The following is a 72,089-nucleotide window of genomic DNA, read 5'->3' as shown; positions in this document are numbered from 1 at the left end:
CCTCTTGAGGCAAGGCGACTACTGGTGGCAGTAGTGAAGCTTTGGTGGCAACTCAGGGGGTCCTGTGTGACAGGTGATGGGGACGTTGGCTCCTGCCCCTTTGTTGGATTTCTTGATCGTGTCGATTCTGCATGAAGGGCATGTTGGGTTGGGATGTGAGATTGCTCATCATCGTGGCATCCTCCTTGCAAGTATCTGGGCTTGGTTGGTGATATTTTGGTGCTTGCTACTTGATTTGTATAAGGGTTTGGGGGCTCCTTGTAAAACCCTATGGTCGCTTCTGTACTATTGGTCTTACTTGTGGTGATGTGTGTGTGGGATCCTATGATGCCATGGATCGTTTAGAGCATGGCTTATGATGTAATTTTTTGAGTTTAATGATTCATATACTACTGTCACAATTGTAAGTTCTGCAAAAAAAAGGTTTCTAGTTGTTTTCGACAAGCATGGAGGACCTTATAGATCTTAAAATCTCTTTTTTTTGTCATACTCACAATTGTGTGTGGAAAAATTAAATTTGTAAAACATAGTGTCATTACAAGTTCCTCACAACAATCACAGGAGCCCAACCATCCACGAAAAGAATTACAACATTTCCAAGAAAAGCCACTAAGGGCAATAAAAGCTATCATAGACAAAAGGTGCGGCAAAGATTGCCAGTTTAGCATGACATTGTTGTAGAGTTTTTTTGTTTAGGCAACACCAATTATTAGGCCATTCCATGAGTGGTTGGTGACCACTGTCATTAGTTTGATTTTGGTAATAATTGAGGACACTTAACTCAAGGTATGTAAAGAAAATGGATATTTGAATAATTGTGGTTTATTTGGATTATATTTTATTGACAATGAAATGAAGATTATATAATTTTTATGGTCAGATGATATGGTGATGTGGATCAACAGATCAATGTGTCACATTGGACGCTTTGAGGATGGCTTAAAGTATTTATGCAGACGGCATGCACCGATTATTACTAGAGCAATTATACTTTTGATGTAAGTAGAGTTTATGGATAGTTCCTATTTGGAAGCAAAGTGCATTGTATCTATTTGATATGGTCTTTTCATCTATATATTAAATATGTATAGAAGGAAGAGTATTGCTTTGTGGGGGGGTGGGGGGAGATTGTACTCTGTGCTCATGTCACTCATCTTCTCTTCTTATCCTCTCCCTCGCTTGCATGCATAGCACTCAAGTTTTTGAGATGCACATGTCTTCTAGCTCTCTCTCTCTCTCTCTCTCTCTCTCTCTCTCTCTCCCCCTCTCCCTCGCGTGATTTGTGCTTTTCTAGTTATTTTGATGGGCATCATGCTTTTGACTGTTGTAGAGGCAATCAACTTAAACTGAGCCACCTCCACATGGGGGATACTTTTTGCGAGCACTTTTTGGAATCAAGCAAGTAGATTCTAAAAATATTCCCTCTCCTTCTTTCAGTATTTGTGTGTGTGTGTGTGTGTGTGTGTGTGTGTGTGTGTGCGTGTTTGCAATAAAGTGGGGTTTTGACCCTCTGCATTATATAAAATCCACCATAGGTCCATGTACAAAAGATATGGAATTTTTTTTGAAAGAGAATGAGATCATGGGGGAAAATCCCAAAACAAACCATAAGATAAATAGGGATAAAGATACTCTAATCAAGTAGTAAAATGTAACCATTTGGATTGTGATAAGCCTATACAAGTCTTCCCAAAGCTCTGTCCACCATAGCTGGTGTAGTAAAAACCACAAAGTCCAGCGTTGTGAGGAATATTTTTTTGGTGAGCACCTTTTTGAAATCTGTCGAGAAGATTCCAAAGAGATTCGTTTCCTCTCTCAATCATCCATAGTTGAGGATCTTCTCCTTATTTCTCTCTCTTGAGACTCCCTCGGCCTCGTCCTCTCTCTCTCTCTCTCTCTCTCTCTCTCTCTCTCTCACACACACACACACACACACACACACACACATGGAGTACTGGTACTGGTACTGGTACTACTACTATTGATACTGATACGGCTATACTGCTATACTAGACTGGTAGTACTGGTGTTGTACTGGTACTGTATATACTGGTACTGGTACTTGTACTTACTAGTACTACAAGACTATACTGATACTAATATTGGCACTATACACTATTGGTACTGATATTGCTATACTACTATATTGCTATACTAGTACTAGTAATACTGGAGTTGTACTGGTACTGTATATACTGGTACTGGTACTAGTACGCATGCCACACACACACACACACACACATATGGCTGTGTATAGCGTGTTGCTATTTCCCTAGTATATTTATGTTCGGACTGTTGGCTTGGGGTACCTTAGTGAATAACTCGTTTAAATTCACAACATAAATTTTTTTTGTAAGGTAGTACCTTGATGGTACCTAACCCTTAGATACTAAATGGGTTATGGGCGGGTTACCCAGCTCTGTAAATGAAGTCATCTTCTGCTTAATAGAGAGGTGGCTCCCTCATGAAAGGTCTTCGATATTGCGCTCTTAAGTGCTCTCTCTCTCTCTCTCTCTCTCTCTCTCTCTCTCTCTCTGTCTCTCTCTCTCTCTCTCTCTCAATCCCCTCTTTCTCTCTCTGTACATGGCGGCACTGTTACACCATCTCTCCCCCTCTTAAAGCCGGGCCCGCCATACGGCCAGAAAGGAAGGTGGCCACTTGCTCCAAACCCTATAAAAAGGTGAGTTTTACATGCTCACTTAGCATTGGTGGTGTGTGTATTTGGGAGAAGTGTTTGTACATTAGGACTGTAAGGATTTTACTTGCAAAAGTGTAGTGTTAAGTGTCAAATCCATGGCAAATGGTAAGGATAAGCAGGCTATTGTGGAGTTAGCTGCTCCAACTCAATCTTAGGTGACTTTTGGCATTGAAATGGACTGCTGTCCAAATTGTTTGATGGTTGTGAGTATTCCTCATGCATATGCCGGTAGAGGCACTTGAATAGCTTCTTCTGTTGAACTTTATTTCATAAGAGCTTGTAAAGCACAAGGGGCTTCCTATGGTTTTTTTCCCCTTGTAAATGATTTCATCTCTGAATATATGATTAGCTTGACCTTTCTTATTATTTATCTTTGAAAGCCATCTAGTTGGGTGACATCCATAGCATGTGGGATACCCATGCATCACCTAAATATGGTATCAATACTAACTAAATGTTGTGTTGTTTCCATGGGCGCAGGTGAGGGTTACCTTCTCAACTATAGTTTTCAAAGTTCCTTGGCTAGAAGATGCGGACTATTATATTTTCTTGCTCTTGATTTTAGCACTTGTGTATAAAGATTGTTCTGTATTATGAATGGGAATTATACCTCCTTTCATTGACATAGTTTCTAGTGTCTTTTGTAATCTGAAAGGATTCTTTGATGTATTTATTATAGTGTTATTGAAACACATACACACACGATTGTTTCCTTGGCAAACACACTTCAATCAAACATCCATCATTTTAAAATCTCCCTCTTTTTTTTGCCTCTTTCATGTCATACAAGCTCATAATTTGACTCGGATCATTGCACACACGCGCGCGCACACACACACTCTTTCAAACATCATAATCTATGTTGAGAGGATAATGCTACAACCAAGGATATTCTCTGTCTCACTCATGTACACTCATACACATGTACTCTCTCTCTCTCTCTCTCTCTTTGAATTTTTCCCTTGACAAACACACCTCGATGATCAAACATCCATCATTCACAAATCTCCCTCTTTTTCTTCTCTCTCCTCTGTATCTCTCTCACATATTTCTTTTCTTGGTGAGCACACATATATCAAGGAACAAAACACACTCTAAACATTAAACACATACACACTCTTTCAAATATTTAACACAACACGATCACAGATTGTGATCTCTCTCTCTCTCTCTCTTTCACACACATACACACACACACACACACATACACACAAGGACAAGTATGTGCCTAAATCATTTTGCACCAAGATTAATCCTAACAAGTGGAGAGATAGAATGATATTAAACTAAGATAATTCAAGACGACTTTGCGAGTGGTCCAATATCAAAACAATCCAAATCAACTTCACCAGATTCAAAACATGGTGGAATAGGTGTCACAAAATTATCCAAACATGGGGCTTTTTGATCTAGGTTGGGATTGTGCGTTCACGGCTAAGAGCATTTTAGACATCAACTTTGCCTAGCACATGCTTATGTATGAACATGTTTTCATTTTGGCTCAATCCAAGAACTCTAAAGAGAATGAAGTACAAGTACTTACAAGCCAAATAAGGTTTCTTCTTGGTCTCTATGTTAGTGAAATCACGTTATGTGCAATAGGGCTCATCCTTGATGTGCACCTCAGACACCCCCACGTGTCGTCTCCTGCATGAGACTCCACGTTGAAGACTTCATGTACATTGTCTATAATGGATTTCTCCTCAATCACCTTAGCATTTAAACAAAGAGCCAAACCAATTTTCTTTGTTGTCTCATGTGAACTAGAAGTATGAAATTTGACTCTTATGCCATTTCTTAGTATTGAACCACTACTACATACTTTTGTTGAAGCGGTAGAGGAGTCATCTCCACCCCTGGGAGGAGTCTGGATTGGTGTTGCAACCATTTGTTCTTTTCCAATTGACTCCACTTGAAATCCTTCGTCAAGAAATATCTCAAGTTCTTCATCTGTAAGATTTGTTCCAAGATCAACTAGCCAAACTGTTGGTGGAGGAGATGGTCTTGGGATCTATATTATGATCCACCACATAACAATGAATAACATGGTTGGTACAGAACCAAAACCATTACATGAGTAGACCATTTGGATTTTTTCTATATCCCTCAAAAGAAGGTGCAGGAGTCCCTTTACTACATGCACCTATATTTTGTCCACATCTTTTCCCAGCACTGGGGGTGCCACTACATGTTACACGGCTATTGATTGGAGTTCTTCTAATTGCCCACATAGCTTTATTGACCTTTTGTTCCAAAACACAAACCTTTGCCTTGTCTTTAGAATTCTCACTCCCATCTACTGTCCCTGAGTCCTCTCTGAAAATGATCTTCCTAGGCCTTCCACGTGATGTGCGGTCACATGTTTTTGCATTGTACTCTGTTCGATGTGTCAATTCATCCTCAACATCAATCACAATCAATGGTCCTCGCTTTTGCCAAACGGTTTCTTTGTCTCCTTCAAGATGAGCACGAGCCTTGTACATGGGTGTTCTAGATGTAGCCTCATTTTCTACTCTTATCACTTGTGTTGGACTAAAGGAAACTCTCTCCTTGAGTCTCTCTAATGAAGGACCCTTTCCAATATGTATAGCTTGAGAGTAAGAAAGTGCCTTCGTGCTTTCTAGTGTTGCATTTGCCAATTTTGAAGTACATGCATCATACAATGAGATTTTTTTTGGGAATCCCTCGCCTTTAAGCCATCTTCCATACTTACTCTCGATCAAGTTGGTTCTTGGAGTGTTAGCCCCATTGCTACTTCTCTCTACTGCTGTCATGATGCTCCATCAATGTGCAATACACATCTCCCATCAACTCAACCAAGAGTCCATTGCGAGATGTTTTTTTCCATGCAATTTCCATTGTGCCACCATTGTCGAAGGAGACAAGACTCTGCTATAGTTGCCTCTCTAAAGGGGGCTAAACACCACTTTTTGCACATGTCTTTGTGAGTTTGTTGAGATGAAGAAGCAATGTACTTTGTTGTGTGTGCCACCATGCTTTGCTTCCAATGAAAAAGGCAAGATCGCTCTCAATGTTGTAGAAAGTTGTCTTTCCTACCATAGAACACGGACTATATTCCAGTTGGCTTGAGCTTCGTTGTCCATAAAACCATGGAAATCAGCTCTCTCATATCCATGCCCCTCCATAACTTCATTTTATTCACTACCGCAAAAGAATTTGTGCTTCCATGTCCTCCTCTTTCATCTCACAAGTTGCAATAGTGAGGAGATTTTGCATGCTATAACTAAGACATTCATATTAGTATACATATTATTAGTCATTTTTAAAGATACGTCAAACTTGAAAAATATGTTCTAAAATAACGAACCTTGGATCGTAAACATGGCATGCCATGGGCACCCAATTCACCACTCAGTGAGTGTGATCGAGGTGTGATCAAATTGCACCCAAGCATGTCGGAGATCACCAATTCCGCTTCGTCGCATCCAATTAACCAAATCCAATCCAAAGGTAGGCCCAACCGTAGACATCTTGAACACAAAGCACCACTCCTCTTTTGCTCCTTTCTTGGGAAACCTGCTTCTATGAAAAAAATCATACATGAAATCCCTTTTTAGCCGCAACAAAGAGTCTACACTGAAGCTCTCCTTCGTTGGCCCATGTCTTGTTGCTACCACGAACCTGCAAAACCTGTATTACAAAATTTAGCTACTTTAAAATAAGATGCACAAACAAGTAATCATCCTCACCAATTGTCCTCCACTAAGGGGGCCATTGTTTTAGTAACATTTACAAATTCTTTCTCATCGCCAAGTACATGGTGAGGGTCCCCTTCTTGCATCAAATTGGTTGTCACAATTTTCTTTGCCACACACATTCATACCTTTTGTGTACCTACATGTCTGTCTACATTGAGGACTCATGCAACCATTTCTTTGGTTTTCTCAGTAAGTCCTTTGGATGTACCATCCCTTATGTCATGCTGATGATTTCCTTGATGTACCATCAATCTGTTCATGCTTCTATCCCATGGCATGCCATAATATACGAAGCAATCACATGTATGCAAACAAATGGGTGTTGTCCACAATAGTGGCAAGTAAGTTTTCCTCCAAGTCCATCACAAAACTCGCCCATACATGGTAATTTTAACATACTACCATTGAAATGCGTCGTGTTTGACCTCCCAAAATTAACCAATTTGGGACAACTTTCATAGAGACACTTTTAGGACACCTACATAATGGCTTTTGTGACACACTCCAAGAAATGCGATGTTCGAGATTTGTAGTTTGGTCCATTGGTGTGGATCATACTTATGTTCCATATCTTAAGGTCAGTGGAAACTCAAACACCATGTTACCATTGTACACCTTTGGAATTTTTGACACTTGCTTGGTTTCCACCATCTTTGAAAGAAGCTTTGTCAAGGTGTTGGGCTTCGTCATTGAGTTAAAAAAAGGAAAAATATGATTTTTTCTCCGTACCTCGGTAGAGTTTTGCAATTCTTGCTCCCCATAAAGTTGTTTCTTGCTTGGGCTAGTAAGGTCGAATAGAGGAGTAGCCATGCCATTTGAATTTGAGACTATGTTACCTTCAACCACCACCATGAACTTTGTAGAGATAAATTTTTCCACAACATAAAACTCCTCTCCTATGTGATTGTTTATTTTCTCTAGTGGCACTGTTAACAATTGGCTCTCAACCATGACAATGGTATGTAGAGCACTAAATGTTTGTAGTGCAACATGCTCTTGTAGATATCTCCCATTGGTAAAGCATTTCAATGGTAACATTGGTTAAGGACATTTTATATTAATCCTAATATTTATTAGTATTATTCAATATTTTTAAAAAATCCACATTAAATTATTTCAAAAAAATATTATTCCATTACCTGAGAGAGTTCTTTTGGACGCATAATGTCGTTGCTCAACAACATTATAAAAAAGAAATTGGAACATCTAACGCATAAAAAATAGTCCCATCCATGTTACAAAAAAGATCTTGCGTGTTAAAAACCAAGAAGAAACCATTACAAAGGTAGCATTTGCCAACCAAGGAGAGCAGAGAGTACCTTTTGAATGAAGATGATTACAAGGCAAACTATGATTTGGCGATGAAAGAGACTGAGAACTTTTTTGTGTGTAAGGGATTGGAGATAGCGATCTTAGCCAATCCCGAGAATGGAGTGGAGTTTTTTTGAACATGCATTTAGTTTGTGGGTTGGGGAGATAAGGGTTGCAAAATGATCCCCTTTAGAGGTAGAATTATGGATGACATACATTGCTGTGTAAGGTCAAGCGAATAGAGCGATCAATGACAACAATACAACACTAGCAATGAGGACAACTAGATTCCCCATTGTAAGCTAGTGTTAGAGCAATAAGTCTGTGAACCCATATGAGTTTCTTGAACTATTTTGCTTTGCTCCATATCTATCTCATTGTAGTTGTTGTTTTAAGATGTGTACTTTCAACCATTTTAATATTACTCTATATGGGTTTGTTATTGCATCTTTTCAATGTTGATCATCCATTGATTTTTGAGAGGACAAAGTCAATTGTGGATTGTAAACCTTGAAATTGGCTTGTTGCAAATGATTTGTGTGCATGTATCATTGTCTGATTGATGACTAATCTTGTTGCACGACATATATTGTGATTTTTGAAAAGAGTGTGCGTGCTCTAATCCGGGTATATTTTTTGTTCGTGTATACGAGTTGGATTTATCAGGACAAAATTTGGATTGGATTATCTTAGATTGTAAACCCTTAGAATTGGATTGTTGAGTCGGGTGTATGCCTGCATGTGCGTGTGGCCCGCGTGTGGTGATCAAGCTTGTATATGAGTGTATGAGTGTACATGAGAGAGGCAAAAAAAAAGAGATCTCTAAATGATGGATGTTTGATCGAGGTGTGTTCGCCAAGAAATAAATTCAATGTGTGTGTGTGTGTGTGTGTGTGCGTGTGTGTGTGTGTGTGTGTGAGAGAGAGAGAGAGAGAGAGAGAGAGAGAGAGAGAGAGAGAGAGAGAGAAGAAGAAGAAGAAGAAGAAGAAGAAGAAGAAGGAGAAGAAGAAGGAGGAGGAGGAGGAGGAGGAGGAGGAGAAGAAGAAGAAGAATAGGAGAGAAGAGAATTTTAACATTGTAGGAAACTATCATAAGAGACCTTAAACATCTATCCAAGAAGCAGAGTTGAACTCAAGACCTGTTATTCAAGAGGGAAATGGCATAACCAATCTACCACATTTGGATGATAGAAATGTTATACCATTTTCCTCTCTTTTTAGTGCCCCCCCCCACCCCCCCCCCCCCCCGCAACACACACACACGCACCTCTGTGTGTGTGTGTGTGTGTGTGTGTGTGTGTGTGTGTGTGTGATGGGTTCGAAGGCAATAAGCTCAAGGTGGCTTAAAGGTGACGGCAGCCATAGCTCAGACAGTTAGAGAGAGAAGACTACACACCTTTTGAAAAGTGGACTCAACACACAAAAAGCTAGTAATACTTTTAGCATAGGGTATATACAGCATAGCTTGGGCTTTATTTATGAATAAAGCTGGAGTGGGTATCCGGCTCATAACTCTCCATGTAGCCCTTCTTAGAAGCTTACAACTCATAGGACAAATGACAATAGCAAAGAATATGCACATCTAGAGGTGTTTCCCATAGTCGCTGAAGAAGAACATGCCTATCTCAACAATCCTCCCCTTAGGCATGGACTATACTGAAGCAAGCTGGGTCGAGACTCAATGCCACACAGGCAAGCAATCACACAGACTGGGGTAGTCACACAGACTATGGCAGTCACACAGATTAAATCATGGTCTCAAACAGACATGGTGTCACACAGACTCAAGGATTCCTCCCCTTCAACATGCTCTCAACATGAAAGGCAAAGGATAACCATATCTATAACTGTCAATGTCTACTCTTAGTAGCACCTCCCCTCACTCCTAGTCATCTTCATCATTTGATATGATTTGTTGCTGCCACCGCTGTAGCCTGTGCATATTTTGTTGACGATAGCTTCACCTTTGGTTCTCTTCTTGACAATGACATTTAGCATACATAACATTGTGTGAATGATGTCACCACAAGGGATTCTTTCGAGGAAGGTCTTACCTCCCGAAATAACTGGGGCAGTGTCTAGTCCTCTCACATCTCTTGTATATAGTTTTGGCAGACATAATGAAAGGCAAGGCTTTGTTATCATGCCTTGAGTGTAGGAGAAAATAAAATGCATAATAAAACGAGAAGTATGCAATGCTTTTGTACATATGCAAAATATGCTTGTGCAATGCTTTCGAAACGATTGAGACTTGAGAGAATGTGTGAAGTCAAAAGGTTTCAAAAAACTTTGAAGCTCGATTGTGTGCCTTGAGTGGAAGCTTTTAGCCGTGCGTACTTTGAGAATTAGACTTTGTAATTTTTGAATGCCCAATGCAAGGCTGTGCAATTTGTAGGTCGGTCTGAGAGTGACTTGCCATCAAGCTCACGGGTTGAACACGGGGTTGATTATGTTGGCTACAAGGGTGGGGATATCGTTGTATTATGCTGAGGCACGTGAGATTGGACGAGCTGTGCGTGGGTATGAGGGCTTATTTATCATAAAAGGTTACAATGCATTAAAAAAAAGTGAAAGCTTGCAAAATTTTGTCGATTGCAAAACAAGCAAAAGCCGTCCAAGGGGCAATGAGAGTATCTTGGAGCTATTCAATGAGCAGAAACTGCAAGAGGGGGCGCCTTCATGCTGTGATTGCATCCACGAGGTCCGATTGGAGGAAACCATCGTCGATCAACAACGTGTGTGTGTGTGTGTGTGTGTGTATGTGTGTGTATCAAAATAATGCTGCAGTAGAGCTTCGAATTGCATTGGTTTGCATTTGTCTAAGCTAGCACTACGGTAACTTACGACTAAGGGTTGCCCTTCTTGTTGAATGTTTGCCGTAGCCTATGAGTTTCTTGTCTAGCTCGCTTTTACTGTAGCATGATGCACTATTTTCAGCTTTGCAAGTAGCTTTAATTAGGAGCTCCTTCAATCTTTCTTGCCAATTCAGTTTTACAGCGCTATAAGATGCCGACTCCAGTGTGCTCCCGGGATTGCTCTCAAATTGTTTGCTCCGCCCTCTCACACTAGAGATACGGGTACCTGGTTTTGCATCCTTCGTTTGCACTCAGTGCTACCCTCAATTTCTTGATGGAGAGCTCCCAAGCCTTCAAGGCTCTCTTAGTGTTTTTTTGCTCACGGGTTGTAGCTTGATTTCTTGCTGCAACTACACACTCTCCCGTTCGGTATTTGTTGGCTTTATTGGCCACCGATTGCTCCTCAAATTGGTTGATTTTCCACGAGTTTCCCCCAACCTGCAAAGCTCAAGAGCTCTCTGCTTTACTGCTTTTGATGAAGTGCCGAGATCTACCTAACTTTGAGCTCGTAGCTCTGCTCGCTACTGCTCGACACTCTCCTTGGTACAATTCCTTTGCTCTCCTACTAGTTGCCGATTGCCATGCCCGATTGGCTGATTTTGTGTAATTAAGGGGCTTGGTTAGTAGCCTTAATTGCCTTCAAAACAAGTGTGTGATTGATGCAAATTGGACAAATGGGTATTCTAAGGATTGTGTGCGGTATTGCTAAGCTAATGGCGGTGCTAACTGGCTCTGATACCAGTTGATGGGTTCGAAGGCAATAAGCTCAAGGTGGCTTGAAGGTGAAGGCAACCACAACTCAGACAGTTAGAGAGAGAAGACTACACACCTTTTGAAAAGTGGACTAGAAAAAGCTAGACTTAATATTTTTAGCATAAGGTATATATAGCATAGCTTGGGCTTTATTTATGCATAAGCTAGAGTGGCTATCTCGTTGATAACTCTCCAGGTAGTCCTTCTTAGAAGCTTACAACTCATAGGACAAATGCCAATAGCAAAGAATATGCATATGTAGAGGTGTTTCCCATAGTCACTGAAGAAGAATATGCCTATCTCAACAGTGTGTGTCCTAAAAACTAATATCTAACCAACCCAAATGATTTTCTCATATTAAACTGATCACTTAATGTGGGAGAATAAACGGGAACAAGGGTTAAGATATAGACATGTGCTTATAGATCTATCTCAACACAGGGCCAATGGTAAAGGAGCCCAAATGAGAGATGGTCTATCAAAGAGCAAGGTTAACCAATGGAGCATAAGACCTTAGGGTTAGCTTCATTGAAGACCTCCAATAATGTGTGTAAAAGTCCTTTGACCTTAGGTATGACCTTAGGTAAGCTAGGGCTGAGCTTGAGGCGCAGGAACCCGACCCAGCTCGAGGTGCTTGTCCTGCTTGTCATGCTTGATGACTAAGGTGCTTGAGGTGCTTGATGATTGAGGTGCTTGAGATCCTTGAGGTGCTTGACATGCTTGAGATGTTAGGGTTGCACTTGAGGTGAGAACCCAGCCCAAGCTTAAAGTGCTTAAGGGCCAAGCTTGTGGTGGGAACTGGGCCTATGCACGAGGGGTTGAGGTGTCAAAAAGTCAAAGATTCAATCCCTACAAGGAGGGGGCGAGCCCTACATGAGGGGGGATGAGAGAGAACACCCACACACTCACACAAGGCATGCATGGTACAAAGAAAGCAAAAGGGACACTTGTCAAGTTCCTCCTCATGTTGCCCTCATTGTGTGCCTGAAGCCTATTGGTTGGCCACCCAAGGGGTCCAATGATAATTTAGGGGATTTAATTAATTGATTTTGCATTTATCAAGTCCTCTCTCTCAAAGGGGAAAGGGGGACACTTGTCTCAAGGCTACCCTTGCTGCTTGTAATGCCTCCTACTTATGATTGGCTAGGCCTGGAGGGGTCCAATGAGCTTCAAGCATGAGCTACAAGGGGGGGTCGACCCAAGCAAGCTAGGGGGTTGCTTAGGGGGTATAATCACCCACACACACTCACAAACACTCTCATTGTGTGCTATGCAAAGTGCAAGAGCTCCCTCTCCTAGCGATCTTATCCAATCCCGAGAATGGAGTGGAGTTTTTTTGAACATGCATTTAGTTTGTGGGTTGGGGAGATAAGGGTTGCAAAATGATCCCCTTTAGAGTGTTCGAGGTTGCATGGGTGCACATTAATCTTGTGAAGTAAGTGTTATTTGCTTTTGAATGCACTATTTTTTTTAAAATTGTCAAAGATGGTGTCCAATGATACATTGCAAAAAATGTCGCTTGGTTGATAGTGACCAAAGGCATCTATTCCGAGAAGCCATTCTTGCAGTGGTTGAAAATGCATGTTTATTGGTGGTAGCTAAAAAGGTGAGCGTAGTAACATTAGAGTACGGGATCATATCTAGTATTACAACATTACTAATGCTTGGAGTGTAGGGGTGTTTTGAGCTTGGCGGAGAAGATGGAGGCAGAGAACTCCACAATGAAGAAGTCACACGTACACGCCACATGCAATTGTGGCCTGTCTCTTGGTGAGGCAATGCAGTCTATTTGACACAATATCTTCCTTAAAGCTGCCACAATATCTTCCTTGCTTGTTAATCCTTGCCTGAGACAAAGGCCGCAATATCCTAAAACGCTTTCGGCCCATTTATCACCAAAACTATGGATTGCTACCTCTCTGTTTACAAGAATACATTTGTGGGCATTTAGGGCTATAGGAAACTGCCAAAACAGAGCTTAGCGCTCTACACTTCTACATCTCTGTTGATGCATAGTCCGTATACTTGTTGTGGATGACCCTAATCATCTTTTCATTGAAGCTTGGGAGCTAATGTCACAGGGCGGTGTCCTTTGAGTCACCCTCCATGTGAGATCCACCTTTCTGTTGGGCAAACTGATCAATCTCCAAAGCGAACTGCAAAGAAACAATGTCGGATTATGATTCTAAGAAACAACAATTAGAATTGAAAAGAATGAAGTACTTACTAGTGTCGCATCAGTGCGCGCAAGGGTTCTTGTTGGTTATGTCAATTGTGCCAAGATCAGTGCACTCCGAGCACAAGAAATGTTTGTGGGGAGCGAAGCTACTCTCGGGAACACTCTCCTAGAAATCTTTCTCCTCATCAATGGTTTGTAGAGCTACCGCCACGAGGGAATCCATGGAATTATGTCCCTCTGGCAAGGCTAACGTGTTGATGAGGGGAGCAGAGGAGTAGTCCACTTAGAACTCGGCCTTTTGACTTGGGTTCTCTATATCACGAACCCCAACATATATTGCAAGAACAAAGAGGGCTTTGTATTGATGCATTTCAAGAGAGTGGGTAATGTCGTCAAAGAAGAGAAATTCTTGACCATCCACTATAATTAAATGCAGGGTGCGCAAGAGCAACCATTAGGATCTCATCTTCGACATCCTCCCCTTCCAGGTCTTGGTCAACATCTTCTGTTAAGTATGGAGCCTGATTTACCCTTGTAATTTTCTGTGGTAAAAATGCACATTTGTAAGGCCCTCATTATGAGGAGAAGTCATCGTGCGTGAAGGAAAATCACTCAACGGAAACCAAAATTTTCACGGCCAAGAATCAGGGGCAACTTTTGGGGCCTCAGGGGCGGAAGCCCCCGAGACTTTTTTTTCCCTCGCCGGAATATTATGGCCGGACGGCGGCCGAAAAGTGGTCGGAAAACAACCGTCGGTTGGTCGGTGTGGCCGGTAGTCAATGGCCGATGGCCGGTGGTCGGAAGTCAATGGCCGGTGGCCGAATTCAAAAGCGGACTTGTCTTCTCAAGGGCGGCCACACATGGGCGGATTGGAGGGTCCGATTTGGACTTATTCGCACAAGGGCGGCTACACATGGCTGCATCTCATAAGAGAGGGCAGCCCTTTTGGCCTATAAAAGGAGGCCATTTCTACACACATTTCAGAGTGTGAAGTTGATGCAACAAGGTGAGTGTGAGGTGGTGAGAGTGAAGCAAGGTGGGAGCTCCATTAAGGGTATAATCCCTTTGTAAAATACTTCTTGTTTTGAAGTACTAAAGCCATTGAGTGGCTGCTTTCCCGTGGACGTAGCTCACATTGGGTGAACCACGTATATCGTGTGTACTCTCTCTCTCTCTCTCTCTACTCTATAATCTCGTGTATGTAAATCTATCTCTCTCTATTAAGTAATCTACTCAATTATCTATTTAACTACGTCTTATTTCCTAACAACTGGTATCAGAGCAAGGTTTGCTCGTAGCTAAGTTATCTCAAGGAAAGGATTCCTTGAATTGAGTGGGAGTTATGGCGGAGGAAGGGAAGCTCAAGATTGAGAAGTTCAACGGCAAAAACTACCAACATTGGAAGATGCAGATTGAAAACTATCTCTACCAGAAGGACCTCTATTTGCCACTAGACGGTCTTGCAAAGAAGCCCGCAACGATGGAAGATGAAGCATGGATTGTCCTTGATCGAAAGGCACTGGGAACAATCCAGTTAAGCTTAGCGTCAACGGTGGCCTTCAATGTTTCGGAGATGAAGACCACGGAGGACTTGATGAAGTCACTTGACGACTTCTACGAGAAACCATCGGCATCCAATAAGGTATTTCTTATGAAGCGCGTGTTCAATCTATTACGAAGAAGACAATAAAGCTATCTCAAGAAGATTACATCAAGAAGGTACTAGAAAGGTTTGCAATGCAAAATGCAAAACCAGTTTCTACACCTTTGGCTGGTCACTTTAAACTAACGAAAGATATATGTCCAAAGACACAAGAGGAGATAGCCTATATGTCTAAAGTTCCATATGCTACAGCGGTAGGTTCTCTAATGTATGCTATGGTCTGGACAAGGCCAGACATTGCACATGCAGTGCGAGTTGTGAGTAGGTTCATGGACAACCCAAGTAAAGAGCATTGGCAAGCTGTGAAGTGGATACTTAGGTATCTAAAAGGGACAACAACAAATGCTTTGTATTTTGGAGGAACTGATATTTTTCTAGAAGGGTATGCTGATGCCGATATGGCAGGTGACAAAGATACTCGAAGGAGCACTACTGGCTATGTCTTCACGGTTGGAGGCACAACAGTAAGCTAGGCTTTAAAGCTGCAGAAAGTGGTCTCACTTTCTACCACGGAAGCAGAGTATGTAGCGATGACAGAGGCAAGCAAAGAAATTTTGTGGCTTCACAGATTCTTAGAAGAGCTTGGATTCAAACAAGACAATTGTGTCTTGTACAGTGATAGCCAAAGTGCTATCCATCTTGTGAAGAACTCAGCCTTTCATTCAAGGACAAAGCACATTGAGGTGAGATATCACTTCATACGCACTCTTTTGGAAGAGGGACAGCTAAAGCTAGGAAAGGTGCATACAAGTGAAAATCCTGCAGACATGTTTACAAAGGTGGTCAACGAGGAGAAGTTGAGCTTTTGCTCATCTTCAATCGGAATTCAAGGATAAGAAGCCAGGATGGAAAGCAGTCACAGGTTTGGTTTGGAGATCAGTCTCCAAGTGGGAGATTGTTAAGTATGGAGCCTGATTTACCCTTGTAATTTTCTGTGGTAAAAGCGCACATTTGTAAGGCCCCCATTATGAGGAGAAGTCATCGTGCGTGAAGAAAAATCACTCAACGGAAACCAAAATTTTCACGGCCAAGAATCAGGGGAATATTATGGCCGGACGGCAGCCAGAAAGTGGTCGGAAAACAACCGTCGGTTGGCCGGTGTGGCCGGTAGTCAATGGCGAGTTGTCGGTGGTCGGAAGTCAATGGCCGGTGGCCGGTGGCCGAATTCAAAAGCGGACTTGTCTTCTCAAGGGCGGCCACACATGGGCGGATTGGAGGGTCCGATTTGGACTTATTCGCACAAGGGCGACTACACATGGCTGCATCTCATAAGAGAGGGCAGCCCTTTTGGTCTATAAAAGGAGGCCATTTCTACACACATTTCAGAGTGTGAAGTTGATGCAACAAGGTGAGTGTGAGGTGGTGAGAGTGAAGCAAGGTGGGAGCTCCATTAAGGGTATAATCCCTTTGTAAACTACTTCTTGTTTTGAAGTACTAAAGCCATTGAGTGGCTGCTTTCCCGTGGACGTAGCCCACATTAGGTGAACCACGTATATCGTGTGTACTCTCTCTCTCTCTCTCTCTCTCTCTCTCTCTACTCTATAATCTCGTGTATGTAAATCTGTCTCTCTCCATTAAGTAATTTACTCAATTATCTATTTAGCTACGTCTTATTTCCTAACATCTTCCAAAGGAGGGTTTCCTTGGAGACATATGAAGGCCAACAAAGCCTCTTCTTGGCTAGACATCTTCTCCTCTTTGGGCTCCACCTCCTTTACAAGCATCCTTGGAGACGGCTTGTTACAGTCACTTGCTTTACCTTTTCCCTTGTTGTTTTCAATTTCCTCCATCACCATGACAGTGATCGCCATATCCCACCTCATAGGTCAGCTACCGATGTTCCCCATACCCATGTTTATGAGGTTGTCCTCCTCTTCCTCTATGTAGTGTTCCTTGGTGAGCCCTTTGATCACCCTACCCAATCTGAAGCGGAAACTACTATCTTCTTTGAAGGTGTGCTTGAGGATATCAACTGGCACCCACAAACCTTCTTCATCTTCAAAATTGATGGAGTACTTTGCTATACCCATGTTTATGAGGTTGTCCTCCTCTTCCTCTATGAGTGTTCCTTTATGAGCCCTTTGATCACCCTACCCAATCTGAAGCAGAAACTACTATCTTCTTTGAAGGTGTGCTTGAGGATATCAACTGGCACCCACAAACCTTCTTCATCTTCAAAATTGATGGACTACTTTGCTATATGTAGGATGTAAGCGGTTCAAACGAATCAACATGCAGTTCGATGTAGCCTCCATGTCGATGGACACCTGGAACACGGCACTAAGCTTCTCCATAATGTGTCCTAGGTCATGCGCAAGGGGTTGGTCAACCAAGGGCTTGATTAGCAGCAGCCATTCTTACTGGAGGAGTGCAAGGGACGATGGCATGTGCTTGGGGTTGGATAGAGCAAGAAACTTGTGGATACACCGTGTGCAAGCCACAAATGGCTCCAAGCACACAACAAGCCTAAACTAGTAAGCTCAAAGATGGCGTTGGTGTGTCACTCACCGCTCTACGCTTGCTTCGTGGAGGATTCCTCGCTACGAAGAAGAGGGAGACGCCACTACGCCGCGCTCAACCGCCTCGCCGCCGTCGTGCCGCTGCAATGCTCTCTCTCTCTCTCTCACGCATACACACACACACACACACACAAGGAGCTGAAGAAGAAGAAGATGGAGATGGAGCAAGAGCACTCTTTAATTGCACAAATGAGAGAATGAGTGAATTTTAGGTTTAGTTGACTTTTATATGAGCTCACCCCATTCACACTTGGGTGCCCATGCTTAGCCAACTAATCCCTTGAATGTTCCAGTTAGAGTGCACCTCTTATCGACGATCACTCTTATCCTTTTCCTATTGCACCGACAAGCCTGGTACCTAACTCTACCAAGTAAATAATACAACGTCCGTCGTAGGTGATATGGTGTCCGTGAGCCATGAGGGTTAACATGCCCCCCTTCCTGATGTAGATTCCGTCCTCGGAAGCTATTGAGTTGAAGCTCGTTTGTCGAGGTGGAAGAGCATTTGAGATGAATGTCCTTAGCCTCACTGCAAAATCAAACAACATTGGCACAGTAATTGCATTCTCATAAGCAATTAAAAAGCATATGCATTTGTAGGCAGACAATTTGATTGGTAACAGAATTTTAAACCATTTGTCAGTAATAAACATTAAATTGCAATATAATCAAACACATAAACAACTGTAAAGATAAAAAATTAAACAAGTATGGGGTCGCTAATTTAACGAACGAAAGGCACTAAAGATCGACTATTAATACCATGGGTAAGCTTCTCAATTTTCTCTGATCAATTAAGTTGTTTAATCGCGAGAGCCAAGTATCTCATGTTCGAGGGCTGACTAGAGGTTATACCTAGAAGACCTTGTAGTTAAGCTACAATAAAAGGAATTTCTCATGAAATCATCGCCTAACTGATTACCTTTTCTTTGACCCCCCAAAAGTCTTTTCTCATTGATTTACTTTTGATGTGTGTGCTTATTTTGTATGCCTTGGGGTTTTTTGCTTTTCAAGGAAAAGCACCCACACTGGGAACCTCTAGGGCTCTAGTACCATAGGCGATACATGCGAGTGAAGTACCAAATCAAGCTGAGGTTTCTCTTCCAGCTTAAGATTTTACATTGTGGCACTTTGATTTTTTTATAAAAAAATCAACATTTTAATTTTGTCACTTTGGGGGGTCATATAACACCGTTACCCTCATCACACTAGTAAACTCCCTTTATAATACTTAAGCTAAAGGTCAATAGGGACTAAGCCCACTAGAAAGCCCTAGTACATTTCACACAATGCTGCCTAAATCGGATTAAGAACCTACATAAGGAAGGCATTCCCCATGGTATTAAGACAAGATCTCTAACACCTAGCTTGGTCAAACTAGCTTAGTCGGACTGCTTGATTTTTAAACCTAGACAAGTGATTATGACAAAAAATTACATTGAATTTAATGTTTGGTACTAAGCAAATGCGCTGAATATTATGCTACCAATCACAATCAAAGCAAACAAACATGGATGCAAAAAAGATAAGGGGCAATGCTAATGGACAAGAAACACTTGTTTGTGTTGATGGTCGCGCTTGATTTCAAGTGTGAACGACAGAAAGATCTCATGAAGATCCAAATCCTAACCACAACAACATGTTCCTGTACAGACTATGAAATACAAGAATACCTCTAGGAGACACATCAGTGGGAAAAAAGAACTTTGGTAATCACTCAACTCTAAAGCAGAAACACTCCTATCGTACTAATCTTACCTACCCTCCATCACTCGAGTGTTGAGGATCAAAGGTGTTTGATGACATAGGTTTCTGTTTCAGTGTACCGGATATGAATGTGTAGGTCTGGGTCAATGTTTTGACTTTTATTGTGCATACTCGTTTGCTAATTGCTCTTGCTCTTTATTTTTTTTGTTTTTTGTGAGTATAAGGCTTTATATATACATTCCCTAAGAATGGGAGATTGAGAGGTCAGGGAAACAAGGTTGAGAGGGGAGTGAGTGAATGATGAATCTCAGCAAACACTCCCCCCTTCCTTGGGTAGATCATATCGTTTGAAATGTGCTCGTCACCCTTTGAAACCAATTGTCCCAGTCGGTAATAGGTGAGGATTTTTGCCAGTAGTTTTCTATTACCTTAGGTGCCTCGTCGAGTTGCAAGGGTGGTAAGATACTCTCCCAGGATCGAAATTGATGTGGTTCATCAGGTGATTCTTGAATACTGGGAGGTGTGGATTCCTTTGTAGCTTTATGGAGGTCCACTATTGTAGGTGGAGGTTGTGGAGAAGCTTTTACCTCTATGGATGCATTACATGAGGAGCTAGAAGCTTCATGGGACTCCCCCCTTCCTGAGCTAGGTGGAACAAATCGTTCTTTCTTCGGTACCCAAACTAGCTCTGGAGAAGGTGTGTAGCATTTTGTGATTTTTCCTTTCCCACGATCTTTCATCGGCTTTGTCGTCACAGGGTTTGACTCACATAGGTCAAGTGACAGGTAAGAACACAATCTACGTTTTGGTACCCATATTTGATCATTTCCTTGATAGTAACCTTGGGCTTCCAATAGTCGGTTAGGAATCCAACGCAACGTTTCTTTACATTTCTTGGGGCGAATGGGACGTCTCTTACCAGGCTCCTGTCTTTTAGCACTGACTATGGTCGCTAAAGAAGATTAAGGGACCCACTTGTATGTTTTCTTCTTTGTATTAGGATGAGTCTTATCATAAGCTATATGCATTGCTTGTAGCATATTTAAGGGTACGGGCATTTCATCCCCCTCAGGTGTTACCACACCGTTGCCACCTCCAGTGCTAGGACCGCAACCCCCTCATCCAAGAGTTACACCTATGAACCAAATAGATTGCGAGTCATCTAGTACTTATGTAGATTGCGAAGAGGACATAGACTCTAGTATCACCTATGGAATCGACATGCTTGAGGAGTGTCCCATGTACTATATGGAAGACCATTGGAGACAAATCAAACCGGTATATCAAGCTACTGCGCTAGCAGCAAGAGGCCAAAACATTAATAGTTTTTCCAGGAGACCACCTCTTCAGTGCTATGAATGTGGTGGACCACATCGAGTAGCTGAGTGCCCCATTAGAATGCAAAAGAATGCTGCACTAATGCAAACAAGTCAAGGGAGTGCATTGGCAATGCCAATACTCACTTGTAATCGTTGTGGCATAGATCATTTCATCGCACAGTGTCCTAACAATCCAAACGCACCGAAAAGCACACCATTGAACATAATAGAGATTGTTGATGGGACACCACCAACTATAAACATAGCACCAGTGAATGCACTCACACGGTCGATGCTCCAAAAGCAAAATTACATCCTCGAAGAGAGAGATGCTGCATCCATTGGCCGAGCGAGAAAGAAGAAAACACGAAGAAAGAAATCCCTTAATGCTTCTAGCTCAAAACCTAGTTCAAAGACTAACATAGGGACAGGAGAGGATCCCGTGTATATGAATGACCCTGAGGATGACTCAGATGCGATAGAGACCACGGAGACCAAAACTATTACTACAAAGGAAAAAGCCAGTGAGGGGGATCACGAGAGGGAATTACGACGAACACCAAAAGAGTATTCAAAGTTAAACCACCCAGTTGCGAACCCCCAAGATAAGCCACGAGAGACAAAAAATGAGGATTGCAAGAGAAAGATTGGAACCTATCCAAACCCAACAGTGGAAATTGAACGAGTCCAACAGCTGAGGGGTTTGGTGGAAGAAACTCAACGAACATTAGAACCTGAACCCAAACATATCCAGATGTCGGACACAGTGTTTTCCACACAAGTTCAACCTCACAAGAACTACAGGCCGTTAGCTATACCCAGTATCATTCGGAAAGAGAGTGAGGGTAGGACATCTGAAAGTGGACACACACCTTTCCTACTAGAGAGAATGTTTGGTGAGGGAATGACCGACCCCCTTGAGGAAGTGGAGATTCCATCTTCACCATTCTCTTGTCAGGGTCCTACGTCCCACAAGATGCCATTAAATGTTGCCAAATTGATGGATTTCATGTCTTCAGAAGTTAGAACCACCATCATGTCCAAACTATATAAAGACCCCGAGCTAGTCTCAGCTCTTCGAGCCTTCCTCAATGGAGAATTACAGGCCGGATTACCACAGTTTGCACACATGAACAAACCTGACTCGATAATGAATGATGAGGAACATTTAGCACCACCATCTGACCTAGCGGGACATGAATCTGTAATTGAAGTACCCGTTAACAAGTTGGGGCAATACTTTGAAGGTGATGAATCTAATGCTACTCTACCAATCACTACTAAAGGATTAACTGTAAAGGGGGTCCTTGACGGTGGTGCGGGAGTCAGCATGGTGACAAAGAGTTGTTGGGAGTCTATGGGGCGACCTCACCTTGAAGCCACAAGCGTAGTGGTAAAAATGGCTAATGGATCTATTGTTACGCCTATTGGAATGCTAAAGGATCTCAGAATCAAGGTCTTGGGAAACAAGGTAAGGCAGACTTTCATTGTTATGGATTTTTCCAAGCATCTTATGTCATTTGAGATGATCTTAGGGCGTCCATTCATGAGGGAAGCAAAAATGGTGCATGACTGGTCCAAAAACCACGTCTACTTACAGTTCCAAGACTCTGTCATTCGAGTTGATCTTTTAAGTGGTCGAACGCATCCTCTAGGAAATAAATTCATCATTGATAATCGATCAGACACAACAATTCACTCAGCTCCATTACAGTATTGTTACACGTGTAACGAAGACACGGATATTGGGGAGACCTCTCCTTATATGGATATCCTACCCGGAATGGCTGAGTCAGACAATGTCGATTGGGTACACCTAGCGGCAACTATAGATACATGGGGAGCTAGAGGAACAACCTGGGTAACACCAGATGGGGAAGAGATACCACACATTGCACCAGTAAACATGTTAGGTGTAGCGCATGTAACATCCGATGATAAGAAAGAGGCACACCTATCTGAGAGTGAAACTGATGATTCCTCAAAGGCTTCAGGCCAATACACATCAAAAACGGAATCTCAGGGAGAAATGGATTCAGAACCTAAGGAAACATCGAGTGAACCAAGTATAGAAACTGAACACTCAAGGCCTAGTACGACCATCTATGGTAATTTATATGAGAGTGAAGAAGATACAAGCGAAGACCTATCAGGCGAGTCGAGTTCAAACATTTACCAAAATCAAAACCTTAACAAGAAACAAAGGTCATATAAGAGACGGCGATATCGAGAAAATGTGAGAGCTAGGATAAACAAGGAAAGATCTACTGCAGAATGGCTTAGCTATCTAGGGGCATGTGATGCTCATCGAAAGCTAGTAGACAATTGGGGTGAACATCTCCAGAGTGTCATGTGGTGCAGCCATGGGAGTTTGTCATTCCTAGTCTTCGAGTAGCTTCGCAAGAAGGTTGGGATGGTAACCCCTTAGTTGAGCGATTATATATCCTGGAAAGGCTAGATGAAGAGAGGCAATTAGCTGTGCGAAATGCTCTTGTGGAGAAGGATAGGAGAAAGAAGTGGTTTGATAGCCATTTAAAGGATAAATACATCAAGGTTGGTGATAAAGTTCTTATGTACGGGGTACGTAATGAAAAGAAGAAATTGAAATACGTTGGTAAGGGACCATATCGAGTGTGTGAAATTATCCCGCAAGGTACCATTCGTGTGGAGACTCTAGATGGAGTTGAAACCATTGGATTCCTTAATGGGAGTAAATTCAAAAGATATTATGATCCTCTAAGCCGGAAAGAGTTGCAAGCTATCCATCAAAAGAAGGCTGCCAAGGAACAACCAGAGCTTAGAAAAATCCAAGCAAGAGTTGAGGCTCGAGAACGACAACAACGTCTTAGACGCCAACGAGAGGCTAATCTGGGAATCACGCAAGCATTTTTTGAGGACACAGATTACGACTCTTTAGAATCTGAGCCACCCCTACGATACCCAATTGAGCTAAATAGCCCCTATGGGAAAGTACTATACAATGCCTTATTAGATACGGGAGCTAAACACAATTTGTTGTCCTATGGAGTTTGGTGTCAATTAGGGAAGCCAACCCTATCCCCGAGTACGATGCAAGTAAAGGGCATTAATAAAAAGAAAACTGCTATTCTTGGAGTCCTTCAGACCCCTGTTGTCTATGACAATGGAAGCATAGTGCAGAGGTTTCTAGTCATGCCCGCGGGAGCTATGGAAGGCAACGTAAACCTGGGACGCACGTGGATGTTGGCAACCAAATGCACTATTGATTGGGATACTGGTAGTGTCACGACGCGACCACCGACTGTTACCCCTATCATTCAAGCAAAGTCACCTACGTTGCAAACTATAGCAAAGTTGAAGGATAGCCAACATTCACAAGCCAAGGTGGTTAACTCGTCTTTGCCGGCTACCCATGAACCTAGCACTTCAACACTTGTAGTTGCAGCAAGCAGTAATATTGCAAGTACTCAACCTGCACGACCTAAGAGTACATATCAATGGGTCCCCAAGGCCTTACTTCCAAGTACCTCAACCCTCCCATCCATTCCAAGAAAAAATTTCCCCGGAAAACCAAGAGCGCGCCCTAGAAGAGTCAAGACCAAATCACGATGGATTCCAAAACAACTATTAGAAGCCCAAGGCTACTATGATGGAAATGAGAAAATTTGGGTACCTAAACGTAAAATGTGTCCTTCCCTATCGACAACAAACCCATATGAGTCAAACAGTGTAACGCTAAAGCCAATGGCAAACCGTGGGAAGGGAAAGATCACAGAATGCTACACACCTAGTCCAGAGCTAGTTTGGGCTCCAAGGCAAAACCAATTTATTCCACCTAGCTCAGGAAGGGGGGAGTTCCATGAAGCTTCTAGCTCCTCATGTAATACATCCATAGAGATAAAAGCTTCTACACAGCCTCCACCTACAATAGTGGACCTCCATGAAGCTACAAAGGAATCCACACCTTCCAGTGTTCAAGAATCACCATATGAACCACTTCAAGTTCGATCCTGGGAGAGTACCTTACCACCCTTGCAACTCGACGAGGCACCTAAGGTAATAGAAAACTACTTGCAAAAATCTTTACCTATAACAACTTGGAACAACTGGTTTCAAAGGGTGACGACATCATTTCAAACGATATGATCTACCCAAGAAAGGCGGGAGTGTTTGTGGATATCCATTCATCACTTGCTTCCCTCTCAACCTTTCTCCCTGACCTCTTAATCTCCAATCTTCAAAAATGTATATATAAAGCCTTATACTCACAAAAACAAGATAAAAAAGTAAAAGAGCAAGAGCCATAACACAAAATCATAAAAACAAATTATGCACAAGAACACGACCCTTGTAATATTTGCACTCTAACCATCATCTATTTGCGTGTACAGATATGGTTAGTACGCTAGAGTCATCCACTCCTGCCTTGGGCGAGAGGTATCCTCGTTACTTTTCACAAATATTTCACATGGTCTTTCCAGTGCTTGCATGTGAATGGGATTTGATAGGTACGCTAGCATGTGAGAGGAATTTTGAGGAGTTAGAATGGTTGATACGTCTCTTGACCACGTCTGATCCATACTTAGTAGAGAGCGTTTCTCCCATTGCACAAGCCTACCCTTTTGACCAAGATGACTATAGGCGTCTAGTGACCTTCTTAGTAAACATGGGCACCTATGATGAAGAAGAAAATTTACAGGACTACACGAATGGCAGATATGGTCTCATGGATGATGACTTTGTTTATCTCGACGACGAGGATAGGGGTTTAGCCTTAGGGTTTCCCCCCAACCTCTACAATATCCTATTCCCTTGACTCTCTAGGGGATTGCAAGTAATTAGGTTAGGTTTCCTTATGTTTTTTGTTGTGTTCAATAAGTGTTGGTACCTTTTCCCACTAATGTGCCTCCTGGAGATATTCCTTTTGTTTCCTAGTGTGTACAGGAGCGTGTTGCTATTGATAGGATTTGGACCTTCATGGAATCTTTATCTCGACTCACTCTTCAAATCAAGCGCGACCATCGACACAAACAGGTGTTTCTTGTCCATTAGCATTGCCCCTTATCTTTTTTGCATCCATGATTGTCTGCTTTAATTGTGATTGGTAGCCTAATATTCATCGCATTTGCTTAGTATCAAACATTTAATTCAATGTAATTTTTTGTCATAATCACTTGTCTAGGTTTAAAAATCAAGCAATCCGACTAAGCTAGTTTGACCAAGTTAGGTGTTAGAGATCTTCTCTTAATACCATGGGGAATGCCTTCCTAATAATCAATGGTTACTTAGGTTCTTAATCCGATTTAGGCAGCATTGTGTGAAATGTACTAGGGCTTTCTAGTGGGCTTGACCCTATTGACCTTTCGCTTAAGTATTATAAAGGGAGTTTACTAGTGTGATGAGCCTGGGGAGGTGTATCAGTGTTATATGACCCCCCAAAGTTACAAAATTAAAATGCTGAAAATGAACAAACAAAAAATCAAAGTTCCACAATGTAAAATCTTAAGCTGGAAGAGAAATCTCAGCTTGATTGGGTACTTCACTCACATGTATCGCCTATGGTACTAGAGCCCTAGAGGTTCCCAGTATGGGCGCTTTTTCTTGAAAAGCAAAAAACCCAAGGCATACAAAATAAGCACACACATCAAAATTGAATCACTGTGAAAAGAATTTGGGGGATCAAAGAAAAAGTAATCAGTGAGGCGATGATTTCATGAGAAATTCCTTTTATGGTAGCTTAACTACAAGGTCTTCTAGATATAGCCTCTAGTCAGCCCTCGAACATGAATACTTGGCTCTCGCGATTAAACAACTTAATCGACCACAGAAAATTAAGAAGCTTACCCATGGTATTAATATTCGATCTCTAGTGCCTTTCGATCGTCAAATTAGCGACCCCAGACTTGTTTAATTTTTTACCTTTACATCTGTTTATGCATTTGATTACATTGCAATTTAATGTTCATTGCTGACAAATTGTTTGAAATTCTTTTACCAATCAATTTGTCTACCTAAAATTGCATATGCTTTTTAATTGCTTATGAAAATGCAATTACTATGCAATGTTGTTTGATTTTGCAGTGACTAATAAAGGCTAAGGACATTCATCTCAAATGCTCTTCCACCTCGACCAACGAGCTTCAACTCAATAGATTCCGAGGACAGAATCTACATCAGGAAGGGGGGCATGTTAACCCTCACGGCTCACGGACACCCTATCACCTACGAGACGGACGTTGTAACCTACGGTGGACATTGTATTATTTATTCGGTAGAGTCAGGTACCGGGCTTGTCGGTCCAATAGGAAAAGGGTAAGAGTGATCGCCGATGAGAGGTGCACTCTAACTGGAACATTCAAGGGATTAGTTGGCTAAGCATGGGCGCCCAAGTGTGAATGGGGTGAGCTCATATAAAAGCCAACTAAACCTAAAATTCACTTATTCTTTCATTTGTGCAATAGAAGAGTGCTCTTGCTCCATCTCCATCTCCATCTCCATCTTCTTCTTCTTCACCTCCTTGTGTGTGTGTGTATGTGTGTGTGTGTGTGTGTGTGTGTGTGTGTGTGTGTGTGTGTGTGTGTGTGTGTGAGAGAGAGAGAGAGAGAGAGAGAGAGAGAGAGATCGAGCATTGCGGCGGCATGACGGCGGTGAAGTGGTTGAGCGCGACGTAGCGGCGTCTCCTTCTTCTTCGCGGTGAGGAATTCTCCACGGCAAGAGCATAGAGCGGTGAGTGACACACCATTGCCCTCTTTTGAGCTTACTAGTTAAGCTAGTTGTGTGCTTGGAGCCGTCTGTGGCTTGCACACAGTGTTAGGCAAGGCCCTTGCTTCGACAGTGCGGCAAGGAGCTCACAACCTGTTTCTTAGAGGATGTGCTCGACCCATCACAAGATCCACTCGAATGACACAATCTTGGAACTGCAGGTAGACATGGTTCTTAGACCAGTCATGCACCATTTTTCCTTCCCTCATGAAAGGACGTCCTAAGATCATCTCCGATGCCATAGTGTGTTTGGAGAAATCCATAACAATGAAGGTAATCCTTATTTTATGTCCAAAGACCTTGATCTTGAGATCTTCTAGTGTCCCAATAGGTTTAAAAATAGACCCATTGGCCATCTTCACTACTATGGTTATGGTCGCAAGGTGAGGTCTTCCCATAGTTTCCCAGCAATTTTTAATCACAATGCTAACCCGAGTGCCACCATCAGGGATTCCCTTCACAGTTAATCACGGTATAGGGTCTACGTTGGTCACGAATGGAGAATTTACTTCCCCACCCCCCTCATTTACATCATTAGCTCCATGTTCGGAGCGAGTGGCTCTACTAAAGGTTTCCTTCAGGCGGCTAAGCATGCTTGGCCCGGACCCCGGACCCCGGATCCCGGACCCATGGCATGCATGTCTTGGCTTGAACTATCGGGATTAGGCATTGAAAACCCTCCATGACATCGTGGTTAGAGGAAGACTCACTAGCCGCTATGTTCGGGTCTTGGTTTGTACTACCTTGGGTCCCCGTCGAGGGCCCGAAACCTAAAGTAGGTGGATATTGAGAACTCGCGTAAGTCAAAATTCTCTCTAGTTGCTCTGTCTCTAGCACACAACCAGAGCGCAGATGCATGTGCCTTTGGCACCCTACAAGCGTCAGCGAATAACCTCGAAGGTTAACCGCTTACCTTTTTTAAGTGTCCGTTTTCACTCGTGTTTTTTACATTTTTAATGTTTTTAATGTTTGATTTTTTTGGTTAAAGTGTGTGATAGCTCGAAACGAGCGTATCACTTAGAGGGTCGCTGTGTGCTTTACAACACAATTTTCGGGCATCTAAAGTTCGGTTGGTCCTCAAAAAATCGATTTTTAGCTACGTGTGAAGCTAAAATTCGTTTTTTTTTTAAGGCTACTAAAGCCTAGGCCTGAGCGTGAGCTTCGGCTTGGGTCTGGGAGATATTCCTGATCCCGGTCCTACCTTTAAATTATTATTTTTTTAATTTTTTTAATTTTATTTTTATTTTTTTAAAAGGATAAGGTCGTTGCGGCCTGCGCGAGAGCACACACACACACACACTCTATCTACCTACTTCTAACTAATACACCTACTGTTACACACAAACACACTCTATAAGCTCTCACAGATCTACTTCCTACTTATTGTACATTACATTACACAAAACTAACAACTTTAATACACAAAGAATAAACACAGTACCTTTGAAAACTCCATTAACAAAGAAAACTAACAACCTTAATACACAGAGAACAAAGACAACAACAACACAGATGTGTTCAAGATGTTTGTTGCTGAGGACAGGTTGGATGGGGACAACTACCCTATGTGGGCTTATATGATGCAACATGTTCTTGTGTCAAAGGGTGTCTGGAACATTGTGCACGGCATTGATGTACGTCCTAGTTCTGAGGATGTAGGCGATGTTGAGGATGTTGCAGGTCTTGCTGCAAGGATTGCAGCTGTTAGAGTTGTTTTGCCTATGATAGAACAAGCTCGTTGGGATGTTAAGGATGCGTAGGCTCATGCATTGATTGCGTTGTCTGTGAAGTGCACCATTGTTCCTCACATCCGTTCAGCAAAATCTGCAAAACAGGCTTGGGATATTCTAGCAGGTCTTTATGCAAGCCGCAATGAGCTGGAGTCGAAGATTATGCATGAGGAAGATGATATGGAAAATTTCCTTGCTAGTGTCAAGGATATCAATGAGCAGCTTATTTCTGCAGGTGAAGTCATTTCAGACAGTTCCCTTGTGCAGACTGTTCTTGATGCCTTACCATATTCCTACCAGACTTTTGCTAGTACTTGGAGATTGATGACCCAACGAAATCCTGAAGTTGTCAAGTTTGATGCATTATGCACATTGCTGTTGCAAGAGTCACTTTCTAGAAAAAACAGGACTAGGCAGCGTGCAGTTGAACAGGCTTTTATTGCTTCTCAAAGAAAGGGTGGTAACAGTAATGCAGCCACTTCTTATGGTTCTGCTGCGAGTGCCAAAAATTATGTTCCTAATGCTTCTGCTGGCAGTACTTCGTCTGGCAATTCTGGTGATAAGGGCAAAAAGAAGATGCGTTGCCATTATTGTAAAGCCAATGATCACTTGATCAAGTCGTGTCCTAAGTTGAAGGCCAAAGAGGCTAAGAAGAAAGAGGGCAGTTCCACTGCAAATGCTGGTTCCACTACAAATGCAGCCATTGTTGAGTCTTCTGTGAAAGGAGACTGTGATGCTGATGTTGATGCCGAATGGGCTTTTAGCGCAGAGTGCACTTACAATCCTGCTGTCCATGATGCATGCTTGTTTGCTGCAGATTCACATGTGTGGTATTTCGACAGTGGTGCTACAAAGCACATTACCTCACATCGTGAATTGTTTACCTCTCTCGAGTCTGTCCCTCATGGGAAATTCAGTCACTTGTGCCAACAACGCCTCTTATCCAGTTCAAGGAGTTGGAAAGATTGTGCTCACTGCTGCTAATGGCAATTCCTTCACATTTTTTGATGCACTTTATGTACCTGGGATCAAGAAAAATCTCTTGTCTGTATCCGCACTTGCTAGACTTGGACTTGTAGTCAAATTTGTGGATGACAGATGTACAGTTCATGATCTCAGTTTCGGTGATGAAATTGTTGCATCTGGGCTTTTGTGCCATGGGCTGTATAAGCTCACTTTGTATGACAAGTGTGGAAAAATTTTGCAAATGTTGTTGCAGATTCAAGGGCTATTTCACATGCAAAACTTTGGCATGCACGTTTTGGTCATCTGAATTTTGCCAGTTTGCTGCGTTTGCAGAAATCTGATATGGTTGCTTCTTTGCCGCCTCTTGAAGCACCTGTCAAACATGTTTGTGAAGGTTGTATTTTAGGTAAGATGCAGCGTTCTAAATTTCCAAAGGATGGTTCAGTTCGGGCCACATGTAGGTTGCAGCTTGTGCATAGTGATGTTTGTGGGCCTGTGCAAACTCCGTCCTTGGGCAATTACCTGTACTTCGTGACTTTCATTGATGATTACTCCAGGCATGCATGGGTATTTCCGCTTAAAGCGAAGTCCGAACTTTGTGCCAAAATTTTCAAAGAGTGCACGCCAAAAGTTGGACGTAAACTTAACATCCCTATCTGAAACAATGGACTTTGGCAAACCACAGAGGGGGTACCAATGCTTTATGAACAATCGTGCAACATCTTGTGCAGTAACTGTAGCCTTACAAGGAATCAACATGCAAAATTTGCTAAAACGATCAACAATAGTTAAACATTGAGTGTTCCTTGAATGCTCACTTGGTGGTAAGTTAGTCACAAAATCCATAGAGATATCCTGAAAAGGTCCCTCGGGAATAGGCAGCGGAAGCAAAAGGCCTTGCTGCTTACCCTGAGGAGCTTTCACTTTTTGACATATAGTGCAATGTGTGACATAACTAAACATATCTTTTCGCATTTTAGGCCAATAGAAAAATCGTTCAATCTTTTCCAATGTGGTGTTCATACCCATGTGCCCACCCGTGATGGAGTCATGTGCATCATGCAATATGGCTGGCGTGAGAGAGGGCAACACACATAGACGCTGACGAAAAAATAACAATCCATCACAAATGAGATAGTTGTTGGGCCCTTGGGAAGCATGTCACGATTGTGACTATGTTAACAACAATACATCTACTCCTAGTTGCAGATACGCGAAGTGCCATGTCAAGGAGGACCCCTGCGCTTGGATAGTCACACCCCTTCGCCCAAAGGACGTGTCTCTTCGCCAAAAGCCACACTCCTTCGACGATTGGTCACACCCTTTTGCTCTACGGGTGCGACTCTTCGCCCAATGGTTGCAGCTCTTCGCCGAAAGGATGTGTCTTTTCGCTTAAAGTCATGTCTCTTCACAAAGAGACATGCCTCTTCACTGATGACTATTCAATTCCTATAAAAGGAACCCTTGTATCACACATTTCAATCAATCAAACACAGAGTCTTCTAAGTCTTGTTCTAAGTTCAGTTTCAGTTTCTTAAGTCTTAATCATGAGTTTAAGTACTTAATTAAGGATTAGCACCTAGAATCCTCACAGTGGTATCAGAGCAAATTTTTTCCGGGACCCAAAGGTTGTGAGCCTCTCACCCTCGCCCCTACACTCTACCCCTTCCCGGAGTTGCATGGAAGCAGAAGAAAGATGGTACGCATGTGCATACAAGCATGAGGTAACTTAAATCTATTCTGTTCCAATTACATACATATAGATAATAGAACAAAGGACAGGGATGCAAATGTGGGTGTGCGGGAGTGCCACGTACCTGGCCTCCTCATCGGGTGGTGTCCCTTCGAGATTGTGCGCGCACCTCTTCATGTGAAAGGACAGTACCTCTTCACCTTGCTCGCACCCTTTCGCATACGGGTGTGTCGCTTCGCCTGTGTGCCCATTCACTCGGCAAGGGGCTGAATTCCCTTTGTTGGCTGCTGCATATCCAAAGGGCACCTCTTCGCAAGAGGGCACAAGGAAGCCACCCCTTCCCTGAGAGTCACGTACACTGCAGGCTGAATTTCTGAAAACGTTGGGCTGAGTTTCTTGCAAACGCTGGGCTGCCCATGTTGAAACGCTGGCTGATTTGCACGTGCTGTCTAGCTGAATTTTATGCGCTGGCTGAATTAGTCGCTGGCTGAGATTGGCTACGCTGGCTAGTTTATTACGCTAGCTGCACCTTATGATTACCCCTTCAAATATATTAAGTCCTAAGTGACCTGCCCGCCCGCCCCAAACTTGGGTGACCGGCCAAAAGAAAACCCAAATTTTTTAAAACCCCATGTGAAAACACCCATATTAAAAAAAAACTCCCATGTGAAAGCCTCTTCACGTAAACTTACCTTTATAAAAATAAACAAAAAAAAATTACGCTGCCTCTCCCTTGCTCTGCTCTGTGTGCACCTACTGCGCAAGATATTTCGCACACATAGCCGACGCGAACCACTACGCAGATTTTTCCCGATGAAATTTTGCGAGTGAATTTCCCTGCTTAGAACCGGCAGTGATAATTATTCCCGATTCCCCGACTCCCGAGCACGAACTTATTTCATAGAGATTTTCCACTCACGGAGAACTCGTTCCAGAACCTATTCCCGACCCAGAATTTACACCTGTTCGAGAATTCCCATTGAGGCGTAACCATGCCGAATTCTCAGGACGGAGGTGGTCAATCTGACGATGCTCTTACTCTCATCAAGGAGCAGATGGCCACACTTTCCATAAGCCTCGCATCACTTCACACTCGCTTGGATGAGATGCACATGGAAAACACTTCTCGAAGTCGACCTGCTGTTTCTCGAACTACTAATGCAACATCTTCAACACCTTCTTCCGAAGCTTCAGTGGATGAACCCAACGAACCAGATCCAGCTGAAGAGGTAGACAATCGCGAACTTCAATTACTTTATAAAATTTTTAATGCTGCACAGAAGAAGAAGCTTGATGTTAAATTGCCAGAACCATACACTGGTCGCCGCGACAAGCGCGTGCTGGACCAATGGCTGTTGAAAATGGAGATTTACTTATCGAACACAGACTTGGTCGAGAGTAAAAAAGTTGCACTTGCTAGTTCTCTGCTCAAGGACACAGCATTTCTTTGGTGGCAACGACGGGTTGCTGATGGTAAAAACACACCTTCTTGGGATAAATTCCGGCGTGCTATTCGCAAGGCGTTCGAACCTGCCAATGCGGATTTTCATGCCCGGTCCTCTCTTCGCCGCCTGAGCCAGACAGGTTCCTTGGCCGCGTACATCACAGAGTTCCAAAGGCTAACTCTGGAGATAGAGACCCTTAGTCCCTCTGATAAACTTCACAGCTTTATCGACGGACTTGAACCCAACCTGAAGGATGATGTGCACAAATACAACCCTACCACCTTGGATGCTGCAATTGCCTATGTGGAGCGTCTTGGCGATAATCGACGCCCTACACGGAATTTTCTCCCTCGTAACAGATCTTCAAACAGCGCTCGCTTTTCACAGCGCGATCGCAGAGACAACTATAGCCAAAGTCAGCAACATCAGTCTCAGTTTAGACAGCAAGCAACACAACCTTATTCAACTTCAAGGTTCTATTCTCAAGATCGACAATCTGAAAGCAGATCTTCTTCACATGTTCCTCCACTTGATCGTGGTAATGGACGTGATTTTTCTCAAGATCAGCATTCCAATACTCAGCAAGGCTCTTCGTCAAATTCATCTTCGACTTCAAAGGAGGAAGGATTATGTACAATTTGCAGTGGTGACCATAGATGGTATCAATGTCCAAAGAGACCAAATCCGTCTAATTTGAAAAGAAATTCCAAAGCGAAAACATCATCGAATTCTGAACAACTAGATTCTGCTAAGGATAAAGGAAAATCTGTGGTCAATACGATTCGTGTCTCTGAGGATTTTCGATGCACTTCAATTCCAATTCTCTTACAGGAGTTGGACATGAAGATGGCTTTCTATAGAGAGCGTCTTCTCCAACTCATAGGGGGATGAATTTGTGATTTGACCCAGCTATTTGGATACACATATATCTCGTGTGTTATGGTGTACCATTGATCAGATACACGAATATCTTCACACAAGCTTGAGATTGAGACTAGTAGATTTAGAGGGATACCAACAACTAACAAGATATGCTACCTATGCAATGCAAAGCCAAAGACAGCGATGCATTATATATGTCAGTGCATAGTGTATTACAAAATATGGGGCCTCTTCCATTGTCTATTCAAAGAAGGCTTTGGACCCTTCTCTAGAGTCATGAGCTATCAAGACCAAAGATGATTGGACTGTATCTACTTGAGTTACACATACACAAAGATGGTTTATTGAGGAGATATAGAGAGAGACAATCTCAAAGACAACTTATTGATTTCCGAACACTGGAAAATAGAGTAGTCACCATTGCAAAGGTCAGCTCACTCACACTCACGTACTCTCATTGACCGAGCACTGGAGCTAAGGAGATCGAGATGCCCACGATTGAGGAGAAGAGCTTCACAACATCGACAAAGCCTACAACAGAGGATTTGAGTCATACTATCTCGACATCCAAAGTACATATGAGAATGGATTCATCACCCATTATATCACCATCTATTGGGCACCCATTATACCCCACATAGTTCTACTAGTAGCACTTCTAGATTCATCTTAGTCTCTCTTTTTTGTATCCAAACATGGTATCAGATTCACCAATTTTGGCCTTTTGAATACGTCAATATATTATTTCATTTCTCTTTGTGTAGTAGATTCCAAGGAGTATCAAGCCATGGCCTTGTGTCAACCATGTCAACTCAAACTTGCACTCTTAGTTAGTAATAGTTAATCTAATGTCGGTGTCAATTGAAAATTGACACCACCATTAAATATAACCAAATGACATGCAAAACATAGTATATATGTATTCAAGTGACAATTGAGTATCGCTATGGCTATTGTATTCGTTTACATAAGATTAGTGGGTTAGTTTTCCCTAATCATTTACCAACCAAGCAACAAAGCAAGCCTCGTGATTCTATCACTTGTTATGTTTCAAATTGGATTTTCTGGTTTGCCAAAATATAGACCTACTTTTACAATATATTTTTTCAAAATTTAAGAGTAGTCTTAGTTTCATTTGGCCTCTCCAATAGTCTTAAATGAGGATACTGGACTACTATTTACTTACTTAGGTTGCTACATACTTAAGAAACGATGAACATAGGCCTATTTACATATGCTTTTGTCAAGGAGGAGAGGGGCTTTAACTGTGGCCATTGGTTCAACCCCTACCTCATGCAGGTAGCTTGGGGGGGGGAGACAAAGCATGTCTACATATTGTTTCGTAGCTTCCTTCATCACTTTCACATTCCCTTCGCACTGGGTTCCCCATCCTCTGTCCACATGTTACAACATCCCTCTTCACATCCACTGTTGGAGTCAAGCTGTACTATGCTTGGAAGGGCTTCGCTTTTAGACGTACAACACGCAGGAGGAGCACTCAAAGATGTGTTCATTGTGCAGCAATGGCCTGTCGCGGCAACGCTTCCTAAATTCTTTCATATTGGTTGCGCTGCTGCTGGCATGTCTGCCTTTAGGCTCTGGCTTTCACAACATGGCCGTTCACAGCCATCGAAGGATTTGAGCTGTAAGCTTGCAGCTGGGGCTTTGCTTTCAGATGAACAAAATGCAGGAGAAGCACCCGACAAAGCAATGTTTGGGCAGCGCTCGTCAGTCATGGCGGCACCTACAAATTTTCTTTGCAATGGCTCCACTGCTATAGACTCGTCTAACTTTCGGCTCCCCCCTTGACAACAACCCCGTTTACAACCATCAACGGATTTGAGCTGCAAGCTTTGAGCTGGGGCTTGGCCTTCGGAAGCACAAGCACCCAACAAGGTATTGTTTGTGCAGCACAGGTCCCTTTCAGCGGCATCTTCAAATTTCCTTTGAAATGGCTCTCCTGCTGTAGACTCATCTGCCTTATGGCTCCCCCCTTTGCAACATCCCAGTTGACAAACGTCAATAGATTTAAGCTGCAGGCTGGGAGGTGGGGCTTTGCTTTCAGACACACATGCAGGGGAACTGCCCAAATGAGTATTGTTTGTGCAGCATTGGCCAGTTTTGGCAGCACCATCAGGTTTCCTTTGCAATGGCCCACCTGCAGTAGACTCGCCTGTCTTTGGACTACCCAATAAGGTTTTGTTTGTGCAGCACTGGCCAGTTGTAGCAGCACCTTTAAATTTCCTTTGTAATGGATCCCCTGCTGTAGACTCGCATGCCTTTCGGATCTCCCCTTCACAACATCCCCTTTCACAGTCGTCTATAGATTTGAGCTGTAAGCTTGGAGCTAGGGCTTTGCCTTCAGAAAGACAACAAGCAGGGGAACTACCCAACGAAATATCATTTGTGCAGCATTGCATTGCTGTGGCAGCACCTTCGTTATTGCTTTGCGATGGCTTCCCTGCTGTGAACTCACATACCTTTTGGCTTCCTCCTTGGCAACTTCCCCATTCACAACCATCAATAGATTTGAGCCGTAAACTTGAAGCTGGAACTTTGCTTCCAGGCATACTACATGCAACAGTAGCAACCAAAGGCTTAGTGGTTCCGCAGCAATGGCCAATCCTTGCAGTACTTTCAGACTTCTTCTGCATTGGCACTCCTATTTCTGACTCATCTGCCTTTCGGGTTGGCCCTTTACAGCATCCCTTCTCACAACCATCAAGGGATTTAAGCTGTACGCTTGGAGCTGGGGCTTGGCTTTTCAAGGCACAACAGGCAGGGGTAGCACCGAGTGAAGCATCAGGCGTCCAGCTCTGTCTTGTCATGGCAGCACCTTCACAACATCCTTTCTCACAACAATTGATGGGTGAAAGTAGTAATTTTGGAGGACTTTGGCTTTTAGCAGCACAGCACGCCGGGGTAGCACCCAATGAACTATTGGTAGTGAAGCACTGACCAGCTGTGCCCCTTGAGGTACACAAGTTCACGGCTTGCCTAGAGCTGTATGGAGTCTCTAGGACATTGGGTTTTATGGTGATGCCACAAGAGGCATCACTTTCTGCTTGCATCATACTGGTAGTGGTGTTCCTGCTACTACAGCCAGTACAACATTTACTAGAGCAACAAGAGCACTCGCTCAAGTTTCTTCTACTGTCTGATTGCTTCAAGAGTAAGCCTTCAAGCTCTGGAATGTTAATTGATGAGCAGATTCCTTCATCTATGCCTAGGCAATCTTTATCATAGGTGTCTCTATTGCTCACTCTTCGTCTCATTCCATTGTTTGCACCCCTCATATCACAACAAGACTTCGCTGAACAACAGGACTGACTCGACTGATTTTCCTGCTTGGTACTTTGGGCAGATTCTCCGTTATTTTCCATTTTCTTTGGGCAGCAGGGTTCAGCTTCCGTGTCCATGTACTCCTCACTGCTCAGCAGGACACCTTTCTGGCAAACTTTGCTTTTGGGTTTCCGCCAAAATGTAAATAATCCTAGACGTCCTGCTTCATCCTTCTTCCTTTCTAGCAACAGCATGCTGTTAAATATAACAAGTAGGCAAGTGCCAACATCTGCAAGGACAGCACCCCAAAGAGATGCATATCCGACTGCTGCAAGCACAATCACCAGCACTTTGGTTGTAATTGATAAAAAAATATTTTGCAGGATCTTCCTGCGAGCTTTTTGGCCAAGTCTCACAGCAACTGGTAGCTTTCGGAGATCGTTAGTCATGAGGGCTATGTCAGCTGTCTCCATAGCAATGGCAGTACCAGCAACGCCCATAGCAATGCCAACATCAGCAGCCGCTAATGCCGGGGCATCATTAATTCCATCACCAACCATACCAGTAAGGCCGGCTGCTTTTAATTGCTGAAGCACCTCCACCTTGCCTTCAGGAAGCAATTGAGCATGCACATCAATTTGTCCAAGCTGCAAGCAAGACTAGGAAATCAGATTTGTTCATCTATACTGGTGTGAAGTGTAGCAAACCATGATATATACAGCGGCATTGTCATGATGTATGCAGAGTGCCTTTGTCTTTAGACCCGAAAAGGAAGAAGTCAATACCTTTCTCTGTACATTATTGGCCACTTCCAAACTATCTCCAGTTAGCATAGCTAGTCGGAGACCCAATCTCTGAAACAATGCGGTCTCAAGCGAGACCGTAAAATTCTCATTACTCTGCTACTTAATTATAACCAAGAACAACTTTGATGACAAGGCTTACCCTCATGTCTCTCACAGCCTCCCTGGCTTCTGGTCGAAGCTGGTCACCAGCACTCATAATCAATATTGGCTTTTCATCCACACCAATCCAGCAGATTGTTAAACCCTGGCTTTTCCAACTCTCCAGAAGAGCAGAATCGGCACCTGAAGCTACGTAAGGCATGTTAAGTATTACTCTGCAGAGAGCCATATTTGACAAACATGATGCCTGATATAGAAACAGTTACCTTCCAACCAAAGGAGCCGACTGGCTAAGCGTTCATTCCCAACAGCAATTTTATGACCATTGACAATTCCGCTCACACCTTCTCCAGGAAGTACTCTAAATTCATCCACAACGACCTCAGCATTTCCTGATTGTGCCCCATGCAGCCTAGCATAGTCCACTATAGCTGATGCAATGGGATGGCTTGCTTTGCTCTCAATGCATGATAGCCTGAAGCAATGATTCAACATAGAAAATTCTTCATTTTTCAGGTTCATAAGTGTCTGTTGATTTTGTGTAGTCAATTTCTTGGTCAATACACAAATTGTTTTGTACTCCGTACTCCATTAACATGACTAGATTGTGTGCAATAGTTGTGTTTAAGCCTTTTTTCTGACCCTTCTCCCACATTCTCAAGTTGAAGACTTTGTGTCCTTGTAAAGGTATAATAGACTAATTTGCACAATTAAAAAGTCGACCATATAGAGAGTAGTTTACCAAAATAGGACATCTTGTAGATCGGCTTCCTTGTTTAAGGCATGCACTTCTATTATTTGAAAGCAACCCTCAGTAAGCGTGCCAGTCTTATCCATAGCAACAACTTTCAGCTTTCCAAGAGCTTCCAAGTGTTTTCCACCCTTCACAAGGAGACCCAATCGAGCAGCTTGTGCTATTGCACAGGTTGTTGTAACAGGAGTGGAGATCACAAGAGCGCAAGGGCAAGCCACAACAAGTAGAACTAATGCCAAGTACATCCAGTGCCGAATGTTGTGCGCATGTACACTTACTGGAATTATTGTGAAAGCCAAAGCACCAGCTATCACAACTGCACATCATGAAAAAAATTAATCTGCATTTGATGATGTTAAAAAAAGCATTGGACAATCTCATTAGTCTATCCTCGAATCATGTCATTACTTTAAATCCGCGTCACTGCGCTATGTTTCAGCTCTAGACCTCGAATCATGTCATTACTTTAAATCAGCATCACTCCACTATGTTTCAGCTATAGACTTCCATAGCCGAAATGCAATGTTTCACCCCGAAATGTTCAAGCCTCCATAAAGACCTTGGGAAAACATCTAACTGAAATGCCTACATACCACATATATGTATGTGCATGTAAGGTTTAGCGGAATGAATGTTGTATTTTCTCAAGATTAGTGATCTTTATTGCTCAAGGTTCCTTTTAGTTCTTTAAGGAAAGAGAGAGCTTTCCGTCTTGTAGAGTGATGTGGTCACGAACAGAGTGAGTGGATTGTGCGTGCAACTGAATGAGACTAAGAGAAGGAGAGAGAAGAGATATGACACTGAGAGGTTGTAAAACCCTCCTCCGAAGGCCGCACTCTCGTCGGCGAGAGCTGTCTACTTGATTGCACATAGGTGTACAATGCGTATGCAATGGACTGATGCAATGGGACTATGCCGATGACGACGACGGTGATGACGACGGCGACTTAGGCTGAAATTTGTTATCTTCTTCGTGGCTGAAAAATGACTGTTTTTGTCGGGCTAAATAATGGATGAAAAACGCTGAAGAGATCTAGGATTCTGCTGCGTTTTTGAAGGTACTACTGCCGGCTGAAACACTAAGTATCTGCTGCGGTTCAAGGGCTGAATTGCTGAGAGCAAAACGCTGCTTTTTCCTGCACTTAGGCTGCGTTTTTGGAGAAGTTTCTTGGCTGAAAAAAAACGCTGTGGCAGCAGAGGACTTCTTGCTGAAAATGGCAGTTTTCCAAGTGCTTAATAACTCCTTACCCGGCCTCGGTAGTCTGCTGCAATTTGCTTGATGAAATCGCTGAATTGCTGAGTTTTGCCTGGCGTTAATAGTGGCCAAAAACGCTGAAGTGACCAGTGGGAAAAACGCTAACTTTCAATGCTTGCTGGCGATATCTGCATGGGAGGAAAGTGCTAGGGCAGCCAGAAGAGTGGGCGATCCCAAGATGAGGATGATGCGGGGGAATGGGCCTCACCAAGTTGCTTGGAGAGGGTCTTGCTGAGAGAGGGAGGGAAACACCTGTTGCTTGGTAGCCTGCTGTGCTCCTTGGCTCATCTGCCAATTTGTGCTAACTTGGGTTTGCTTATAGATTAACTTACCCAATTTGCCCTACTGAGTACCCAACAAAAGTCACTTAATAAATAAGTGAAAAATGTTAAAAATAGGAAAAAATGGGATAAAGTCATCTGAAAAATCCTCAAACTGACTCTGATGGAATCTGATGGAAATGCTTATGCTTATGCAGTGTGCAACCAGAGGATATGCATCTACACTGAGTGGTTGGGCATGCACGGTCTACGAATAGACTCACAAAAGTGTCAGATCACTTCTAATCTAACTTGACTGGACTTGACGGAAACCCTGCTATGATGTAGCTTGTCCACGGACACATAGGGTTGGGATGTGTCACTGACACCCCCTCCTTTTTAAAGTGAGGTAATGGTACCGAGCTGCATGGCTTCCTTGTAGTCTGCCAACAACTCTGGATAATCCTTGAAGAACTCTTCGTCTACCCACACCGCTTCATGGGTTCCTCGATCTTTGAACTTCAAAAAATACTGTCGTACTTGTTTCTTCGAACCATGGCGAAACCGATGCAACAAGACTTGCTCCGGCTCCATAACTTCTGCTTCATCGATGATCTCCGGTTCTTCTTCTTCCGAAACGTCCTTTGGAGGTGTTCCCTGAAACACTTTCAACCAAGAAACATGGAAAACGTTGTGCATTGACCATGAGTTAGGCAACTTCAATTTCATTGAAACCTCATTAATCTTTTTGATGACTGGAAATGGACCATACATACGAAAAGATAATTTAGGACATTTCTTTCCAACTTGCTTAAGACGCTGTTTCATAATTCGTAGATACACCCAATCTCCTTCCTTGATCGAGACCTCCTGACGATGCTTGTTAGCCTGTCGAGAATAAGATTCATGAGCCTTGCTTAGCCGAAGCTTCACACTCTCAGAAATCTCATCCAATGACTGACTCTCAGCATTGGCATCAGGCATTTGACTGACCGATCGAGTCAACAATGACTGGAATCGGCGGCCAAAAGCTACCTCATACGGAGTTCGACCAATAGCAGAAAAGAAGAAATCATTGAGAATAGCCTGTACCAATGGGAGATAGAGCTCCCATTGAGACTGCTGATCATGAACATAAGACTTCAACACATCAAAAGCCAACTCATTATAAATTTCCGTTTGACCATCTGATTGTGATGAAAAGCGGATGAAAAATTTAACTCTGTGCCAAAATTTTCAAAGAGTGCACGCCAAAAGTTGGACGTAAACTTAACATCCCTATCTGAAACAATTGACTTTGGCAAACCACAGAGGGGGTACCAATGCTTTATGAACAATCGTGCAACATCTTGTGCAGTAACTGTGGCCTTACAAGGAATCAACATGCAAAATTTGCTAAAACGATCAACAATAGTTAAACATTGAGTGTTCCTTGAATGCTGACTTGGTGGTAAGTTAGTCACAAAATCCATAGAGATATCCTGAAAAGGTCCTTCGGGAATAGGCAGTGGAAGCAAAAGGCCTTGCTGCTTACCCCGAGGAGCTTTCACTTTTTGACATATAGTGCAATGCGTGACATAACTAAACACATCTTTTCGCATTTTAGGCCAATAGAAAAATCGTTCAATCTTTTCCAATGTGGTGTTCATACCCATGTGCCCACTCGTGATGGAGTCATGTGCATCATGCAATATGGCTGGCCTGAGAGAGGGCAACACACATAGACGCTGACGAAAAAATAACAATCCATCACAAATGAGATAGTTGTTGGGCCCTTGGGAAGCATGTCACGATTGTGACTATGTTGACAACAATACATCTACTCCTAGTTGCAGATACGCGAAGTGCCATGCCAAGGAGGACCCCTGCGCTTGGATAGTCACACCCCTTCGCCCAAAGGACGTGTCTCTTCGCCAAAAGCCACACTCCTTCGACGATTGGTCACACCCTTTTGCTCTACGGGTGCGACTCTTCGCCCAATGGTTGCAGCTCTTCGCCGAAAGGATGTGTCTTTTCGCCTAAAGTCATGTCTCTTCACAAAGAGACATGCCTCTTCACTGATGACTATTCAATTCCTATAAAAGGAACCCTTGTATCACACATTTCAATCAATCAAACACAGAGTCTTCTAAGTCTTATTCTAAGTTCAGTTTCAGTTTCTTAAGTCTTAATCATGAGTTTAAGTACTTAATTAAGGATTAGCACCTAGAATCCTCACAGTGGTATCAGAGCAAATTTTTTCCGGGACCCAAAGGTTGTGAGCCTCTCACCCTCGCCCCTACACTCTACCCCTTCCCGGAGTTGCATGGAAGCAGAAGAAAGATGGTACGCATGTGCATACAAGCATGAGGTAACTTAAATCTATTCTGTTCCATTACATACATATAGATAATAGAACAAAGGACAGGGATGCAAATGTGGGTGTGCGGGAGTGCCACGTACCTGGCCTCCTCATCAGGTGGTGTCCCTTCGAGATTGTGCGCGCACCTCTTCATGTGAAAGGACAGTACCTCTTCACCTTGCTCGCACCCTTTCGCATACGGGTGTGTCGCTTCGCCTGTGTGCCCATTCACTCGGCAAGGGGCTGAATTCCCTTTGTTGGCTGCTGTATATCCAAAGGGCACCTCTTCGCAAGAGGGCACAAGGAAGCCACCCCTTCCCAAAGATCGCACCCCTTCCCTGAGAGTCACGTACACTGGAGGCTGAATTTCTGAAAACGTTGGGCTGAGTTTCTTGCAAACGCTGGGCTGCCCATGTTGAAACGCTGGCTGATTTGCACGTGCTATCTGGCTGAATTTTATGCGCTGGCTGAATTAGTCGCTGGCTGAGATTGGCTACGCTGGCTAGTTTATTACGCTAGCTGCACCTTATGATTACCCCTTCAAATATATTAAGTCCTAAGTGACCTGCCCGCCCGCCCCAAACTTGGGTGACCGGCCAAAAGAAAACCCAAATTTTTTAAAACCCCATGTGAAAACACCCATATTTAAAAAAAACTCCCATGTGAAAGCCTCTTCACGTAAACTTACCTTTATAAAAATAAACAAAAAAAAATTACGCTGCCTCTCCCTTGCTCTGCTCTGTGTGCACCTACTGCGCAAGATATTTCGCACACATGGCCGACGCGAACCACTACGCAGATTTTTCCCGATGAAATTTTGCAGGTGAATTTCCCTGCTTAGAACCGGCAGTGATAATTATTCCCGATTCCCCGACTCCCGAGCACGAACTTATTTCATAGAGATTTTCCGCTCACGGAGAACCCGTTCCAGAACCTGTTCCCGACCCAGAACTTACACCTGTTCGAGAATTCCCATTGAGGCGTAACCATGCCGAATTCTCAGGACGGAAGTGGTCAATCTGACGATGCTCTTACTCTCATCAAGGAGCAGATGGCCACACTTTCCATAAGCCTCGCATCACTTCACACTCGCTTGGATGAGATGCACACGGAAAACACTTCTCGAAGTCGACCTGCTGTTTCTCGAACTACTAATGCAACATCTTCAACACCTTCTTCCGAAGCTTCAGTGGATGAACCGAACGAACCAGATCCAGCTGAAGAGGTAGACAATTGCGAACTTCAATTACTTTATAAAATTTTTAATGCTGCACAGAAGAAGAAGCTTGATGTTAAATTGCCAGAACCATACACTGGTCGCCGCGACAAGCGCATGCTGGACCAATGGCTGTTCAAAATGGAGATTTACTTATCGAACACGGACTTGGTCGAGAGTAAAAAAGTTGCACTTGCTAGCTCTCTGCTCAAGGACACAGCATTTCTTTGGTGGCAACGACAGGTTGCTGATGGTAAAAACACACCTTCTTGGGATAAATTCCGGCGTGCTATTCGCAAGGCGTTCGAACCTGCCAATGCGGATTTTCATGCCCGGTCCTCTCTTCGCCGCCTGAGCCAGACAGGTTCCTTGGCCGCGTACATCACAGAGTTCCAAAGGCTAACTCTGGAGATAGAGACCCTTAGTCCCTCTGATAAACTTCACAGCTTTATCGACGGACGTGAACCCAACCTGAAGGATGATGTGCACAAATACGACCCTACCACCTTGGATGCTGCAATTGCCTATGTGGAGCGTCTTAGCGATAATCGACGCCCTACACGGAATTTTCTCCCTGGTAACAGATCTTCAAACAGCGCTCGCTTTTCACAGCGCGATCGCAGAGACAACTATAGCCAAAGTCAGCAACATCAGTCTCAGTTCAGACAGCAAGCAACACAACCTTATTCAACTTCAAGGTTCTATTCTCAAGATCGACAATCTGAAAGCAGATCTTCTTCACATGTTCCTCCACTTGATCGTGGTAATGGACGTGATTTTTCTCAAGATCAGCATTCCAATACTCAGCAAGGGTCTTCGTCAAATTCATCTTCGACTTCAAAGAAGGAAGGATTATGTACAATTTGCAGTGGTGACCATAGATGGTATCAATGTCCAAAGAGACCAAATCCGTCTAATTTGAAAAGAAATTCCAAAGCGAAAACATCATCGAATTCTGAACAACTAGATTCTGCTAAGGATAAAGGAAAATCTGTGGTCAATACGATTCGTGTCTCTGAGGATACGAGTATTCTTATGAAGCATGCTCAGTGCAATTCTTCAGTTTTGGAGCCTCTCTCAAAGCAAGTTTTGAGCCTTCTTGGACTACTCAATGGTCGCTCCATCAATATTTTAGTGGACAGCGGATGCTCGAATAATTTCGTCAACACTCAGATAGTTCAACAACTTGGCTTACCAACTCAAAAGACATCTCACTTATATGATGTGGAATTAGCAGATGGATCAATCTTGACTTGTGATCAGACAGTTCGACAGTTGCAGTTCGAGATTCAAACTTATGCAGATCAACTGGATTTTGAAGTCATGCCTTTATCTTATTACGACATGATTCTTGGTCAGCATTGGTTATTCCAATATGATTACAGTCTCAAGACAAAATCCTCTCCAGAGATTACTAAAGTTGATTTCCTCTTCCCCAAATATTTCGCAGTTACTGGAAAATTTTGAACCAGAAATCTTACATCACACGAAGGATTTTGAAGATAAACCTCTTGTTGCAATCAACCTGATTATGCCAGATGCCTCTAAAAAGTCTTTGAATAATGCAATGACATGGGATTTAGCAGTCAAAGCAAAAAGGTTTCGCAAGAAACAAAGGTTCAAGACAAAGGTTTCTGATAACTCAAAGACTGAAGATTTTCTAAGATTCAATGCTTTTCCAGTGTTCTATCAACATCAAAAGTCATTTCTTTGACACGGGCTCTCATTTTAAATGGGAGGGAATGTCACGATTGTGACTATGTTAACAGCAATACATCTACTCCTAGTTGCAGATACGCGAAGTGCCATGCCAAGGAGGACCCCTGCGCTTGGATGGTCACACCCCTTCGCCCAAAGGACGTGTCTCTTCGCCAAAAGCCACACTCCTTCGACGACTGGTCACACCCCTTTGCTCTACGGGTGCGACTCTTCGCCCAATGGTTGCAGCTCTTCGCCGAAAGGATGTGTCTTTTCGCCTAAAGTCATGTCTCTTCACAAAGAGACATGCCTCTTCACTGATGACTATTCAATTCCTATAAAAGGAACCCTTGTATCACACATTTCAATCAATCAAACACAGAGTCTTCTAAGTCTTGTTCTAAGTTCAGTTTCAGTTTCTTAAGTCTTAATCATGAGTTTAAGTACTTAATTAAGGATTAGCACCTAGAATCCTCACAAAGCAAGCGCCTGCAATTACTTACCAAACTCCGAATCTGCATATTGATTCTTCATGCTGTCAAAAGACTCACCATGTATAGAAAATGTGGTTTTTGACTCAAGAGCCAAAATTTGTCCTTTGCGACTCAATGCATCTGCAACAGGGTTAGCTTTTCCAGGCACATACTCAATCAAACCTCCAAATTGCTCAAAAAATTATGACCACCGCGCTTGGAGATCACTCCAATGTGCACTAGGCATAGACTGGAGCCACTTGAGGGCTTGATGATCTGTGCGTACTGTAAACTCTCTACCATACAAGAAATGCTTCCAATGCTTAAGAGAGTGAATGACAGACAAAAGTTCTTTATCATAAACTGAATAATTCTTTTCCGCACTATTGAGCTTCCGGCTAAGGAAAGCTACAAGACGACCATGCTGCTGGAGCACAGCGCCTATGGCGACATTGCTCGCATCCGTCCATACCTCAAAGGGATCATCCCAAGAAGCAAGGATAAGACACGGAGCTTCCATCACCGCAACCTTGAGAGCTGTGAAAGCCTCAATGGCCGCTAAGTGCATGGTTGGCCGGCCGCTAAGTGCACGGTCCGCTCTCAATGAGTGAAAAGAGACACAAGGGGAGGCTGGACAAGCCCTTCTTTCTTGGGATTCCTGTCACTCTTCAACAAAACATCGATTAGGAATCTCCACGCCCAAGTAAACTTGGATTCGTGCGATCACAACAAGCAAAAAAATTATTGTGGTTCTTCCCTTGAGTAATGCAGAACACTTCCAAAGCTCTGATACCAATGTAAGGTTTAGCGAAATGAATGTTGTATTTTCTCAAGATTAGTGATCTTTATTGCTCAAGGTTCCTTTTAGTTCTTTAAGGAAAGAGAGAGCTTTCCGTCTTGTAGAGTGCTGTGGTCACGAACAGAGTGAGTGGATTGTGCGTGCAACTGAATGAGACTGAGAGAAGGAGAGAGAAGAGATACGACACCGAGAGGTTGTAAAACCCTCCTCCGAAGGCCCCACTCTCGTCGGCGAGAGTGGTCTACTTGATTGCACAAAGGTGTACAATGCGTATGCAATGGACTGATGCAATGGGACTATGCCGATGATGACGACGGCGACTTAGGCTGAAATTTGTTACCTTCTTCGTGGCTAAAAAATGACTGTTTTTGTCGGGCTGAATAATGGATGAAAAACGCTGAAGAGATCTAGGATTCTGCTGCGTTTTTTAAGGTACTACTGCCGGCTGAAACACTGAGTATTTGCTGCGGTTCAAGGGCTGAATTGCTGAGAGCAAAACGCTGCTTTTTCCTACACTTAGGCTGCGTTTTTGGAGAAGTTTCTTGGCTGAAAAAAACGTTGTGGCAGCAGAGGACTTGTTGCTGAAAATGGCAGTTTTCCAAGTGCTTAATAACTCCTTACCCGGCCTCGGTAGTCTGCTGCAATTTGCTTGATGAAATCGCTGAATTGCTGAGTTTTGCCTGGCGTTAGTAGTGGCCAAAAATGCTGAAGTGACCAGTGGGAAAAACGCTAGCTTTCAATGCTTGCTGGCGATATCTGCATGGGAGGAAAGCGCTAGGGCAGCCAGAAGAGTGGGCGATCCCAAGATGAGGATGATGCGGGGGAATGGGCTTCACCAAGCAACTTGGAGAGGGTCTTGCTGAGAGAGGGAGGGAAACACCTGTTGCTTGGTAGCCTACTGTGCTCCTTGGCTCATCTACCAATTTGTGCTAACTTGGGTTTGCTTATATATTAACTTACCCAATTTGCCCTCCTGAGTACCCAACAAAAGTCACTTAATAAATAAGTGAAAAATGTTAAAAATAGGGAAAAATGGGATAAAGTCATATGAAAAATCCCCAAACTGACTCTTATGGAATTTGATGGAAATGCTTATGCTTATGCAGTGTGCAACCAGAGGATATGCATCTACACTGAGTGACTGGGCATGCACGGTCTACGAATAGACTCACAAAAGTGCCAGATCACTTCTAATCTAACTTGACTGGACTTGATGGAAACCCTGCTATGGTGTAGCTTGTCTACGGACACATAGGGTTGGGATGTGTCACGCGACAGTACATGTATTAAACAAGAGTCATATTATATGCTGAACAAAACCATACAAGTTACGTAACTGTTTTTGCATCCATTAGAGTTGAAATCTGCTCTGAGTGAAGTGCCCACGTGACAATTTATGCAAGAGGGTTCCAAAAGTGGAAAACCTAATCTAATGGACTTGTCCGGACATGCAGACCCTGCAAACACGCTCGTAAAATTGCCGATACTAATCCTAGATTGAGCGCGCACACCAAGTCAACTACCCTCTTGCAAGTGCACCACAACTATAAACCCCGGTATACAATGTTTGCATTTCCTATGCTCAAGGCGCACGGTCCTACAACACATACTCAAGCACCAAAGAGGAAAAAAAACTCAAAGATTAGCGCATTAGTGCAAAAGCTACAAAGCTCTGATACCAATGTCAGATGCAGCGGAATTGAAATGATGAAGATCTAGACTTTACACTTCCACACATCGTTACTTCTTCTCTTGCTCGATTGATGATTCTTTTTAGAGAGAGAGATGTGTAGAGGGACAATCCTCCTCAACGAACTCATGAGGCCCTGCAACCTTACAACCATAGTCACAAGGGACGCATTCCGGGACGGGGGACGGGGCTGAAATGGATTTTTAGTGTAAAAAAGAGAGCGGGACGGCAAGTGGGGACGGAAAAGTGGGGACAGGAAGCCCGAAAAAGGGCGTCCACTGTTACTATGCTTACAACGGATCATCATAGAGATCATAGTGATTAGTGATCTCTCCACCCATCAAATATCTAACGAGACCAACTATGATGGTCTAGACTAGGTTGTGAGACAGAGAGGGGGCCAACAAGGCCATGTAGAAATAGTGGTTTAGTAAACTCAACAAAGAGTTTCTTGTAGCATACACAAAAGATACATAAATTGCTCGCTTTTACAGCATTAGAATTATATGACAAAAACTTTGGGAGGCTAGGTTTCCATACAGATAAACTTTGTCACAGACGTTTCATTGCAAGGCATTTCACCAGCAGAATTAGACATTTCAGCCGTTTTGGCCCTTTCACGCTTCAGACCTATTGAAATGCATTTTGAGGTGATGCTGCTTGAAATACAACTCGTCTGTTCTCCTAGCTATTTAATATATGTCCATAACACCCACCTTAAAATTTCTGTAGACCCATCTAGCAGCCATAAAAGGTGTTACATTTGAATGATCAACAAAGCATAAATAATTGCATGTCTCGACGAACATTATGAATGACAGATCAGATCATCCATACATTATGCATGTATGCACAACGGAGGTCCTAATGTAATGTATGCATGACATTTAGTACATTAACCTAGTTCGCATGTTTCCCGGAGGCAAGAGGATAAGTAGGTTAAGAGTATGTTATCATAATAAATGTCTAACATGAATTGATTATGACATTCCATACATGAAAAAATATAGCTCAGTACATAAAACTCAAACAGATATCTTCATGCTTTGAAAGGAGCTGAAATCTTGAAATATCCTTCAAACATTAGAAAATCTCCACTCCAAGGTTGCTAAGGGCAGAATTTGAACCAGACTTTACAGACTATGACAAATGATGGATAGAGTAACAACAGGTGTGCAAAGTAACAATGATGGAAAACCAGCTTCAATCAAAAAAAATAGGTTGTATGCCATTACGATGAACACAGAATTGTTGTAAACTCAACAGAAGATGACATACAGGGCCACCGGAACAATACCTAGTTTTTAACCTCGCATTTGAGAAAACATTAAAAAATTGACACGTTGAAGAAAGACTAGAAGAACTTACGTGGAGTGTAGTATTTAGCAAATGACTCCATTAACTGCTCCACATGAGAGCGTTGAGTTTGAGCCTCCTCTACTAATCTTATCATCCTTGCTACAGCGGAATCTTCAGCCAAGGCCGAAGTTTCAACACAGATATATCCTAACAAAATCCCCAGGAAATTCAGTGGGAAGAAATAGCAGGAACGTTTGAAACTCCTACAGAAACCAGTTTTCTAGCTAAAATTGATTGTTACATACCATCACGAAGTCATTATGCATGCATCCATCCATACATATAATGCATGATGCAGGTAGGCACGCACGTATCTGTATGTATGTACTTCATATGTGACATATGTGTTTACATACATTAATATATAGAAATGTACACACACCCTAGCATGCCTACATACACATATATGTATATCTGTATATGTGTAAACACATACATACACAAATGCATGTGTACACTACACACGTGTGTGCATGTGCACGTGCGTACGTGTACATATGTTGAGGAGCACAAACGTTTGAACTTGAAATTTCTGAATTAATAGCATCACAGCTTAATCATCATCGACTTCAACCTCCATAAAAAGTGATACTAAATTCATAGAGACAAAAAAATGCAATCTCCTTTTACACTCCTTCCACAGAAGCAGCACCTGTCATATTGATGGTACCAGCCCAAACACGAGTACCAGCCTCCTTCTCTACAGGCAGTGACTCTCCAGTTAAGCTGCTTTCATCTACAGCACTCCTCCCAGATACTACAGTGCCATCAATAGGTATTGACTCTCCAGCTTTCACAGCAAGCCTTGTCCCAACTTTGACCTCCGAGACGTTTACCCTTGCACCAGTTTCTGCAAGGATTGCACTCTGGGGGGCTAAACTTGCCACAGAAGATATCGCTAATCGTGCCTGAACATTGACTTTAAAGTCATGATAAGCGAAGAAAGATTTTTCACTAATTTTGATCAATGCACCACAGGCATGCACTAAAAAACAACACTTGAAAGAATAGAGAAATACCCTGTCCGATGACCTTGACTCAAGCCATTCCGCAAGAGCGAAGAGAAACACGATCAGACCAGCTTCTAGGTAGTCACCAAGGGCAATAGAACCAGCAACTACAAAATTCGAGCAGAACAGTGATTTGATATTCAGCTTGTAAAAAGCTTGAATGCATCGGTGTTCCTCTGGAGCCAATAAAATCACTTGCCTGCAATTATCATCAATATATTGATGTCCAGAATACAACGCCGCAGGGCTCTGAAACTTTTCAAAATGATTGGTGGGGCACCCACTGCCACAGCCCCAAGAGCAACCCATTTCAACGGGTAAAATGCATACTGAAACAATGCAATAAGGACAAAAAACCCAGAGGCAAACGTGTAAGGAGAAGGCCATTTGCGTGCAGCCTTCCACTCCCCTGTAACATGGATGCTGGCTTCCAGGTGTGCATTATTCAGCAATTTGACTGGCAATTCAGCAGCAAGCAAACACTTGTAATTTTAATGATGGTAGAATAAAATTGAATATTGTTAGATTCCAACATAAGAGGTCAGGTAGCAAGTATGAAAGAATACATGGGATAAACTGTACCTAGTCTGGCCGGGGGAGTGGCAAAAGCATCGTGTTGCACCGTTACTAATCTAGCCGCAACATTCACATAGACTTCTTGCACTCCTGGGGCAGGCTCCAAAATCTTCTTGACCAAAGGGACTTCAGCAGGACAGCAAATTCCAAAAACATCAATTGCAGTCTTTTGCAGTTTAATTGGTTCAGCATCATTTTCTATATTTATACTGACATCTGGTTCTTTCAACAAAGGTTGCATTGCATCAAAGACATGCCCTGAAGAATTCTCAGCTGACACAAGTTCGTCAGCTGCATTGGAAGGAAGTGATCTTGTTCTACTATCTGAGGCACCCATTTGCAGAGCCTCGAATTTGAATAAGGCAAAAGAACTAGTCTCCCGGTTCTTAGCTGTTTGATGATGTGGTTCTCCAATCTTTATGAGCCGCCCATGCTCCAACATTTCGCTATCATTTCCAAGAGCATGGCTGACAGCAAATGAACCATCGCTTAACGGAACTAGCCAGTCCAAGTGATCGCCATGTCTGATCTGCTCATGACCACAACCCTCCTTGTGCACGTGCAGCTCTCCTTTTACCTCATTGCGATGCAAGAAGTCTTGACTGTAGCTTTCATCAAGAACCTTAAAACATGAATCTGGAAATTCCCATGGAAATGGACCAAGACCACAACCTGCTGCTTCCATGCACTGAATTACAACAACAAATGTAACGTTAGAGACATAGTTAATATGCATGTCAGAAGAAAAGTTGGGCTAAAATCAGCAGAACTTTCGCATGAATGGACATAAGAGCAATACTGCTTCCAAGAAAATGTCTTCAACGAGTTCGCCATGGTGAAGATGAGCATGAAAGCGACCATTGTTTGGCTTGCAAAATTGCTTGAATTTTTGGTCCTGTATACTCTGACCATGATCGATAAAGCATAATTCAGAGACGTCCACCTCTTGCTGAGGAGGCACAAGGAAACATGACATCTGGTTGCCATGGCGCAACAGAAAATGGCTTGCTTTATTGTGTTGATAACGCTGCAGGAAGACGAAATGGGCACAAGTTAGACTTGATATATTTGCTCGATAAAGTTGTATGAAACTCATGATTTTGTTGGGTACTGACTAGCTATGATATTTGCCACGGCCACAAGAGGATATTACAAATTGCAATGCCTGTTGCAACAAGTTAAGAAGGAAAGGAGAGAAGCGCCTTTTCTCTATTCGACATGAGCAGCGTCTAGCTCGTAAACAGGTTTGTGTGAGTGCGCACGCAAGTGTATGTGCGTGCGTGTGTGTGTGTGTGTCGGGGGCGCGGGGAGACGGAGGCGCTTACCATTGGCGATGGTGAGCCGTCCTCCATTGGCGAACTGATCAGAAGGGGCTCTGCGCAAGCGGAGGGAGACTCTTCCATGAAATTTAAATTGAAAATAGGTCCATGTCTTAAACTAAAGAGATTAGTAAGTTAGACCCGCATTAAACGGCGCATCATAATCTATTTGGCAATTTGGAATATACCATTTCCTAAGAGCCGAGTCCCGCTGCAGATCAGCAATATTTGTAGTATCAACTAGATTTCGTTGTTCAGCTATCCCGCTCGAAGTACAGGTTTCAGTGGGATAAAGGAAATACAATAGCATGACTATGTATTGAAATAAGGGGCATGGCCCATGGGTGCTCTCTTTGTGAAAGGGAGTGATTACAAGATGAGAACGCAAGGCAAAGAGCTTACATATGCGTATTTGGGTGAGGATCTCGAACATATCTATAAAGAGCATCATTTATAATAAAGAAGAGGATTATTTATTAATGACATAGGGAACAACGCCAAGAAAAATTCAAGATCTAGCATCATATGGAATAGTATCGAGAGTCCACTCTAAACTGCGAGATATAACGTCATAGGAAACTACCCCAAGAGTCCTCTTTGTTGCATTTCAAAGCAATGGTCACACTTTTAAAAGCCAATGTCTCAAACGCAAATATTTTGTTTTGTTTCTCGATGATACATCCTCTATATTAAAAGAAATCCCATTACTCAATGGGATTCCAGCAGATATTCCTCCCTCCCCCCCCCCTCCCAATTCCACGCCAACATCCAGTCGTAGAGAGAGAGAGAGAGAGAGAGAGAGAGAGAGAGAGAGAGAGTTGTGTGCCCCCCCTCGATGCACCTTTGTCACCCTCCCTTGTCCTGCTCCTCTTCTCTCCGCCAACAAACTGGCATGTGCACAACATACTGGCACACATGTTCTTTCTTACCTGGCAGCTTCTAAAAGGAAGTAAGGACCTGGAATCTTTTTGGATTCCCTTGCCAATTGCCCCTCCCCCCCCCCAAACCGCCTCTCCTCCAATGTCCCCCTCCAGCCCCATCCTTGCTTGCACCTAGCTCTAACCCCTTTTTCCTCGAGTGCTAACACCACTAGGATATGGAGCATGTTTTTAGTTGAGAGAGAGAGTTTATGGTCTGGCTACAACAACACCAAGAGCAACTGAATAGAGCAGTGCCACACTCCAGTGTCACACAACAGCGACGTCAGTGAGAGATACAGAGAGCTCAGCGCCACAATCGTACCAAGCCTCAACGAGCCATGGAGTGTCTCGACTCACACAATTGCAATAACCCATGCGCACAGAGAAAGGGCCTCTCTGCTTAGAATACTCTAGACACCGCTACCATGCCATGCGTTGATGGAGCTGCCAATGTGTGTGTATGTTAGAGAGAGAAAGAGAGAGACAGACAGATGGGAGACATATAGTCAGCTACATGGAGAGCATGTGTACAGACACTTGTGTGAGAGAGAGAGAAAGAGGTAGAGAGCGACACCTGGAGAGATGTAAACTGAGAGAGAGAATTAAAAGATAGATTTGTGCTTGGTTGAAGTGAATGTGGAGAGCACTTAAACCTTGTGAACTTTTAGTAATGCTACTAATCACCCAGACTTGTTAATTGAGGAATGCAAGGTGTAGCTAATAATTTCTTTTTTCAACAAACCACTTTGAAGTTAAGCATAGTAGGTTTCTACGATCCAAGTTCTAGGGTTGCAAGGGAGCTTCCCTACTGCTCCTCTGGAGCCTAAAAGAATCAATGGGCAGGGAGGACTCGGTCATCCTATGTGGCAGGTTGGAGTTTCGGCATGGGATGATGGTGCGGTCGCGGTGCTTGGTGGGGTAACTCTCACAGTGAAGCTGGGTTCCCCTTGGGGCAAGGACCCGATAGCTTTAGCCGATACTCTGGGCTTCACCCGATGCCCTCCCCCTCTCTTTTTGGTTGTAGTGGAGGCCACCCCTCCATGGCCCTATGGGCTGAAAATGCAGCGTGGTTGTTCTCATGTTGTTCACCCCTCGGAGCACTGGCAGGGTGTCTCTTCCTGGTGGCATGCCAAGCCAATTTTGCTTTGTTGGCTGAGGGTGCATGACTCACCCACAATAGCTTGATGGTTTTTGTTTTGGTGTTTTCTCATAGGCAATTCGGGGTCGTTTGTTGTGGTCCTTTTTTGGCTCGTGGTGTTAGCGGGTCGTTGCGAGACGGACGACTATAGCATAGCTACCTGGCACTAACATAATGTCAATACTCATGGAAGCAACTTGGATGGGGCACACTGACTCTTTGAGGGTGTCAACCTCAATAAGTGAACTTGCAAAACGACATCATCTAATGCACTAGCAAACCTATCACTCTCAAACTTGCCAATTGTCTATGTCCTATATCACCGCACTAAGTTTCATGCCATTTTGGCACTCAAACGAAGTCCAAATGCTGCAAAACTTTAGGAGGAGGTCTAAGACACCTAAGGGCACAATCCTACCAAGTTTGGTCGCATTCCGATGAGGTAACAGAATCACAATTTATCATGATCAAGGTCATGAAACCTCCAACAGAACATACGAAAAGGATTGCCCTATGGCCTAGGAACACTCTCCTATTGTCGAAACGTCAAAAAACAACTATTAATGCACTCAAAACAGTCGATTTAGCTCGGTAACACATTGTCGCAAACAACAACAGAATTGACACTGATTACACTTGAATGAGAGAGCAATAGCCAAGGAAATCAAAATGTGATTAACAGAGCTCAAGATATGATGATTACAAGGTGCGTGAGAGTAGTCGTTCTCAGTCGTACACTCAAACTCAAAAATCTTCAAAGATGATAATGTCCCTTTCCCACTTACAAAAATAAACTTTATACCAAGGGCTTCTTCACCAATGGCAGGCTTTACAAGGCTTTAACCAAATGATAGACTTTACAACTCAGATTTGCATAGACAGACTCATCAAATATATGATTAAAATCAGAGGGCTTTCTCATAATTAGAAGGCTTCTTTGAAAAATAATGATGGATATTCAAAATTTTAGAGCTCATGAAGAAGGGGTCGATTAGGAGGGCACCCATCTGGTTCGACTTCCAAAATTCCCCCCTTCCTAGTCTTTGCATACCCTTGTGCAAACTTTGTCCTGGTTTGCATCTTTGTCGTCAATTGTCATGTTGTCCTTGTTCCTAGCTTTGGTAGCTGCTTTTTTTCATTGTGATTGTAGGAATTGATAGTAATGCAGTGTGCGCTCTCTAATGTTTGGGTGAGGAGCCTGAACTTTTTAGCCCTTGCTTCAATTTCCACTTTTGATGCTAAATCCTTAAAGGGATTATTCAATAGTGTGCTTTGATAGGCTACATGGCGGGCAGACAAATTTTTGGTCATGGGTTGAAAATTGTATAGTCAATCTCAAAGAACCCCGTCATGAACGCCTTCTCAAATGTCTACATGTATTGAGAGGGTAGGAACATGACCCAAGTGTACATCCCCTTGATCACATCATGGCTTGGAATTTATGTTTTCTAGGTTCTAGCACAAGCCTCTAGTGCCTTCCAGGAACACTTGCCACGGGTGTTCCGTCGATTCAATGTCTTCAAACGTTGTGATGCAGGTTATGACAATTCTTGAAATCTTCACCAGCATTTGATATAAAAAATTTGGGACATCTCTCATCTGAGTGATGATCCCTTGTAAGGTGTTCACCATGTACTTTTCTAAGGTAGCGAAGTTGTTTGCCGGCTTGGTGGGGACATGATAATTCAACACTACAGGCTGTTTGCTTCGCCATGTATGGAAGCTATCCCAGGATTTCATCCTACACCTTTGCAATCCATTACTTTATCTCATCCCAAGCATCTCTTGTCGTGTCTTAAGGGGCTTCAAAATTGTGTAAACTGCCTGAGTAGAAGTGCTTGGCAGTTCTACTGGAGGTGGGTCTACCCATGTGTGCTCTATTTTTTATGTGATTGGTGTAATAGTAGGCACTACTGTTTGAGCTTGAATGGCACTGATTGCCATGTCTTTCTTTTGTAGCTCTAAGGCATGTGCTACTCTCTGGGCATCTAATTATTCCTGTGGTGCGGCCAGTTGCTCCTGAAGCTGCTTGATTTCTTCATCCTTTTGGGATTGGATAGATCTATGTCCTGCAGTCAGGGCCTCTCGATCATATTTTTCTTTTGAAGTAGTTGCTGGAGTCGATGAAGTTGAATATGGGGTTGGTGTGTCTTGCATTGCTAGAAGCCGTGTGAGTTCTTCACTACACCATAAGATTCTCCAAGCTCATATCCTTTTGCCGTTCTCTTTCAAGCGCCTCTTCCAACCGTTGTTGATTCTCTTGTAGTTGGTTGTTTACTTCATTGTAATTCTGAGGTTCTTGATAATAGTAAGCGAAATCTTTCCTTTCTTTTTCTAGCTCAGCCTGTGAATGTGCTTGTCTGCTTAGGAGCTCCTGAATCTCCATTTATAGTAGCTTGATCATTTATTCCTCTCACTTTCAATACTTCCTCTTTTGCATCTGCTAGGTCCATCTCTCGCAGGCTACTAATAGCCTTTTGACATTGGAATTGTAGCTTTATACGCTCTAGATATACTTCAATGTCAAACGACTAGATGAGTTTACCTCCGGAGACCTTTGATAATTTCTCTTGTACGTGGAGACACCGGTTTCGGTTCTCTTTCTGAAGTGTTTGGTTTGCGCAAGGTGTCAGCTTCTAGATCTTTGACTTTTGGCACTTCATTAGGCTTCTCTTGCGGGGAGCCTTCTCCGTCCTTCCAGAATCTTTCACTTGGTTGTGTTCTTGTATCTCTATAGGAATTTGTTGTTGAGAGGTTGCGGTTTCCTTAGTTGCAATTAGTCTATCATTCCAAGTGCTTGATAGGCAATACTAGTCAGCACTAGCCCTCTGTTCATGTAAGTCTGTTCCGCTCACTCCTCTTGAGGTTTGCGTCGACTACGTTTTTTAGAATAGAAGTAATGAACCACCCTTTGCTTTGAAAGCCCCATGGCCATTACTATTGCAATGTACAGATTAGGCTCTATGTACCTTGGCGGCTTTTAGACTTTGAGATGTTGGGATATCAACTGTAGTGGTAATTCCGTCTCAGAATAGACCAGATCCTTGTAGGTGAATTTGTGACCTTGCTGCTTGATGAATGCTTTGTCATTATTTGTGGCCTTTGTCTTGAGCGACGGGTTATGGTTTCTTGATGGTAGATGTAAAGCTTGGTTGATCAGATAAGAGCCGATCCAAACCTTGTAGGTGAATTTGTGACCTTGTTGCTTGATGAATGCTTTGTCATTATCTGTGGCCTTTGTCTTGAGCAACGGGTTATGGTTTCTTGATGGTAGATGTAAAGCTCGGTTGATCAGATAAGACGTTATCCAAACCTTTACTATCCCTCCATCTTTGCCTTTATCTGTGGCCATTGTCTTGAGCAACGGTTTATGGTTTCTTGATGGTACATGTAAAGCTTGGTTGATCAGATAAGAGGTGATCCAAACCTTTACTATCTCTCCATCTTTGTAGGTCAAGGTGGCCTCACTATTATATAAATTGAGCTCATCAGCTCATGTGCTCTCTGAAAATCTGATCCCCATGGCTGAAGTCTGAAGAAAGTGTCCATCTGGAGACACGTGGACATTTCAATAACTTCTTGTTGTTGCTGGTGCAACATTCATAGCTCCTTTGGGAAAATAGTGGTTTTCACCTTGTGCCATCCGCAGCCTCAAATCATCCAATAAAGACATTTGCTAGTATTTTTGCCAGCTCCTCTTCAGATATGTAGGCTTTCTCATTTGATGATATCTCCACCACCCGGAAGGGGGGAGCTTCTCACTGCTTCCTTGGTCGTCTATAAGGCATTCTGTCAATAGATTTGCATGTAATTAGTTCCAGAAGTTGGTTAAAAAGTTGTCAAGAAAGTCGAAAAAACACAAATTTGACAATAAACTAAAAAATGAGCATAACTTATCAAGTCCAAATTTGACCAAACTTCACCAGTGCATCTAGGACAACTACATGCATTAGGTTATGAGGTTACAAGTCAATTTTGACTCGGGGGTCATGGATCACGATCCATGTTGGAACACTTATTGAACTTATGATGATACTCTCTGGTAAAGCATGGTTTGGTGATGCTATGGTCAACTTCCTTTTGAATTTGGATCATTGGTTGCCATTTTTTGAAAAAAAAATCTTAGAATTAGAAACTTTTGCAATTTTGGCAAGGGTTTTGAAGTTCAATTTTCATTCATCGTGAATTGGATTCCTAGAATTTTGAGCCACATATGATGGTTCGGTAGCTTTGTTGGTGCTAGCCAAAAATGGACTATCCTCATTAGCATAAGCTACGCCCTCAATTCTCTCACATGGGTGTCTGTAGGCTCCTCATAGTAAGCTGCTGGTGGCAACATTGGCTAACTTATGAGTGACTCGATTGGCTATTCGTACCACACAATGGCCTTGTTGTCATGAGGCAAAGGTGGTTGTTTTCTCAACACAGGTTGCAGTTGTCTCCTCCTTGTGTTGCGTTATTGGGTCCAATATGGTACCTCGGAGGTGGTGGCAATCGTTGCACCATTGGAGGTCCACATGGTCTTTCCCTCACATAATTTCGGTTATAAAATCATTCATTAGTATTGTGATTGGTGTATTTCTACTTGATGGCACACCACTTCAACACTCGTGGAGCAATGACTGCTTGTAGCTATTATGGCCTCATATTGGGATTATGTCGGTCCATTTGATTCATTATGTGGATCACCTCTTCAATGACGATTCACATTTTGTGTGATTGGAGTAGGAGCACTACGTTTTGTAGTTGACTCGTTGGCTATAGAAGAGGCATTGCTAGTGTTTGTTTCTACGTCCTGAATTACCTCCCCATATGTCTTGTAGCTATTGACTAGATACAACGCTTACCTAGTGACTTGTTCAAATGTGGTGCATGCTTTCAGGTGTAAGTCCTTTTTTAGAGTTTCGTTTCTAAGACCTTCTATAAAGAGAGCCGATAAGCACTCATCCTGTGGTAACTCTCGCAATGGACATCTTTCGATGTATTGCTTGAAGCGAAGTGAAGCTTCTTTCACCTTTTCATTTTCCTTTTGTTTAAAAGCATAGATTTGTGAAACCGTGTTGTGCTTGATTCCCCTCTTAAAGAATTCCTCGGCAAACTCTAGCAAGAGTTGATCAATATTCAAGAAATATCTAGTGTTTAGTGGTTGGAACCACCATCCCTTCCAATGTCAACCCAAAGCCTTGATACTGCATATGGAAATCCGTGACTTTTTCTCTCCTTAAGACTTGCTTAAATATGGAAACATGTGTGTATGGATCTCTCGATCCGCTATACTTCTTCGGCACACATTTAGCTACTTGAAAAGGTTGCATTTTTTGAGTTTCTACTACCATTCTCATCATTCTAGGTTCTCCTACCATTTCACCTCTCATCTCATACCACTGATAGGTACTCTCGATGGAGTTTGGTCAGTTACCCTTTCCTTTGGTCATGCTTCTCTACCCCCGGTTCTAATATCAGGAAATCTTGTGCTAAAAATCGTGTCTGGAATATCACTACCTTGATGTGTGGATATAGGAACCCTTGAAGTTAAGTATCCCATCGATCGTGGCTTAGAAACATATGGTCGGCTAAAAGAATCTTCTACTCGTTTTCTCCAAGGTCTCACGCTCGTTTGTTTTCGGCCGTGTTGTTTCTGAGACAGTAGGTCTGTGCATGCTAGGGGTAACATAGTGTTGATGGAGTGGTCCCCCAAAGTATGTATATCCCTCAAGCCCGTTACGGCTCACCGCCGAATATCTTCGACCATACTTTTCTTCTACGTATCTCTCTCCACTTCATACATAAATACATACAAGCATTTTTGCTCCATTAACTCCCTCACATTGGGCTCGTCACACCAGTAATAGAGAATTTGCTCTCCATTATCATGCTTATATAAACCCACATGTGTATTGTCGTTGCTAACGTGAGTAGCCACATGTGTATTGTCAGTGCTGATGTGAGTAGCCACATTTACTTGTCTAAGCCTGGCATTAGGAATGTCTAGCTCTTGCAGCTTCTCCTCACGCTCTACATCAACCTTTTTCTTTGTGCTTGTTAATCCCCATGTATCCATAATAAAGGGATTATGCACAACTACAGACATGTACTATGAGCTTGAGCTCACTAGGTCTCTCTTCTATTTTAACGCAATAACGATCCATACCATCTCTGTAAAGCTTGGCACCCTGCTCATTTTCAAACTGTAAGTGAAAGTTTCATGGTTGGTGCTGAATGAGATGGTCCAACTCCCATTTTGGGGTCCTCCTTGAAACTCACATTTTTGAATCCCTCAACCATATAGGTATGAGATCTCTCCAAGTGAACTTGTGGAACGACATCATCTAATGCACTAGCAAGCCTATCACTCTCAAACCTAGCAAATTGCTTATGTCCTATGTCACCACACCAGGTCATCATGCTATTTTGGCACTCAAACAAAGTCCAAATGCTATGAAACTTTAGGAGGAGGTCTAAGACACCTAAGGGCACAATCCTAACAAGTTTGGTATCATTTTGATGAGGTACCTAAATCACAATCCATCATGATCAAGGTCCTAAAAACTCCAACAAAACATACAGAAGGATCACCCCAAGAACACTCTCTTATGGTCAAAACCTCAAAAAACAACCATTAATTCACTTAAAATAGACAATTTATCTTGCTAACACATTATCGCAAACCACAACAGAATTGACACTGATTACACTTGAATGAAAAAGAAGTAGACAAGGAACATGCTGCAAGTTTTGAGATCAAAATGTGATTACCAGAGCTCAAGATATGATGATTACAAGGCATGTAAGAATAGCTGCTCTCAGGCGTACGCTCGAACTCAAAAACCTTCAAAGATGATAATGTCCCTTTCTCACTTACAAAGATAAACTTTATACCTAGGGATTCTTGGCCAATGGCTAGCTTTACAAGGCTCATACCAAATGAACTTTACAACTCAGATTTGTGTAGACAGACTCATGAAATATTTGATTAAGATAAGAGGCTTTCTCATAATTACAAGGCTTCTCGCAAAAATAATGATGGCTATTCAAAATTTTAGAGCTCATGAAGAAGGGGTCAACTAGTAGGGCACCCGTCTGGTTTGACTGCCAACACCTAGTCCTCCTGAGTCAAGGCGACTACTGGTGGCAATAGTGAAGCTTTGGTGGCACTCGGGGGGTCCTGTGTGACAGGTGATGGGGACGTTGGCTCCTGCCCCTTTGTTGGATTTCATGATCGTGTCGATTCTGCATGAAGGGCATGTTGGGTTGGGATGTGAGATTGCTCATCATCGTGGCATCCTCCTTGCAAGTATCTGGGCTTGGTTGGTGATATTTTGGTGCTTGCTACTTGATTTGTATAAGGGTTTGGGGGCTCCTTGTAAAACCCTATGGTCGCTTCTGTACTATTGGTCTTACTTGTGGTGATGTGTGTGTGGGATCCTATGATGCCATGGATCGTTTAGAGCATGGCTTATGATGTAATTTTTTGAGTTTAATGATTCATATACTACTGTCACAATTGTAAGTTCTGCAAAAAAAAGGTTTCTAGTTGTTTTCGACAAGCATGGAGGACCTTATAGATCTTAAAATCTCTTTTTTTTGTCATACTCACAATTGTGTGTGGAAAAATTAAATTTGTAAAACATAGTGTCATTACAAGTTCCTCACAACAATCACTGTGCAGGAGCCCAACCATCCACGAAAAGAATTACAACATTTCCAAGAAAAGCCACTAAGGGCAATAAAAGCTATCATAGACAACAGGTGCGGCAAAGATTGCCAGTTTAGCATGACATTGCTGTAGATTTTTTTTGTTTAGGCAACACCAATTATTAGGCCATTCCATGAGTGGTTGGTGACCACTGTCATTAGTTTGATTTTGGTAATAATCAAACTAATGACCACTGTCATTAGTTTGATTTTGGTAATAATTGAGGACACTTACTTTTTAACTCAAGGTATGTAAAGAAAATGGATATAATTGTGGTTTATTTGGATTATATTTTATTGACAATGAAATGAAGATTATATAATTTTTATGGTCAGATGATATGGTGATGTGGATCAACAGATCAATGTGTCACATTGGACGCTTTGAGGATGGCTTAAAGTATTTATGCAGACGGCATGCACCGATTATTACTAGAGCAATTATACTTTTGATGTAAGTAGAGTTTATGGATAGTTCCTATTTGGAAGCAAAGTGCATTGTATCTATTTGATATGGTCTTTTCATCTATATATTAAATATGTATAGAAGGAAGAGTATTGCTTTGTGGGGGGGTGGGGGGAGATTGTACTCTGTGCTCATGTCACTCATCTTCTCTTCTTATCCTCTCCCTCGCTTGCATGCATAGCACTCAAGTTTTTGAGATGCACATGTCTTCTAGCTCTCTCTCTCTCTCTCTCTCTCTCTCTCTCTCTCTCTGTCTCTCTCTCCCTCGCGTGATTTGTGCTTTTCTAGTTATTTTGATGGGCATCATGCTTTTGACTGTTGTAGAGGCAATCAACTTAAACTGAGCCACCTCCACATGGGGGATACTTTTTGCGAGCACTTTTTGGAATCAAGCAAGTAGATTCTAAAAATATTCCCTCTCCTTCTTTCAGTATTTGTGTGTGTGTGTGGGTGTGTGCGTGTTTGCAATAAAGTGGGGTTTTGACCCTCTGCATTATATAAAATCCACCATAGGTCCATGTACAAAAGATATGGAATTTTTTTTGAAAGAGAATGAGATCATGGGGGAAAATCCCAAAACAAACCATAAGATAAATAGGGATAAAGATACTCTAATCAAGTAGTAAAATGTAACCATTTGGATTGTGATAAGCCTATACAAGTCTTCCCAAAGCTCTGTCCACCATAGCTGGTGTAGTAAAAACCACAAAGTCCAGCGTTGTGAGGAATATTTTTTTGGTGAGCACCTTTTTGAAATCTGTCGAGAAGATTCCAAAGAGATTCGTTTCCTCTCTCAATCATCCATAGTTGAGGATCTTCTCCTTATTTCTCTCTCTTGAGACTCCCTCGGCCTCGTCCTCTCTCTCTCTCTCTCTCTCACACACACACACACACACACACACACACATGGAGTACTGGTACTGGTACTACTACTACTACTGATACTGATACGGCTATACTGCTATACTAGACTGGTAATACTGGTGTTGTACTGGTACTGTATATACTGGTACTGGTACTTGTACTTACTAGTACTACAAGACTATACTGATACTAATATTGACACTATACACTATTGGTACTGATATTGCTATACTACTATATTGCTATACTAGTACTAGTAATATTGGAGTTGTACTGGTATTGTATATACTGGTACTGGTACTAGTACGCATGCCACACACACACACACACACACACACACATATGGCTGTGTACAGCGTGTTGCTATTTCCCTAGTATATTTATGTTCGGACTGTTGGCTTGGGGTACCTTAGTGAATAACTTGTTTAAATTCACAACATAATTTTTTTTTGTAATGTAGTACCTTGATGGTACCTAACCCTTAGATACTAAATGGGTTATGGGCGGGTTACCCAGCTATGTAAATGAAGTCATCTTCTGCTTAATAGAGAGGTGGCTCCCTCATGAAAGGTCTTCGATATTGCGCTCTTAAGTGCTCTCTCTCTCTCTCTCTCTCAATCCCCTCTTTCTCTCTCTGTACATGGCGGCGCTGTTACACCATCTCTCCCCCTCTTAAAGCCGGGCCCGCCATACGGCTAGAAAGGAAGGTGGCCACTTGCTCCAAACCCTATAAAAAGGTGAGTTTTACATGCTCACTTAGCATTGGTGGTGTGTGTATTTGGGAGAAGTGTTTGTACATTAGGACTGTGAGGATTTTACTTGCAAAAGTGTAGTGTTAAGTGTCAAATCCATGGCAAATGGTAAGGATAAGCAGGCTATTGTGGAGTTAGCTGCTCCAACTCAATCTTAGGTGACTTTTGGCATTGAAATGGACTGCTGTCCAAATTGTTTGATGGTTGTGAGTATTCCTCATGCATATGCCGGTAGAGGCACTTGAATATCTTCTTCTGTTGAACTTTATTTCATAAGAGCTTGTAAAGCACAAGGGGCTTCCTATGGTTTTTTTCCCCTTGTAAATGATTTCATCTCTGAATATATGATTAGCTTGACCTTTCTTATTATTTATCTTTGAAAGCAATCTAGTTGGGTGACATCCATAGCATGTGGGATACCCATGCATCACCTAAATATGGTACCAATACTAACTAAATGTTGTGTTGTTTCCATGGGCGCAAGTGAGGGTTACCTTCTCAAGTATAGTTTTCAAAGTTCCTTGGCTAGAAGATGCGGACTATTATATCTTCTTGCTCTTGATTTTAGCACTTGTGTATAAAGATTGTTCTGTACTATGAATGGGAATTATACCTCCTTTCATTGACATAGTTTCTAGCGTCTTTTGTAATCTGAAAGGATTCTTTGATGTATTTATTATAGTGTTATTGAAACACATACACACACAATTGTTTCCTTGGCAAACACACTTCAATCAAACATCCATCATTTTAAAATCTCCCTCTTTTTTTTTGCCTCTTTCATGTCATACAAGCTCATAATTTGACTCGGATCATTGCACACGCGCGCACACACACACACACACACACACACACACTCTTTCAAACATCATAATCTATGTTGAGAGGATAATGCTACAACCAAGGATATTCTCTATCTCACTCATGTACATTCATACACATGTACTCTCTCTCTCTCTCTCTCTCTCTCTCTCTCTCTCTCTCTCTCTCTCTCTGAATTTTTCCCTTGACAAACACACCTCGATGATCAAACATCCATCATTCACAAATCTCACTCTTTTTCTTCTCTCTCCTCTGTATCTCTCTCACATATTTCTTTTCTTGGTGAGCACACATATATCAAGGAACAAAACACACTCTAAACATTAAACACATACACACTCTTTCAAATATTTAACACAACACGATCACAGATTGTGATCTCTCTCTCTCTCTCTCTTTCACACACATACACACAAGGACAAGTATGTGCCTAAATCATTTTGCACCAAGATTAATCCTAACAAGTGGAGAGATAGAATGATATTAAACTAAGATAATTCAAGACGACTTTGCGAGTGGTCCAATATCAAAACAATCCAAATCAACTTCACCAGATTCAAAACATGGTGGAATAGGTGTCACAAAATTATCCAAACATGGGGCTTTTTGATCTAGGTTGGGATTGTGCGTTCACGGCTAAGAGCATTTTAGACATCAACTTTGCCTAGCACATGCTTATGTATGAACATGTTTTCATTTTGGCTCAATCCAAGAACTCTAAAGAGAATGAAGTACAAGTACTTACAAGCCAAATAAGGTTTCTTCTTGGTCTCTATGTTAGTGAAATCAGGTTATGTGCAATAGGGCTCATCCTTGATGTGCACCTCAGACACCCCCACGTGTCGTCTCCTGCATGAGACTCCACTTTGAAGACTTCATGTACATTGTCTATAATGGATTTCTCCTCAATCACCTTAGCATTTAAACAAAGAGCCAAACCAATTTTCTTTGTTGTCTCATGTGAACTAGAAGTATGAAATTTGACTCTTATGCCATTTCTTAGTATTGAACCACTACTACATACTTTTGTTGAAGCGGTAGAGGAGTCATCTCCACCCCTGGGAGGAGTCTGCATTGGTGTTGCAACCATTTGTTCTTTTCCAATTGACTCCACTTGAAATCCTTCGTCAAGAAATATCTCAAGTTCTTCATCTGTAAGATTTGTTCCAAGATCAACTAGCCAAACTGTTGGTGGAGGAGATGGTCTTGGGATCTATATTATGATCCACCACATAACAATGAATAACATGGTTGGTACAGAACCAAAACCATTACATGAGTAGACCATTTGGATTTTTTCTATACCCCTCAAAAGAAGGTGCAGGAGTCCCTTTACTACATGCACCTATATTTTGTCCACATCTTTTCCCAGCACTGGGGGTGCCACTACATGTTACACGGCTATTGATTGGAGTTCTTCTAATTGCCCACATAGCTTTATTGACCTTTTGTTCCAAAACACAAACCTTTGCCTTGTCTTTAGAATTCTCACTCCCATCTACTGTCCCTGAGTCCTCCTTGAAAATGATCTTCCTAGGCCTTCCACGTGATGTGCGGTCACATGTTTTTGCATTGTGCTCTGGTCGATGTGTCAATTCATCCTCAACATCAATCACAATCAATGGTCCTCGCTTTTGCCAAACGGTTTCTTTGTCTCCTTCAAGATGAGCACGAGCCTTGTACATGGGTGTTCTAGATGTAGCCTCATTTTCTACTCTTATCACTTGTGTTGGACTAGAGGAAACTCTCTCCTTGAGTCTCTCTAATGAAGGACCCTTTCCAATATGTATAGCTTGAGAGTAAGAAAGTGCCTTCGTGCTTTCTAGTGTTGCATTTGCCAATTTTGAAGTACATGCATCATACAATGAGATTTTTTTTGGGAATCCCTCGCCTTTAAGCCATCTTCCATGCTTACTCTCGATCAAGTTGGTTCTTGGAGTGTTGGCCCCATTGCTACTTCTCTCTACTGCTGTCATGATGCTCCCTCAACGTGCAATACACATCTCCCATCAACTCAACCAAGAGTCCATTGCGAGATGTTTTTTTCCATGCAATTTCCATTGTGCCACCATTGTCGAAGGAGACAAGACTCTGCTATAGTTGCCTCTCTAAAGGGGGCTAAACGCCACTTTTTGCACATGTCTTTGTGAGTTTGTTGAGATGAAGAAGCAATGTACTTTGTTGTGTGTGCCACCATGCTTTGCTTCCAATGAAACAGGCAAGATCGCTCTCAATGTTGTAGAAAGTTGTCTTTCCTACCATAGAACACGGACTATATTCCAATTGGCTTGAGCTTCGTTGTCCATAAAACCATGGAAATCAGCTCTCTCATATCCATGCCCCTCCATAACTTCATTTTATTCACGACCGCAAAAGAATTTGTGCTTCCATGTCCTCCTCTTTCATCTCACAAGTTGCAATAGTGAGGAGATCTTGCATGCTATAACTAAGACATTCATATTAGTATACATATTATTAGTCATTTTTAAAGATACGTCAAACTTGAAAAATATGTTCTAAAATAACGAACCTTGGATCGTAAACATGGCATGCCATGGTCACCCAATTCACCACTCAGTGAGTGTGATCGAGGTGTGATCAAATTGCACCCAAGCATGTCGGAGATCACCAGTTCCACTTCGTCGCATCCAATTAACCAAATCCAATCCAAAGGTAGGCCCAACCGTAGACATCTTGAACACAAAGCACCACTCCTCTTTTGCTCCTTGCTTGGGAAACCTGCTTCTATGAAAAAAATCATACATGAAATCCCTTTTTAGCCGCAACAAAGAGTCTACACTGAAGCTCTCCTTCGTTGGCCCATGTTTGTTACTACCACGAACCTGCAAAACCTGTATTACAAAATTTAGCTACTTTAAAATAAGATGCACAAACAAGTAATCATCCTCACCAATTGTCCTCCACTAAGGGGCCCATTGTTTTAGTAACATTTACAAATTCTTTCTCATCGCCAAGTACATGGTAAGGGTCCCCTTCTTGCATCAAATTTGTTGTCACAATTTTCTTTGCCACACACATTCATACCTTTTGTGTACCTACATGTCTACATTGAGGACTCATGCAACCATTTCTTTGGTTTTATCAGTAAGTCCTTTCGATGTACCATCCCTTATGTCATGCTGATGATTTCCTTGATGTACCATCAATCTGTTCATGCTTCTATCCCATGGCATGCCATAATATACGAAGCAATCACATGTATGCAAACAAATGGGTGCTGTCCACAATAGTGGCAAGTAAGTTTTCCTCCAAGTCCATCACAAAACTCGGCCATACATGGTAATTTTAACATACTACCATTGAAATGCGTCGTGTTTGACCTCCCAAAATTAACCAATTTGGGACAACTTTCATAGAGACACTTTTAGGACACCTACATAATGGCTTTTGTGACACACTCCAAGAAATGCGATGCTCGAGATTTGTAGTTTGGTCCATTGGTGTGGATCATACTTATGTTCCATATCTTAAGGTCAGTGGAAACTCAAACACCATGTTACCATTGTACACCTTTGGAATTTTTGACACTTGCTTGGTTTCCACCATCTTTGAAAGAAGCTTTGTCAAGGTGTTGGGCTTCGTCATTGAGTTAAAAAAAGGAAAAATACGATTTTTTCTCCGTACCTCGGTAGAGTTTTGCAATTCTTGCTCCCCATAAAGTTGTTTCTTGCTTGGGCTAGTAAGGTCGACTAGAGGAGTAGCCATGCCATTTGAATTTGACACTATGTTACCTTCAACCACCACCATGAACTTTGTAGAGATAAATTTTTCCACAACATAAAACTCCTCTCCTATGTGATTGTTTATTTTTTCTAGTGGCACTGTTAACTGTTGGCTCTCAACCATGACAATGGTATGTAGAGCACTAAATGTTTGTAGTGCAACATGCTCTTGCAGATATCTCCCATTGGTAAAGCATTTCAATGGTAACATTGGTTAAGGGCATTTTATATTAATCCTAATATTTATTAGTATTATTCAATATTTTTTTAAAATCCACATTAAATTATTTCAAAAAAATTGTATTCCATTACCTGAGAGAGTTCTTTTGGACGCATAATGTCGTTGCTCAACAACATTATAAAAAAGAAATTGGAACCTCTAACGCATAAAAAATAGTCCCATCCATGTTACAAAAAAGATCTTGCGTGTTAAAAACCAAGAAGAAACCATTACAAAGGTAGCATTTGCCAACCAAGGAGAGCAGAGAGTACCTTTTGAATGAAGATGATTACAAGGCAAACTATGATTTGGCGATGAAAGAGACTGAGAACTTTTTTGTGTGTAAGGGATTGGAGACAGCGATCTTAGCCAATCCCGAGAATGGAGTGGAGTTTTTTTGAACATGCATTTAGTTTGTGGGTTGGGGAGATAAGGGTAGCAAAATGATCCCCTTTAGAGTGTTCGAGGTTGCATGGGTGCACATTAATCTTGTGAAGTAAGTGTTATTTGCTTTTGAATGCACTATTTTTTTTTTAAATTGTCAGAGATGGTGTCCAATGATACATTGCAAAAAATGTCTCTTGGTTGATAGTGACCAAAGGCATCTATTCCGAGAAGCCATTCTTGCAGTGGTTGAAAATGCATGTTTATTGGTGGTAGCTAAAAAGGTGAGCGTAGTAACATTAGAGTACGGGATCATATCTAGTATTACAACATTACTAATGCTTGGAGTGTAGGGGTGTTTTGAGCTTGGCGGAGAAGATGGAGGCAGAGAACTCCACAATGAAGAAGTCACACGTACACGCCACATGCAATTGTGGCCTGTCTCTTGGTGAGGCAATGCAGTCTATTTGACAAGATAACTTTGGCAAGGATTTTGTGATGTAGAATCCAACCATACGAGCCACAAACAACATAGAGGAGCATCTGCATTTTGCATGAACTGTTTGAGGCTTGCTACACAAGTATTGAACTATAAAGGTTTATTAGGATGTATGATTCAAATTGTGTGTTTTGAATAATGGAGTTGTTCCTCTTGTAATTTGTAGATGGCGGTTGGGTGCCCTTAGGTCAAGTCTTTGTAGTCCATACCCCGAGCATCCTAGCCACACGTGGGTATAGTTTGAGAGAGAGGAGAGTGGGATCTATCCCAACAATTGGATATACAAGCTCCATGATAAGGATACATGGAGAGATCTCCATGGTTCTTGGACTATGTGGATGGCGAGTTTCCCGAAAACAAATTCTCTCCATGGTTCTTGGACTATGTGGATGGCAAGTTCCCCAAAAACAAAGCCGAAGAATACAACAGTAAGTTATGTTTTTCTTATACAACTATCATGGTTTGGTTTGGTATAGTGTCCTCACTATTTTTTTTGGATTTGCAGCATTACACACGGAGGCTAGGGAAAGGGAAAAAGAGGAAATGTCACCATCAATCAGCCTCCCATCGATGCCATTCCCCTAGCATGGCCAAGGGAAGTCCAAGCCCAAAAACCATAGCTGATGGACCTACACAAGGTAAGAAGAGAGAACAACTAGTCATCGAAGAATTTGAGGAGTTTTTGGAAGAGCTTCAGAGTGAAAGGAGCGAGCAACAAGGTGGCGAGCCAGATTATGAGCAGGGTGATTTCGAGAGGCACTTGGAATCATGGAGGTCTAGTCCATCTTAGTGGTTTGAAATCTTGGGCTTTGATGCAAACCATATCCGTCGCTACTGGCAAAGCAAGGGCAGCCACCCACTTTCGGCAAGGCCACTTGCTTTCTTTCTAGTAGGTAAAAAATGCAACCACAAACCAATGTTTTTTTTAATAAATTTAATGGTTCTTAACATTGGATTAAATTTTGGATGTGGTGCAATTTCGGCTCACTCTAACGCAAAAATGGTAGAAATTGTGAGTGTCGGAGCGGTTCCCATATATCTTGTAGTACTTGTTGAGATAGACCATCTACGAAAGGCGTTGGTGGATCCAAAATTCAATCTTGAATATTGATTACTTCTAAGAACTTATTCTCTATGAAATGGCACATCAAAACTTGGTACTTGTTGTTCTTACTATAGTTTAATTTTTTATGAGGATCGTGTTGGGGATGTTTAACTATCCTTGGTTTGAAGGCAAGTTAATTGAAGAAGTTTTATCTTCAAGTGAGATTTTCTCAAATATTATATTTTATTTGAAAAGTGTTTGAAGGACATGGTGCGAATGGTCTTGGAAGTAAAGTCACCAAGGGTTCTTTATAAATTGCCAAAGAATCACTACTTTCATTCATTTGCAAGTTTCTATATGTTTTTTTTACACAAGTTACTCCTTTAGTCTTCTCACATTCTCACATTTACCATGCCGAGGAGAAA

At 42.4% G+C, this 72,089-nt stretch overlaps 1 protein-coding gene and 1 pseudogene across 2 annotated transcripts; both read right to left on the bottom strand.

The window, feature by feature from the left end:
• Window positions 1–13,313: 13,313 nt before the first annotated feature.
• On the bottom strand, window positions 13,314–13,884 carry LOC147465492 (uncharacterized; annotated as a pseudogene).
• Window positions 13,885–35,225: 21,341 nt separating this feature from the next.
• Window positions 35,226–53,251, bottom strand: LOC147465491 (uncharacterized). 2 transcript variants are annotated; one of them, XM_086520444.1, is made up of 12 exons: window positions 53,123–53,251; window positions 52,597–52,824; window positions 51,804–52,485; window positions 51,421–51,678; window positions 51,231–51,328; window positions 50,864–51,119; window positions 50,221–50,358; window positions 39,109–39,436; window positions 38,633–38,841; window positions 38,407–38,555; window positions 38,247–38,315; window positions 35,226–38,108 (listed from the first exon to the last, which is right to left on the bottom strand). In XM_086520444.1, exons 1-12 carry the CDS (start codon window positions 53,198–53,200, stop codon window positions 35,736–35,738), a joined length of 4,866 nt encoding a protein of 1,621 aa, XP_086376570.1. In that variant the 5' UTR covers window positions 53,201–53,251; the 3' UTR covers window positions 35,226–35,735. The 2 variants fall into 2 exon arrangements, with proteins under 2 accessions (XP_086376570.1, XP_086376573.1); XM_086520447.1 differs by having other exon boundaries at window positions 38,407–38,549.
• Between the last annotated feature and the right edge of the window lie 18,838 nt (window positions 53,252–72,089).

The sequence above is a fragment of the Adiantum capillus-veneris genome, chromosome 1 (assembly GCF_014529385.1).
Source record: "Adiantum capillus-veneris isolate H3 chromosome 1, ASM1452938v2, whole genome shotgun sequence".
Taxonomy (NCBI): Eukaryota; Viridiplantae; Streptophyta; class Polypodiopsida; order Polypodiales; family Pteridaceae; genus Adiantum; species Adiantum capillus-veneris.
Note: the sequence above shows the minus strand (reverse complement) of the source record. Positions and strands in the feature narration are given on the sequence as shown.

Bases quoted from the DNA above. Each gene is read 5' to 3' on its own strand.
- LOC147465491 (XM_086520444.1), bottom strand. From the start codon at position 53,200: ATGGAAGAGTCTCCCTCCGCTTGCGCAGAGCCCCTTCTGATCAGTTCG. The intron at 38,556-38,632 runs GTAACTGTTTCT...TGCCTTACGTAG, and splicing joins TCGGCTCCTTTGGTTGGAAG to CTTCAGGTGCCGATTCTGCT. The intron at 38,316-38,406 runs GTAAGCCTTGTC...GCATTGTTTCAG, and splicing joins AGGCTGTGAGAGACATGAGG to AGATTGGGTCTCCGACTAGC.